Source organism: Heteronotia binoei, chromosome 15 (genome assembly GCF_032191835.1).
Source record: "Heteronotia binoei isolate CCM8104 ecotype False Entrance Well chromosome 15, APGP_CSIRO_Hbin_v1, whole genome shotgun sequence".
Lineage (NCBI taxonomy): Eukaryota > Metazoa > Chordata > Lepidosauria > Squamata > Gekkonidae > Heteronotia > Heteronotia binoei.
In genome coordinates, this window is record NC_083237.1 from 9,880,418 (window position 1) to 9,951,892 (window position 71,475).

Below are 71,475 nucleotides of genomic sequence, written 5' to 3' on the forward strand. Positions count from 1 at the left end.
GTATGAGATGGCCTGGTCTTCTCCCCCTTTTGTTTAGGGAGCTAAGTGGCCCCCCTCCGCAAATTTTGGTAGTTCATTTGGGGGAGAACGATTTGGGGCTGATCAAAGGGAGGGCCCTTTCGATTCAGGCCCAAACGGATTTGGCTGTAATAAGCAGACGGTGGCCGGGGGTCTGTATTTTATGGTCGGCCATGCTGCCGCGCCGCGTTTGGCGGACGGCTTGGGATCCCACTGGATTGGAACGCGCCCGGATTAAGGCCAATAGGGCCCTACGCAAAGCCCTTTGTTCGGGTCTTGGGGTTTATGTGCCCCATCCTTCGATTTTATCCGACATCCCGGAATTATACCGGGACGACGGTGTTCATCTGTCTGCAAAGGGCAATGAGCTATTCTTGGCTGACTTACGGCAAGGGCTTCTTCGGGTTTTGTAGTTTGGGGTACAGCGGCCTAAGCAGAGGCTTGGCGCTGTCCGTGGCGGTTTGTGTTGGGTTATGTTTTGGGGATTGGTGAGCTCCCGTTGCATCGCACCGTTTTGGTGCATGGCTTCCCTGGGGAACTGCAAGCTGTACGGCCCAAGGTTGTCCCAGGAAGTCTTGGGATCCCGGCACGCGGTGAGTGTCCGCATCCTAGGCTGCAAGGCTGGGGGGATGGCGGAACTCTGGTGCGGTGATCATGTTGCCGGGCCGGCCGGGTCTGAGCCGTTTAGCTGGCTCATACCCGGGGCTCAGGGGGCTCGCCCAGTATCAGGTATTGGAGGTGGTCACCTTGACCCCTGGCTTTACCTGCTTCCCCATGTTTGCCCTTGCCGTTAAGTTTAATAAAGTGGCCCTTTAATCCAATCTGGTGTATGTCTCGTTATTCCGCCTGGGGGGGCAATCCGGCCCTTTCCCAGCCGGGCGGTCCATGGACCGCTGAGGGTGGGGGCCGCCCATTGCCTCCCCGTGCGGATGAGAGGCAATGGTTCTTTCCAAGGGTGGGGGCGAGGAGCGGCCTTATAAGGCTGCTCCCGCCCCCAAACACGCAGTTGTAATTGAGTTGTCGGCCCGCCCGCCCACCCGTCAAGCAGTGCAGGCAGAGGCTGGTCGCTCGTTCAGGGGGCCGGGTAGGAATTTTTCGCCCCCAGACGCATTGGCCTTGTCTGGGAGTGTTTTTGCCTACCTTGCACTGCTGATGTTCGGTGCTGGCAATTGGATTGGCGGAGCCGTTATAGGTTGGTCACTGGCGGTTTGTGTTGGGTTATGTTTTGGGGATTGGTGAGCTCCCGTTGCATCGCACCGTTTTGGTGCATGGCTTCCCTGGGGAACTGCAAGCTGTACGGCCCAAGGTTGTCCCAGGAAGTCTTGGGATCCCGGCACGCGGTGAGTGTCCGCATCCTAGGCTGCAAGGCTGGGGGGATGGCGGAACTCTGGTGCGGTGATCATGTTGCCGGGCCGGCCGGGTCTGAGCCGTTTAGCTGGCTCATACCCGGGGCTCAGGGGGCTCGCCCAGTATCAGGTATTGGAGGTGGTCACCTTGACCCCTGGCTTTACCTGCTTCCCCATGTTTGCCCTTGCCGTTAAGTTTAATAAAGTGGCCCTTTAATCCAATCTGGTGTATGTCTCATTATTCCGCCTGGGGGGGCAATTTGAAACAGGCTGTGGCAGGATTGCCTACAGAATGGAAATTATTTTGCCTATTGACCCACAATTTGGCAGGAAGGGTGTTGAGAATTTGACATCACCACCCAAAATAAATAATGGGGGGTGAACAGTAAGAAATGTAAATGTCAATGAAAATAGGGACCAAATTTATTAATACAAACCAAACTGCTAAAGAAACGCAATCTGCTTTTTAACTTTAATCTGAATCCCAGGGAAAATTGGGTGCTCAACATTGAACTATTGACTTTCAAGGGTACTTGAGATGCTTATTAAGAAACAAATTAAATACAGCTCTCAAGCTCTGATAGTCCAAATAATGATGTCCTTTGTTTATTTCAAATGGATTCATTTATTAAGACCTAGAGATGCTTACAAGACAGGTAACTGAAAGAACTGAAGAATCAAATAATGGGGGTTCGCAGCTGTTACTATTTGGTGGGCACTTCTACCTTAAGGGTCAAATATTACTATAATAAAGAACAAAAGAGGAAGATAAGGACCTTTGAAGTTACTAACGCATTCCTTCTCACACTCATGAGACACAACAGCGTTCCATGAAAATCTAAACATCCAGTAGCCAGATGGCCCTGGCTGTTAAGTAGTAAATACCACAATTCAGCTTCTATATATGCAGGAGCTTGACAACCGCTTTTCCTCAAAATACAGAAAACTGTAATTTTAATTCTCTTTCCAAACTGCTCTAAATAAACTTCAGCGATAATATATTTTCCCTTTTTATGCAGAAAAGGTCACTGTAGAATTGGAGGCCATTTGCCTTATTTTAAAGATTTTTCACTGCTTGATCTTCAGATATGGATTGTTGAACTGTGAGTGGGGAGGGCTGTCATGCCTCTTTGCCCGAGGAAATTAAATGTGGCTTTGTTTGGGGTTGATGAAAGTCCAGACCAGTTTGGTGTAGTGGTTAAGAGTGATAGACTCTATGAGAGGTGGAATTCTAGCAGGAGCTCTTTTGCATATTAGGCCACACACTCCTGATGTAGCCAATCCTCCAAGAGCTTACAAAAGAGAGCCTTGTAAACTCCAGCAGGATTGGCTACATCAGGGGTGTGTGGCCTAATTTGCAAAGGAACTCCTGCTAGAATTCCACCCTGGATTCTACTCTGGAGAACCAAGTTTGATTCTCCACTCCTCCGCATGAAGCCAGCTGGGTGGCCCTGGGTCAATCACAGCTCTTTCAGAGCTTTCTCAGCTCCACCTATCTCACAAAGAGTCTATTGTGGAGAGATGAAATGAAGGCAATTGTAAGCCATTCCAAGCTCCTTCAGGTGGTAAAGAGTGGAGTAGAAAACCGACTCTCCTCCTTCTTTCCAAAGGATTTCTGGTTTTCTAGAAGGCTAGTTTTTGGCCTGCTGCTAGCAAATTTGATCTCTCTGTATACCTTGCACTGTAATAAGTGGAGGTGTCATCATAATTCAGGCTATTCAGCTACAGGAAAAAATTGTCCTCTGGAGGCATCTCTTGTGTTGCTGATACAACCTTGGAGAGCACTGTTATAGTTCCCACCAACCCAGATTGTTCCCACCCACTCAGGGTTTTTTCCTAACAGACCCAGCTCACATTATTGCTTATTAAATCAAATGAAAGGGTGCAGGTCAGTAGTGGGGTCTCTCCTGGCCTCTTGATGACACCATCGGACTCTGTCAGGGTGATTTGTGTGAAAATGCCTGTATTAGAGGGAAACAATCAAAAGGGCAACAAGTACCATTAGAAAATGTCATGGAAACTCCTTTAGCTATCTTCACAAGAAGTCTTTCTTACACTCAGGGAAGATCATTAGATCACTAGGAAATATATCAGAATCCTTAATTTCATTATGGGAGACATTTCCTCAGACCTCCTTAGCAACTGGGTTCTAGCAGTGTTTCTGAACTCATTGCCCTCTTAGAATTAATTTTAATCACAGAACTAATTTTCATGATGAAATGGTGGCTCTTTTTCTCCTTTGTAAATAAATTACATTTAAAAAAACAAAATAAAACATGGCAACTCTGATATACTATTTTTTTTGTTCAACATTCACCACATACTAAACAGTTTTAACACAAATATAAAACTATGTGGAAAAGAGTATGGGATGTTCTAGTCACAGAGTGATGAACATATATGGATTTCACCCCCAATAAGAGTACGGAAGAGCCAAGATTCCTAGACCATCATATATCATGATAAGGCATAGAAAGCACAGAAAGACCTGCAGCACTATCAATAAACTCTCCCCCCCCACACACACACACACACTGGTTTGTTTCTTTGCTGCAAAGTGGGTTACTGCTTTTCATCCCCCCACACACACACACAAACACACACACTTCTCCTTGGTGGTCTATACCTGGATCACTTCAAAGTGACCACTTTGGGTTCCCTCACTTTTTCCTGGGTTTTCTACCAGAATCATCTCACGGTCATTGCCTTCTTCCTCTGCATCTCCCCACCCCAACACTTTCTGGGGTTCTGCTACCTGGGATACCCTTTCTGCTCTTCTCTAATACACCTCACATTTTCCTGGGTTTTCTCCCTCAATTGTTCCACAGTCTTTGCATTTGGGTTGCCGCCTTCCTCTGCATCCCTAACACCCACCCCACTACTTTCTGGGGTTCTGCTTCCTGCCCTGTTCCATAGTTGCTGCCTGGGGGTTCCTGTCTGCTGTTGTCCAACACTGCTCTTTCTCCTGGGGTTACTACCCAAATTGTTCCACAGTTGTTTCCTTGGGGTTCCATCCTTCCTGTGCATCTCTAACCCCTCTGCATTTAGGGGTTCTTCTGCCTGGTTTTCCTTTCTGCTCCGATCCCATACACCACTCAACACCCAACATCTCTCCAAAAAGCACCTTCCTGGGCCCTCTTTGCTTGGGGGCCCATAATTCAGACCTCTCCCTCAAATCCAACCATCAAGTAACTTGTTGGGCATATGAAGGACATCCCCAGGAGGCACTCTGCAAGGTAGATGCCTCTAGCTCACCCAGGGTCCATTTTGTTCATTTCTGAACCAGCACATGACCTCTTATTGAAAAGCACTGTCTGGGGCACCTTTTTGAGGGTCCGTAACTCAGACACCTGAAGTCCAATCTTCACCAAACTTGGAGATCATATAGAGGAGAGTCAGCTTGAGATGCTCTTCAATTTTGGAACCTCTGTACTCCTGGGGGGGGGGTGTTTTTCATTGGAACCAGCTCACAAACCAAGCAGTGATTTACTCATCAGTGCCCATCCCTACATTTGACCATCTGCTGAGGGATGTAATTCCATGAATGCAAGAAACACAGGAAGACAAACCAAAGTGTTTAGAGATGGCAGTCATGTCATTAGATGTCAATTTGGTACGTGAAAAATGATACTCCCCCTTTTCGCTTGAAACCTGCTTTTTGATATCTCAAAGGTTTCTTTGAAGAAGCACTTCTCATGACAATTTCAAAAAACAAAACAAATTAAAGTTGAAGAAAGGTGTATTTTAAAGTAATAGCAAGACAGCCAAATCTCAAAAGAACAGAAAGAGAGTATGCTTCGATTGTAGATAGCATATTATATTGATATGTTGTTTATCAATCAATCAATCTACCTTTAATGGCATATAATTGTTTATCAATATTACATGTAATTACTTTTTATATCATGCTTCAAACCTTGGTGTATCATCACTCAACACCTTGATATGGTTAACAATTGCAGGAGTATCTGTATTGTTATACGTATGCCATCAATTACTAAATGAAATGATTTTTTTAAAAAAAAAATCAAAATATTTTTTAAAAGTAAAAAAAAAAATGGTTACATGAAGCATTAGGTCCAGTTTTTTTTATTTATTTAAAAAGGATGTGGCGAGACTTTCAGATTGGAAGAGTTTTAAAAGTCCCCCTAATACATGTCTAGCATCTAAGGTACTACTGGATTCAAATATGAACATATGAAGCTGTCTTAAACTGAATCAGACCCTGGGTCCATTAAAGTCAGTATTGTCTACTTAGACTGGCAGTGGCTCTCCAGGGTCTCAAGCTGAGGTTTTTCACACCTATTTGCCTGGACCCTTTTTAGTTGGAGATGCCAGGGATTGAACCTGGGACTTTCTGCTTACCAAGTAGATGCTCTACCATTGAGCCACCATCTGAGATTAAAATGTCTTGTCATGCCAACATTTCCCAGTTATCCTCTCATATGATTTTGGATGCAGTTCACAGTTAGATCTTACAGCATGGTCAGCCAATTGAAGCAGATGTGAGAATGGTTTTGGTCAGTACTTGGATGAGAGAGCCACATTCTGCAGGAAGATAGACTTGGCAACCCCGAGGTCCCTTCCAACTCTTTATCTCCTTAATTTTATTGCTTCTCACAAGACCTCTGATGATGGCACAGTTTTTGAGAACACGGGATACGTTTTTTCAAAGGCGTCTGCTGCTTCGTTAACGTCATGAAAACAAAGGAAGGGGTTTGTCTCATTGCATTCAGTAATTTAATTGCAGCTGTTTTGAAGTCTTTGTTCCTGATTGTGAAGATGAAAGGGGTTATTGTGGGCATAACAACTACGGTAATGAAGTACAACACCTTGTTGGTTTGAGTGTCGCTTTGGGTTGATGGTCTGAGGTACATAAAAAGTGATGCTCCGTAGAGGATGCCAACAACAGTGAGATGGGAAGAGCACGTGGAAAATGCTTTTGACCGTCCACTGACAGATGGGATCCGAACTATGGTGGTTATAATGCATGCATAAGAAACCAGCGTGAAGAGAAATGAACCCCACATGACGATCGCCCCATAAAGGACACCAATGAGCTCCATCAAAGTTGTGTCGACACAAGCTAATTTAAAAACAGGCCCAGCATCGCAGAAGAAGTGATCGATGACGTTGTGCCTACAGAACGGATAAGCCCAAACAACGATAGCCTGGAAAAAGTTAATGGTAAACCCACTGAACCAAGTCAGCAACGCAAGAGACAAGCAGAGCCTGTTTGTCATCTTGGCGTTATAAAGAAAAGGTTTGCAAATGGCTGTGTAACGGTCAAAAGACATGACCGTGAGGTTGAAGAACTGTGTGGCTCCCACCGAGAAAGCAATATAGATTTGTGCCATACAGCATGTGAAGCAGATGGTGTTTTGGTCCAAGGCAAGGTTGGTCAGCATCTTCGGCACTATTACTGTGGTGGTCCAGAGTTCCCCCAAGGAAAAGTTGCTGAGGAAGAAATACATGGGCATGTGGAGTTTGGGTTCCATAAAGACCACTGTGATGATTAAACAGTTGCCCGAGACTGAAATGAGGTACATCAGGAGAACAACAGCAAAAAACACCATCCGTATTGCGTGAAATTCAGGAAATCCCAGAAGAACAAATTCAGTGATGAATGTTCCATTGCCCATCTCCATCTCCTTCCTTCCCTTTTTTTAAAAAAAAGAAGGGAAAAATGATTGCGACAGCTCATATCCATGCAGACACACATGCCAGTATTTCATTATATATGTATATGTATTTGAGGACAAGGAAATATATATGTATTTGAGGATAAGTATCCTATTCATTGGGGATGTAGAATGGTATAGTGTAGCCCAATCTTGTCAAATCTTGGAAGCTAAGCTGGGTTGGTACATGGATGGGAGACCACCAAGGAAGTCTTTGCAAAGAAATGCAGTGACAGACCACCTCTGCTTAATCGCTCACCTTAAAACCCCTATGAGATCTCCAACTTGCAAACTGATGGCACCACACGCACATACATGATGAAACTATTTCTTCAAAAATTATTAAATTATTGATTCATGTTTCTCCAACTCAGATTTCTACGTATACATATATATCAATTTTCTATGTCTTTGAATTTTAAACTAGCCTTTTTTAAAGAGAAAGAACCATATATTCAGAAAAAAAAACACCAGTGAAAACATAATGACTTTACTGTTGCAAAATGCTGTCAAGTTGCATTTGACTTAAGCTGATCTCATAGCATTACCTACCTTTGTGTAGCACCCCTGAACTTCCTTGCAGGTCTCCTCAGCAGAGGTGGCTTGACATTGCCTGCCTCTGGGAGAGCCAGATTGGTGCAGTGGTTAAGTGTGCGGACTCTTATCTGGGAGAACCAGGTTTGATTCCCCACTCCTCCACTTGCACCTGCTGGAATGGCCTTGGGTCATCCATAGCTGTCACACAGTTGTCCTTGAAAGGGCAGTTTATGTGAGAGCTCTCTCAGCCCCACTCACCTCACAGGGTGTCTGTTGTGAGAGAGGAATATAAAGAAACCTGTGAGTAAGGAGATATGCATACTGTGGGAAACACAGACCATTTGCATCTAAAATAAAAGAATTATGTGTCCCTGGTCAGCCCAGAGTGGAGTGAGGTGGGAGTCCAACAGCCTGAAGTTGTGAATTAATGTTGGTTCAGCATCTTACAAAAAGGACTGGCCCTTCTATCTGGCCAAGTGAGCTTTGATTCCCAGTAGCTCACAACCCAGAACATTTTGTTAGTTTTTAAGGTGCTACTGGAGACTAATTTTGTTCTGCCATGGCAGGAAAAACCAGCTACCCATTTGAAAAAAAAAAATATTTCAAAAATCTCATTTGGGATATTTTGTTACAGCAATCAAATTATGAGACCCATTCAGCACCAGTTAGTGCAAGTAACTAGAACACAGGGTGGGACACATCTTCTCCCAGAAACCAACAATGATACATACCGATAATTTCAGGTGGATGGAATATTTTCTCTGATCTTCCATGGATTTTGTTCTTCAGGAAACATGTGATCCATGACTGAGAGATATAATTACATTATCTAAAACTATTGATGTTTTCTTCTCCCTCACCCAGAAATCCTAATCGCTTAAAATAAAACCTATAACATTTAATAAAACTTTGAATGGCCAATTAATGTGTTTATTGATGATATTTGTAACATCACACTCCCCCCCCCCCTTTCCTCTGGAAATGGAACATTTCCCAAAGGTGGTTCTCCAAGCCTAGCTTGGTGTTTCGTGAAACATCTAAGGAGAATAATTAAGTTTTCAAAAAAGTTCTTTTTAATATCAAGAGAGTCAACTCTTGAAGGAATAAAAGTGGCTCATTTGTATTTCTAAAATTAAACATCCAACATGCGGTGGAGAGAGTTGACAAATAGAACATTTTTCCCTTTCCCAAAATACTAAAACTCAAGGGAATCCAATGAAGCTGATAGGCATTAGATTCAGGAGGGACAAAAGGGAGTACTTCTTTACAGAGAGTGAATAACATGCGGGATTTGCCACCAGAGGATTTAGGGATGGCCACAAGAGTACATAAGAACATAAGGGAAGCCATGTTGGATCAGGTCAATGGTCCATCCAGTCCAACACTCTGTGTCACACAGTGGCAAATAAAAACAGGCACCATCAGGAGGTCTATCAGTGGGGTCAGGACACTAGAAGCCCTCCCTCTGTGCCCCCCCAAGGACCAGAAATACAGAGCGTCACTGCCCCAGATAGAGAATTCCAACAATACACCATGACTAATAGCCACTGATGGACCTCTGCTCCATATATGTATCCAGTCCCTTCTTGAATCTGTCTATTCTGGCAACCGTCACCATTTCATGTGGCAGTGCATTGCACATGTTAATCACTTTTTGGGTGAAGAAGTACTTCCTTTTTCTGTTCTAACCCGGTTGCTCAGCAATTTCATTGAATGTTCACGAGTTCTCATATTGTGAGAAAGGGAGAAAAGTATGTATTTCTCTACCTTCTCTATCCCATTCATAATCTTGTGTAAATCTCTATCATGTCACCCTGCAGTCGACATTTCTCCACGCTAAAGGCTCCAAACATTTTAACCTTTCTTCATAGGGAAAGTGTCCCAACCTTTTAAACATTCTAGTTACCCTTTTCTGGACTTTTTCCAGTGCTAAACTGTTCTGTGGTGACCAGAATTATACACGGTATTCCAAATGAGGCTGCACCATCAATTTATAGAGGGGCATTATGATACTGGCTGATTTGTTTTCAATTCCCATCCTAATAATTCCCAGCACGGCATTGGCCTTTTAACTGCAGTTGCACACTGTCTCAGCCTTTTCTACCATGACCTCAAGATCTCTTTCTTGGTTAGTCTCCACCAGTTCACCCCCCATCAACTTGTATTTATAGTTAGGATTTTTGGCCCTGATGTGCATCACTTTGTACTTAGCCATGTTGAACTTTATTTGTCATGTTGACGCCCACTCGCCCAGCCTCACAGATCCCTTTGGAGTGCTTCACAATCCTCTCTGGTTGTCACCACCCTGAACAATTTAGTGTCATCTGCAAACTTAGCCACTTCACTGCTTACTCCCAACTCCAAATCATTAATGAGCAAGTTAAAAAGCAAAGAAGAAATAGCAGCTCTGAGAGAACTTGTGGCTGATCCAAGATCACATCAGCAGGTGTATGTGGAGGAGTGAGAAATCAAACCTGGCTCTCCCAGATAAGAGTCCATGCATTTAACCACTACACCAAACTGGCTCTTAGTGATGGTAATAAAGGGTTTTTTTTTCTATTTTAATAAAACTGGACATTAATTTTGATTCAGTAGTCGATGGTATGAGATGTGCTAAGTAGTTTGAGAAAACCAAACTGTAAGTATCTTAAATAAATGTACTGTATCGCCTTCGCAGTGCAGTAATTGAATTACATGACGAGGAAGTTTGTGCCACAAAGGCCTAGGGGTACTACCAATTCTAGTATTAAAATTGCCCCCCCCCATTCAGAATAATGAGACAGACAACAATATGGATAAAGGGCCACTTTATTTAATCTTAATGGCAATGGGGAAAAAATGGGGCCAGGTCAAGCCAGGGGTCATAACCAGACCACCTCCTTGACCCGAAAACTGGGCGAGCCCTGGGTGTGAGCCGACCAAACGGCTCAAACCCGGCCGGCCAGGCACTCGATCCCATTCACAAAGCTCCACCCTCACCCAAGCCGTGCAGCCTGGGTTGTGGACAACTCAAAAGTGACGGGATCCTGAGGCTTCCTGGAGCCAACCTTGAGCCGTACAGTGTAGGTCACCCCAGGGACGCCCTACACCCCAATGGTGCGTTTCCATGGGAGCACACCAATACCCCAAAAGAACATGTTCCCAACAGTAAAACCGCCAGTGACCAAAACTATCAACAGCGCCACCGGAGCCAATTGCCAATGCACCATCTACAGTGTAAGGTAGGCGAAAACACTCCCATATAAGGCCAATGTGTTTGAAAGTGAAAAATTCCTACCTGGCCCCCATAATCAGGCGACCAGCCTATGCCTACACTGCATGACGGGCGGGCGGGCAGGCTGAAGACCCTGCAATTGAACTGCGACACAAAGGGCTGGGCTAGCCTATATAAGGCCGCCCAGCCCCCACAGCTCAGGAACAATCCATTGTCTCTCCTCCAGCAGGGGAGGCAATGGACGGCCCCCAGCCTAAGGGGGCCCATCGGCCGCTTTGCTGGGTGGGGCCGAATTCCCAATGATTTCAGGGCAATTCCTGGAGAGGATGAAAGTTAAGGATGGGAGGGAGCTCAGCAGAGATACGATGTCACAGATTGCGTCCTCTGATGCTGCAATTTTCTCCAGGGGATCCAATCTCTGTAGTGCTAGTATAAGTTGTAATTCCAGAACTTCAGCCTCCACCTGGAGGTAAACAACTCTAGAAGGGCCTAGTGATGGAGTTTGTTCATAATGGAGAACTGGATCAAAGTTCCTGTCAGGGCTGGTGCGTGGGAGTAGGCAAAGTAGGCAGTTGCCTAGGGCACCACTTGACATAGGGGGCACCCCTGGGTGCCCTCTCCCAGATGCATTACTCTGACTACTGACCACTGTCACCTTGTCTTCTCCCATCACCAAGCTGCCCTCAACAAAGCCAATTTGGTCTCCCACCTCATCCTATCCCGCCACCTTCTTTCCTGCAAGCAATTATTCTCACATATTTTTTTTTAATAACATATCACTTAAAAAAATTAAAATTAAAAATCAGTAAATTAAAAATGTGAAAAGTTTCAAGTTTGGTGCTCTTCATTTTCCCTATATTTTTTTTTAATAATGGGGGGGGGGGACACTAGTGGGTGATTTGCCTGGGGCTCCAGAAAGCCTAGCACCGGACGTGGTTCCTGTTTATCATCCCAAAAGCAATAAGGAGGCTAGAAATTAGGTTCAAAGCACAGAAAAAAATACCAAGGTTGTCACTTGCGGTCCAAACTTCAAAGTGGTAATTATCATCTCCTGAAATTATCTCTATCACTGTAATTTATTCAACTGACCAAAGCTCCAGTGGTTTATCAAAAAGTGCCAGAAAGCAGTCAACAATTCTGAAAGTGGCTATGAAATACCCCTGTGTCACTGAGAGGGGAGAGAAGGGACTAAACAGGGCACTGTCAGTTTGATCTCTCACATTTTTTAGTTTAGAGAGAAGCTTTTCAGGATGATAATGCTGGTAATTTTACTCCAGTTGCTTCACGTGGCATGCAGAGTAAAGGGCATGAGTTGTCCTAAAAATGACCCTCTCCCTGTTCCATATGAGTGGTATCAGCCAGGGGACCTCCTCGTTGGTGGCATTTCTTCTCAGATCATTTACACCCTTCATGGAGTGTGTTTTACGGAACATCCTTCACAGAAGTTATTTGAACTTCCAGAGTAAGAACGGCCCTCCACTCCCAGATTCTGTTTCCTTGGTCTGATGAAATGCAGGAACAACAACTGCACTCAAGAAAGTACCTGGTGCATCTCAGTGTTCCATTCCAGAGAGCCAGTTTGGTGTAGTGGTTAAGTGTGTGAACTCTTATCTGGGAGAACTGGGTTTGATTCCCTACTCCTCCACTTGCAGCTGCTGGAATGGCCTTGGGTTAGCCATAGCTCTGGCAGAGATTGTCCTTGAAAGGGCAGCTGCTGTGAGAGTCCTCTCAGCCCCACCCACCTCACAGGGTGTCTGTTGTAGGGGAGGAAGGTAAAGGAGATTGTGAGTCTCTCTGAGACTCTGAGATTTGGAGTGGAGGGAGGGATATATATCCAATATCATCTTCTTCTTTTGCAATTGCTTTGTCAATCTTCTCTGTTCTGTTTGCAGTCCATACAGAATTTGTGGCCTCTCTTGGGAAAATGGGGAATGTGTTTGGTTTTATTCAAACTGAACTGATACTCAGTTTCACGTTTTGCATACAGAAAGGCTGTAGCAAAATGCAAAAAAAGGTGATATAAAATCTCAAAATTCCTCTGTATAAGTGAGTATAAAATGGCAGGTATGGGATGGGGAAAATCTAGGGAAAGAAAATGAGATTGATTTTTAATTTTTTTACAGGATCATAAATAAGACATTGTTGCTGTTTTTTTGTTTGTTTGTTTTTAAATAAAGACAATGTGGTAATTTTAAGGGACTACCTTGACAACCCAGTATGTCAACTGAGATATCATGAACTACCGTAGTGAGATAAAAGTCAACAACAAACACTTGACATTTTTAAAGCAAAATCTGTAATGTCTGCACTTCGGCAGGTTCCACTCAACTTTGGGGGAGGGGACTAGGATTCCTCTTTTTTAAAAAAAAATTGAAATGTTTCTCCAAAGCAGGGAATTCCCTTACAATGGCTGAAGGCTACATCCTAGGTGTGGGGAGGTTGTGCTGCTTTTTTGATCCATTCCTCTTGAGCTTTCATAAAAGTCTCAATATGGTATGGAGACCATAGGAAAATATATTTCCATTTCCCTTTTCATTTCTGTATCTCCCCCCCCCCCCAATTGTGTCTTCAAAAATATATATAGGATTCCTCCCTTTCTAACTTTCAAATGTTTCTCCAAAGCAAGGTGTTCTCCACAATGGCTGAAGGTTATGTGCTAGGTTTGAGGAGGTTGTGCAGGTTTTCTGATTTATACAGGATCTACACTTTGCAATTAGATAGAAGAAAGTTCATAAAAGTGAAAATAGAGTATGGAAAAGAGAACTCTTGATTCTATAATGTATTACAACCAATGTTCCCTCTAAGCTAAATTAGTGTGAGCTAGATCACAATTTTTTAGCCTCCAGCTCACACATTTTTGTCTCAGCTCAGGAAAAATGGCCTTAGAGCAAACTAATTTATGCAGTGGCTCACACCTTTAATGCCAGTAGCTTACATAGTGGAATCTTTGCTCACAAGACTCCATAGCTTAGAGGGAACATCGATTACAACTGTATTATCCATGTTAGCAAGATGTTTCTTATATGAGAAACAGAAATATACGTGAATGAAATCGCACAGAAGAAACTGAGTCAAACACAGAATGGTCCAGAATGATTTTAAAATGGAACAGGATGTTGTAGAATTATCTTATAATAGAGAATGTTGCTTTTTTTTTTACAGAATGGTGACTAAGTTCTATCAACATGTCCTCGCCTTGGTTTTTGCTGTAAATGACATCAACGAGAATCCCCAGATCCTGCCAAACTTTACCCTCGGATTCCATATCTCTGACAGCTACTATGATGCACGGATGACCTACCGGACCACTCTGGACCTGCTCTTCAAATCACATATTTTTTTCGCTAATTACAAATGTAATTCCCAGAGAAATGTGGTAGCCATTGTTGGTGGACTTGATCCTGCTGTCTCATTTCATATAGCAGACATCTTAGACCTCTACAAGATTCCACAGGTTGGATATGTATATATGAATGCGTTGGGTACTCAATCAATCAAGTTTAATTTGGTCAAAAGATCAACAAGGATAAAAACAGATAAAAGGACACTTTTTTTTTTAAATTGGCACATAAAAAGTAGAATGACACATAAAAAGGAGATTTTTAAAACTCTGATTCATTTTTCAGCATTCAGAATTTCCATAATCAGACAGTCTCTAGTTCACAAAATTTTGCTACCGTGTAAGATACAAATTTCTGACTATCTTCTAACAGGTATATCTGCAGAGTAGTGGCTTACATCTGGAGAGTAATGGGATAAGTATTTGGAGTCTTTCTTCTCGATATTATTCATGGTGTAAGAGTGTACAGTATGTGTAATAGACTCAAACACATTTCTTGAACAGTAGCAGTGCTGCTGCATAAAAATGCATTGAGTTTTGCTCTTGAAAAAGCCCATCTGTATCTCTCATAATTTGATACCCAAAAGGAATGAGGGTACTGTGTATCTCAGTCTTTTTTTCAAGCTCCTGTAACTTAGAGGAAGGTTGGATATGTGCATGTATAAATGTATGATTTGACAAACCACCACTTTTCTTTCCTGGAGTGTCAAGCATCGATATTTCTCAATAATTAGTTTTTTGTTGTTGAATCAAAAGTTGCTTTATTGTAGAAATGCAAAAGCTTTACCAAGGACAGAATCCTTGGAAGTAATAACGTACACAGGCTTACATAGTTACTTTATAGGGTAGTTTCGAAGGGTATCATGCAGATGCAGTTTGAGTCAAGGGTTCAAAGATTACTACATAGTATCTTTTTATTACTAAGGAATGTAAGCTATTAAAAACATCTCCCTTTCTCACACTTCTCTGAGACCAGATAAGACCTGTCTGTGTGAATCTGGGGGAGAGGCACATCACACTGTTACCACCCAGGCTAGCATAAACATCCTTGGGCCAGATGGATTTATTACTTGCCCCTAGGTTGTAAAGGAAGGGGGGAGCAGAAGCAGTTGGTGATCTGCTCTTCATCTAAGGAACCATCATGGCACACAGAAATATGCATGCTTGACATACTGCCCCTCCAAGACTTTTTTCGCGGTTTGGCATAGAATTTTAATCAGCTCTGGTTCTCTTACATTTGAGCTATCGACCCACTCATTGTGGGCTACAGAAAAATGTTTCCATCTAATCAGAAAATACAATACACCCCGCTTCAGTTTAGCATCTAAGGTTTCTTTTACTTCATGGTGATTCTGATCTTCAACTGGAATAGGTTCTGGAACTTGAGGTCGGGGATGCCAAGACATAGGGTCCCTCTGGAATAAGCTGCAATGAAAGATGGGGTGTATCTTACTAAACAGTTTAGGTAATTTGAGTTCTACGATCACTTTACTGATTATGCATTTAATATGGAACGGTCCCAAGAACTTGTATGCCAGGTTTTTAGAGGGTTGTGGTAAAGGCAAGTTCTTGGTTGACAGAAACACTGTATCTCCCACTTTAAAATCCCAAGCGGGTAAATGGCATTTGTCATAATGTTTTTTGTAAGTTTCTTTTGCCACTTCCAGGTTCTCTTGGATATTGTTCCAAACTTTCCCCAATTTTCCCCACCACTGTTCAAAAGATGATGACACATCCAGCATCACTCCCCCGGGCAACAGAGGAAATGGTTTCCCCTCGTATCCAAAAAGGGGGAGGATTTGGTAGAACTATGCATACTGTTATTGTATCCATACTCAGCAAACAGTAGGTCTGCCCAATTTGACTGTTGATAATTCACAAAACACCTTAAATATTGTTCTAGCAAGGCGTTCACCCTCTCCGTCTGTCCATCCGTCTGGGGGTGGTACGCGGAACTCAGCCTCTGTTCAATCCTAGTCAGTTTACAAAACTCTCACCAGAAGTTGGTAATGAACTGAATGCCCCGGTCACTAATTAGCTTGTCCAGGAATGAGTGTAGTTTCACCACGGGTTGGAAAAATAGCTGCGCCAATTTTTTAGCCGTGGGTATTTGTGCACAAGGAATGAAATGGGCTTGTTTAGAAAAGGTGTCCACTACTACCAGAATTACAGTTTTTTCCTTGCGAAGCGGGCAGTTCTACAATGAAATCCAACGAGACAATAGACTATCGTCTGGTGGCTGTCTCCAAAGGTTGTAACAACCCGGGGATTTTTCCTCCCCTTCTTTTAGCCATTAAACATATTGGGCAGGAGGCAACATATGAAATATCTCTTTTCATGAACGGCCACCAAAATTGTCTATTCACTAAATGCAGGGTCTTGACATACCCAAAATGCCCAGAGAGTTTGCTGTCATGACAAAACTAAGGCTTTCCGGCACATAGAGTTTACCGTCCTTGTACCAGAACCCCCCTTCACCTTTTTTTTACTCCTTCGGGTATGGCATCTCCTTCTTTCTCTACCTCAGTGATCAGTTTCTCTCCCCTCCATTTTTCTTCCACCTTCTCGCACTTTGCTTTTGAACGCATACTTACGGCCCCCCTCAACTGGCTGGGGGAGAGGAGAGAATCGACCACTTCCTCTCTTTGGCTATTGTGCTGAGGAAATCTTGATCAGGCATCCACTAGAAAGTTCTTAGACCCAGGGATGTGTTTTAGCTTAAAGTCGAATTTGGTGAAGAACCCCGCCCACCTAATTTATTTATCAGTCAGTTTTCTGCACCCTGTTAGTGCTTCTAGGTTTTTATGATCTGTCCATATTTCAAATGGAACTATCGCTCCTTCCAACCAAGACCTCCATGTTTTTAACGTGAAAGAGGGAGAATTCTGACAGCTGTAATGATAAAGACTTTGTTGGTGTTTGTAGAACAAACTCAAAGTTAGAGGTTAATAGAAAACAGGAAGATACAGAATGGGAAAATGCCTTTAACATTTTGGCAAATTCTTTCTGTTCAACATTTTCATCAAAATGCACCATATTCCTGCAATTCATTTCTAAAATATATGTACATTTTCTTTTAGCTCACTTATAGCTCATTTGCACCTAAGGAGAGAGATGTGACAGAGGTCCTTTCCTTTTACCGCATGGTCCCAAATGAAACCCCACAGTATAAGGGGATTGTTCAATTGCTTCTCCATTTTGGATGGACATGGGTTGGCTTGTTTGTGGTAGATGATCACAGTGGAGAACATTTCTTGCAAGCCATAGAGACTTTGTTTATTCAGAATAGAATTTGTTTGGACTTCACAGAAAATATCCCTAACCAGTCCAGATGGGATACTGTGGGTGATTTGAATGTCTTAATCTCAAAAGTATATCATCCTTTGACACAGAGCAAAGCCAATGCTTTTATCATCTATGGTGAATCTATGACCATAATAGAAATGAATACTGCAATGTTTCTAGGAGATCCTGGATATGAAGAAAATCCTTTATACAGAAAAGTCTGGATTATGACAGCTCAAGTTGATTTCATACAGACCAGCACACTAAATATCTTGAGTTTCTACATGTTTCGAGGTGCTCTCGCCTTCACAGTTTGCACCAATGAGCTTCTTGGATTCAAGAAGTTTCTTCAGAACATCAACCCTCATTGGACAAAAAGCAATGATTTTCTCAAGGTGTTCTGGGAGCAATCATTTCACTGTACCCTTCCAGATTCTGAGCAGCCAATCAAGGTAGATGAAATGTGTACTGGGGAGGAGAGACTGGAGAAACTTCCTGGGCATATTTTTGAAATGTGCATGTTAGGCCACAGTTACAGTATCTATAATGCTGTCTATGCTGTGGCATTGGCTCTACATGCCATGTACTCATCATCTAGCCCCAACTACAGAGCAACAGGAGGTGGCAAAAGAGATGTGTATCCAGCCAGGCAGCCTTGGAAGGTAATTCTGCGCAATGAAATATATTGCCTTGAACATTTTCTACATGACGCTGTTGCACAGCTGTATAAAAAGAATAGAATCATAGCTAACATCTGTGAAATTTACAGGGCGTTTTCGCACTCACCTCCAGCCGGCGCGACCCCGCTCTTCACGCCGCAGGATCTGCGCGGATTTCGCACAAGAAGCGTCGGAGCAGCCTTTTGCGCCGGCGACTTCCGTCGCAAAAGCCGCTCAAACGTTTTCGTTTGAGCGGGTTTTGCGACGGAAGTCGCCGGCGCAAAAGGCTGCTCGGGTGCTTCTTGTGCGAAATCCGCGCAGATCCTGCGGCGTGAAGAGGGGGGTCGCGCCGGCTGGAGGTGAGTGCGAAAACGCCCACAGTGATTTCCATTACTATACTTCTTTTGTACACCATACTGTTCCATAGTTTCCTAAATACAGTAACCATGTTATATTTATTGTTTGTTGTATGCATTATATTTCATTGCTGATCACTTACAGTTTAATGCATTATTGCAATTTTGCAGTTTCATTTTATTATATTGACAATTTTACATAGACTGCTGTTATTGTATTGTTTTAAATTATGCAATCCATCTTGTGAAGCCTCAGTGAAAAATACAGGCTATGACAAACAAAGACATGTATAAATAAAATAATTTATTGATCAACAACATTGGTTTAAGGCAATAACTTGATAAATTTAGTTTGTGAACATTGTAATGACCAAGTATTGTAAGTACAGACGCTATCCTATAATTCATTTTTTAAAAAGTAGGAATGCACTAGATTTTTCAGCCATGGAATAGAGCTGCTTTTTCAGACTAAATCTATTGGTTTGATGAAAAAACATTTTACAGTCTGAACGTGTCAGTTCCAATACTCCCTCTAAGCTGTGGAGACATGTGAGCAAAAATTAGGCTGGGAAGGTCTAAATTGTTCAAGGTCACCCAGTGGCTTTCCAGGACTGAAAAAAGTAGGAATGCACTAGATTTTTCAGCCATGGAATAGAGCTGCTTTTTCAGGCTAAATCTATTGGGGGAACAGTGCATCAGCTGTATCAATGAGGGAAAACATTTAACAGTCTGAACGTGTCAGTTCCAATACTCCCCCTAAGCTGTGGAGTCATGTGAGCATTAAAGTTGTGAGCTACTGCAGAAATTAGCTTGCTCTTGGACCATTTCTCCTGACCAAAGACAAAAATGTGTGAACCAGAGGCTAAAAAATTGTGAGCTAGCTCACACTAACTCAGCTTAGAGGCAACACTGGTCAGTACTATGGAATGATGCAGAAATGTAACAGCAATTCTTGTGATTCTTCTTCCTGCTGTGTAATCTGTCCATCATGGAATTGGACCCTGATTTGAAATATCCTTTGTTCTTTTTTTTCCCCTCTTTCAACTAGCTCCACTCTTTTCTTCAAGGCCTTTCCTTTAATAATTCAGCCGGAGAAACCATCTCCTTTAATAAGAATAAGGAAATGGAAACTGGGTTTGACATTGTGAACATGGTTATCTTCCCAAACAAATCCTTTCATCGAGTAAAAGTCGGAAGAGTGGATGAAGAGACTCTTGAAGGAAAAGGATTCATCATTCATGAGAATATGATTGTTTGGAACAAACATTTTAATGAGGTATGGGTGGCCAGCTAGCCTTAGGGACCACATCCTTCTTGAGATGGAATAAAATTCAGGACCTCTTTTTCCCCCCAGAATTCCTTGACCTTTTCATGAAGGGTTGGGTTCCTTAATAAAGTGAGAGTCAATTGCTGCGTTCAAGAACTAGTAAGAAATGTTACATTAAAGTGTCATCAATTTGACTTATTCTCAAAATGGTTAAACCTGTGGACACAAACCTGAGTACAGCTCCAGGTTTGTTAAACCTGCAGGCTACAAACTAACTTGCTATAAACTAACCTTGCTACTTACCTAAGCATGGCTTATTGCTACTACTCAAGAGCAGCCATCTCATGAAATCCTGTGTTGTCTAGTGGTTAGAATACCAAAGAAGGACTTCATATCCTTTTCAGTCCTGGAAAGCCACTGGGTAACTTTGAACAATTTAGACATTCCCAGCCTAATTTTCCTTGCAGAAAGGATAAGGACTGACAATTAAGAGCACCTGGACTCCTTCTGGTTGGCCAGTGGCTTCCCACCCACATCCACATTAGAGTTTCATACTATGATCTAGAAAACCCAAATTCACTTCCACAATTTGGTATGGGCATTTGTCAAATGACCTTGGATCATCATTCTCTCTCTCAGCCACAACTACCTAATAGTGTTGTTGTGATATAAAGTACTTTGGATCCCCATTGTGGAGAAAGGGAAATAAGAAATGATGTGAATAATACATATAGCTCAGAAATGGGGATAGAAGTTTGTTGGGTGGGTGGCAAGGGAAAAAAAACAAGCAAGAAGAGGTGATGATATGGAAACTATGTCAGTAGGAAGGAAAGAATAGTATTGAGGGGGATACAGGGGGTATAGCTGTCCCTCACCCTTTGTTGTGCAGTTTCCCCCTGTTTAGCTAGGCATAGTCCAACCTAGCAGCTGTAACCGCACACAGTTTTCCCAGGAAATGGTGCCAGAAGGAGAGAAAACTGAAGATGGGGTGGAGGGGCAGATAGATAAGTTGGGTGATGGTTGGGAAGGAAATAAGAAAGCAGAAAAACACAGATGTTATGGGGGCTTTCAGTGAAGGAGAAGAGAAAAGAGTAAGGGAGGGGAAATGAGATGCCTCCACAAGTCCTCACAGTTTTCCTACCTGAAAATCTCTGTCCTCAATAGCATTTGGAGAAAAGGATCATTGCTATAGAATTTCCTTACCAGTCTTAAAATTGGGTAGATTTGAGGAGTAGAAAAAGTTCAGAAGATATGTAGAAAAAGAGTGGAAAATAAAAGGACTTTGGACAATTTTTGATAATGATTAAGTCTTAGAAAAAAGAAGAATATTAATTTTTGGTTTTATTAGTTAAGGGTACTTTTAAACATTAGTACTTTAAGTAAATAACACCGGCGGGGGTCAAGTAATGGGGGGAGGGGTGGGTAGAAAGTAACATATGGGATAGATAAAAGAAGTTACTAATGATGCAAGAAATATAATTTGTTACCATATGTTACCAAATAAAATTGTTTTAAAACACTTAAAATTGGGTAGATTTGGTGAGAGCATAAGAAGAACCATACATATACAACCAATGGTCTATCTCCTCCAGCATCCTTTCTCATAAAGTGGTAAATTGGTTCTCGACAGCCTTACTAAAGTTATTCAGGTGTCACAACTGGCCCAGATCATTCCTTTTGCTTTGGAATGAGGCAATGAGTTGAATAAGCAAATAATTTTCTCTGGAATCCAACCTCTACACATCCAAGCAAAAAATGACAAAAAATATTATCTGCTCCTATCAGAAAGGTTCGGCCCCTCCCCAGCCAAGCCGGCTTGCCGGCGCTTAGGCTGGGGGCCATCTTTGCCTCCCTGGAAGGAGGGAGGGGCGACATCACCCGATATACGGGTGCTTGTCTTGGGTGCGGAGCCGGGGCTGTATAAGCCCCGGCTCCCGCTTACTCTGCACGCTGTTCCTTTGGCTCTCTGCCCGCCCACCCTCCCCTTGTGGCAGTACAGGTGTATGCCGGTTGCCTTATTAGGGGCCAGGTAGGAATTTTTTCACTTCCACATAATTGGCTCATGTGGGGGTGTTTTTTGCCTACCTTGTACTGCCTATTAGGTTAGGATTGCTAGTGTTATTTCTTTTGGTCGCAGGCTGGAGGAGGTTTGGCCACAGGGTTTTCCAGGGGAGCACCTATGGCCTAGCACCGTTGGTGCGGTGGTCTGCAGGAACCGTAGATGGGCTACACGGCTCAGTGCGGGGAATGCAGATCACAGGGAGCCTCACCTGGGTGGATCTTTCCATGGGGATCGATGCCAGCCCGGATGGTGATGGCTGGAGGCCTGGCCGCTCAGCTACAACCCGAATACGGCGGGCTTGTGCTGGGGGCAGAGTGGCCCTTTGGACAAAGCGGGGTCCAGGTGTTGACCCCAGGGCTTGTCTGGTCTGGTTTTTCACCCCCTGCCAGTTACAGTTGTTAATTGTTTAATAAAGCGGCCCGGTTTAAAACCCAACACTTGTGTCTGCCTCTTCATTCCAACTGGGGGGGCAAATACAAGCTGGTGGTTGCTTGGATAATGTTCTGCTTTCTTCAGCTTTGACTGTCTACCTGAAATGTGCACGTGTATGTGTGCATACCTGTGTATGTGTGTGTGCAATACATAATTTCTCCCTTCCTTGACACATCTCATATACTGCCATAGGTGGTTCCCCTTTCTCTGTGCAATGATCCATGCTCCCCTGGTTACCACAAGCAAATGAAGGAAGAAGAGGCATTTTGCTGCTATGATTGTTCTCCTTGCCCAGAAGGCAAGTTCTCCAGCAACAAAGGTAGTTGATCTAAATTGGATTTCCCAAGTATTGAGAATTAATATAGAAATCCATTTAATAAAATGATAATTTATCATCATTTCTATTAAAACATATAGCGTTGTCACAGTTCACACACAGAGATGGCTCCGCTCCTCTTTCTTTTCAGACATGGATGACTGTTTCAGATGTCCAGATGATCAATATCCAAGCAAGAACCAGGATGGATGCATTCCCAAAATTATAAGCTTCCTGTCTTTTGAAGAACCTCTAGGGATAAGTCTGGTTTTACTTGCTCTTTCTTTGTCCCTGACCACAACCTTAATCCTAGGAACTTTCATTAAGCACAGGGATACCCCCATTGTCAAAGCCAACAACACAGATATCACCTACACTCTTCTGATCTCCCTCCTTTTCTGCTTCCTCTGCTCTTTGCTCTTTCTTGGAAAACCAAGCAAGGTGACCTGCTTCCTCCGACAGGCTGCTTTTGGTATCATCTTCTCAGTGGCTGTGTCTTGTGTTCTGGCCAAAACCATCACTGTGATTGTAGCTTTCATGGTCACCAAACCAGGGTCCAGCATGAGGAAGTGGGTGGGCAAAAGATTGGCCAGCTTCACTGTCATCTCTTGCTCCCTTGTTCAAGTAAGTATTTGTACAATGTGGCTTGGAACCTCTCCCCCCTTTCCAGATACTGACTCTCACTCACTGATTGCAGAGATTATAGTAGAATGCAATGAAAGTTCTGCCATTATGTTTTATATCGTCCTTGGCTACATAGGACTTCTGTCCCTCATAAGCTTGCTTGTGGCCTTTCTTGCCCGGAAGTTACCAGATAGTTTTAACGAAGCCAAATCGATCACCTTCAGCATGTTGATGTTTTGCAGTGTTTGGTTGTGTTTTGTTCCAACCTACTTGAGTACCAAAGGGAAACAGATGGTGGCCGTGGAGATCTTCTCCATCTTGGTCTCCAGTGCTGGCTTACTGGCTTGGATCTTTTCCCCCAAGTTTTATATAATTGTGCTGAGGCCTGAACTCAATACAAAGGGTCACCTCATGCAAAAAAAGTAAGAATCTATAGCCTATTTCTCTATCTCTCTCCGTGCCTTTTTCAGAATAACAGTGATCCTACTCTAGGACTTACTTTGGCTCTCTTATAACTTCTTTCAGTTCCACATATTCAGATGTCCAAAGGCAACATATGATAAAATAGTATAACATTTTAGAAAGGGAAAAAATGATAATAATTCTGTTCTTGCTTTTTGATTAATATGTTATATAAAGACAATCAAACCATTTCCACTAATTCTTACAACAACACAGGTACCAGTGTACAGTGGAGAATACAATAACTTCACCAGTTGGATTGATACACTCATACAGGAATGTGTGTAAATAAACTGTCCAGTGCAATAAACATATAGTGACAAATATATGTAGCAAGCAAATAGAACGCATACTTTCTATAGTGTCCCCCAATCAGTATTTTCAGTGGCCGTTTTCCCACAGAGCTTACTGCGAAGCGACGTCCCTCTTCACCGCGCAGCATCTATGTGGATTTCCCACCAACTGCTCCACATAACCAGGAAGAGCTGCGGCTTTTGCGTCGCTAACGTAAACTGTTTTTTAGCTGTTTACATCTGCGACACAAAAGGTCCGGCACTTCCTGGTTCTGCGGAGCAGTTGGTGGGAAATCCGCGCAGATGCTGGGCGGTGAAGAGGGACGTCGCTCCGCGGTAAGCTCTGTGGGAAAATGGCCAGTGTCTCAATTCTGTTGGGCACTGCCTTCGGCTGCTTCTTGAAATCCGAAGCTTGGGTGGAGTTAGAGGCATCGTTCTGCCAAACACTTCACACTGAGAGAACAAAGACTGTATTTCCTGGATACTTTACGGTTTTGCAGTTCTTAACCCTTCATCAGTCTTCTCTTATTGCTGCTATTACTGGAGCTACGGACAATGGATTCAAACATGGATCTATGCATGCATTCTATTTGTTTATTTAAGGTTTATATGCCGCGCACTCCACAAGCGGACTTTGGGTGGCTAACAATCATAATAAAATGTTTCAAAATTACAGTTGTAAAAAGATTTAAAAAACCATATATAGACAATTTAAAAAACCAGAATATGGTGCTATGAAAAAGATCTTGTTACCACAGGTGATTTATATGGATATCTCAGTTCTTAGTTCTTCTGTTAGTCTGTTAGAGATCTTATAGATAATATTGCTCAGTGGCATAGCAGTGACAGCCTCCTCCCCCATTAGTTGTTGTAGGCCTGTTGAAAGAGTTTGGTTTTAAAGGCCCTGTGGAATTGGGAGAGGTCCCGCAGGGCCCTTATGGTCTCTGGGAGAGCATTCCATAGTGTCGATGCTGCCACTGAGAAGGCCCTAGCCCGTGTAGAGCTTAGTCTGGCCTCCTTTGGTCCAGGGATGGATAACAGATTTTGGGCTCCTGAATGCATTGCTTTCTGGAGTATATATGGGGAAAGGCAGTCCTTTAGATAGGTAGGTCCTTGGTCATATTGGACTTTGAAGATTCTAGAATCTCTGCTTCCTGCTTGCTCCACTAATTCTGGCTTCCCTCTCACATCATTCTTCATGGTCTCCTATGACCCAGCACCAACACTCAAGTGTGGCCTGGGGAGGGGGCGGGTGTCAGAACTTGTAACTTTCCTATGTACTGTTAGCCTAACTGACTCCATGATGTAGCCTAACAAAATAGAAAGCTGTATAACTAACATAAATGATTGGTATGCTGGTATGTTGTGGTCACCCGAGCGTGACTGATAGTCTCTGTGTAACATCTCCAGGTGCCCTTTGAAGCTGGGCCGTTTGGCCTTCACTCCGGGAGGGCATCCTTTTCACTGATAACAGAGCTTGGGAAAGAGACTAATGTCTGGGGACTGTGTGAAAGATGGTTTTATGGTACCCTCCCCAGATGCATAAAATGTAACCAAATGCCAGACCTGGCATTACTGTTATTTTGTAACTCCAGTGCTGTAGTCCTTCGATGAAGAATCCATGCTTTGAAACAAGACTTGGAATCGCTTGAAGTTCATCCCAGTTCTGACATTATAACAGTAATCCCTTTATTCTGGGGCTTATCTGAACTGGCAACCTGGCCGAATGGCGGCAAAGGCTCCAGATACCGGAGATCCCAACACTCCCACAGAAGAAGAACCGTTAGACCCGAAGGTGACGGGGACGAGGCGCAAACTCAAAGTCCCCGCACCCTTCTCCACGGACGCATTCCCCTCGCGGAGTTGGAGCCCGCGAAAGTACACGGCTGCAATGGACGCGGCGGAGCTGCACTACCAAGCCCTGGCCACGGGTACCGGAGGCGACGGCGCGGGAGAAGGAGGAGAAGAGGGCGACGGTACGAGTCACGGAACCGGGGACCTGATCCGAGCACTGCGCAACGAGTTGTTCGATTGGGTGAGGGACATCCACAACCAGGTCCACATGTCCCGGGTGCAGATGGCCGAAGAAATGCAACAGAACATGGGCGCAATCCGCGACCAGATCCAGGCGCTGCAGAGGGCCATACCCGCGGCGCCGGTGGCACCACCCGCCATCCCAGCGCCACCGATACCTGCTGGCCCAGGTGACGGGGGTGGAGGGGGCCCGGCCGTACCACCTCCGCCGGCCCCGCCAGCCCCCGTCCCAGCAGTCCCGGTGGGCCCCGCCGTTCCGGCTCCCCCAGCAGCCCCGGCACTGCCGGCGCCGCCGGCCGGCCCTGGAGCCCCGGCGATCCCAGGACCCGCAGGCGCGGAGGGGCACGGAGCACGAGAGCTGAAGATTACGTTCGATGGGGACGGAGACGAGGTGGAATACTTCACCATCCAGTGCAACAATTTTTTCACGCACTGGGGAGCGAGTTACCCCACAGAGGCCAGCCGGGTCGACCACATCTCCTCCCAACTAAAAGGGGCCGCGAGGAAGTGGTATGTGGGGCTGTTCGTCGCTCGCAAGCCTGAACTAGCCACAGTCGCAGACTTCCTGCAGGCTATGCTGAGACAGTACGGGGACCCCCTACGGGAAGAAAAGGCCATCCAGGCCCTGCAAAGAATCGAGCAAGGGAGCCGCATGACCCGCGAGTACGCCACCGAGTTCATGGGGCACTGCGCGGCCGTGAGGGGATGGAACGAGGTGATGAAGTGCACCGCGTTCAAGAACGGGCTGAACGCGAGCATCCTCGATCATTGTTACCATCAAGGCCGCCCCGACACGCTAGTGGGGTGGATTCAACTGGCGGGAGAAGTGGAGACCGACATGCAACACGTCGGAATGCGCCGCCAGCAGCAGCAAGGCAAGAAGACAGGGAAGCCAAGCCCCACCACCAGCAAGGCCGACGGAAAGCGCCCACCCACGACACCGCTTCCCGCCGGAGCGGGACGTAAGTGCTTCAGATGCGGGGACCCCGGGCACCTAGCGGCTAACTGCCCTACAAAGCCGGCGTCAACTCCCCCGCCACCCAAGCCAGCCACGGCTACCCCAAAGAAGGCAGCAGGGCGCCCAAAGAAACCCAATCGGGGTGCCGTCACCACTTCGATGACGACTGACGAGGATATTACCATCACGGAAGAATCGGGAGAGGAGTCCTGGGACCAAGAGTCGGCGGGAAACGACAGCGACCTGCTTTAATTGGTGCCGCAAAGCAGGTCCGGGAGTTGACGGCACTACTGATGGTGAGAACTACTGGGGGGCTATTGTTTATGGCAGTGACCCTGCTAAACCCCAACCTTAAGCACTTCATGCACACCCGAGCCCTAATAGACTCCGGGTGCACTCGAGACATTATCACCCCAAGACTAGTGGAAGCATTGGGGCTGGCTCGGTCCCCCCTACCACATCCGATCCAATTTGAGCAAATGGACGGAACAGTAATGAAGGGGGAGCCCTGCACACAAGAAACCCAGGCGACCCCTATGGGGACAGAGGACCACTGGGGGGTAGAGACTTTCATAATAGCCCCCTCCTGTTCATTCGACATAGTAGTGGGGGCAGGGTGGCTCGCGAAGCACCAGCCAGACATACGATGGGCAGAGCAGATAGTGCGCTTCCCGGACTGGCGATGCGAGCACCACCACTGGAGGACAGAATGGGGCCCGAAGGCACCACCCCAGAACGAGAGACTGTGCCTCACTCTTGAGGAGGTGGGGGCCATCCCGAAAGAATACCGAGACCTAAAGAAGGTCTGTTGTGTGGGAAGAAGATAAAAAAGTTTGCTCTGAGTCTCTGATTCAGAGAGAAGGGCAGGGTATAAATCTGCAGTTCTTCTTCTTCTTCTTCAAAGGCAGGCAATGGAAAAATACTTTTATTTGTGTCTTGCCCAGAAAACCCTATGGGGTTCCCTTAAATCAGCTGCAAACTGCCAGGATTTTCCACCCTCAATGTATGCAAATTTCCCTGCCCTTCTCTCTGAATCAGAGTCTCAGAGCAGATTACAATCTCCTTTATCTTCTTTCCCCACAACAGATACCCTGTGAGGTGGATGGGGCTGAGAGGGCTCTCACAACAGCTGCCATTTCAAGGACAACCTCTGCAACAGCTATGGCTGACCCAAGACCATTATAGAAGTTGCATGTGGAGGAGTGGGCAATCAAACCTGGTTCTCCCAGATAAGAGTCTGCACACTTAATCACTACATTCAGGGCTTTTGTTGTAGAAAAAGCCCAGCAGGAACTCATTTACATATTAGACCACACCCGCTGATGTCACCACCATTTTGTGAAGGGCTTTTTTTGTAGAAAAAGCTCAGCAGGAGCTTATTTACATATTAGGCCACACACCCTTACACAAGTTCCTGTGCATTCCTACTCGAAAAAGGTCCGGCCCTTACCCAGCCGAACCTGCCTGCAGTAATTGAGGCTGGGGGCCGTCTTTGCCCCTCCCGGAAGGAGGGAGGAGCAGCATCACCCGATATACGGGTGTTTTGCTGGGGCGGGGAATCGGGGCTTTATAAGCCTCGGTTCCCGCCCTCCAATCTACGCAGTTTTGTTTGGCTCTCTGGACGAGAGCCTCGTGCGTCGGGAGCGTCGCGGCGAGGGCCTGAGCGAGGAGCGGTTGGTCAGCTGGTCCCTTCGGTCCTTCCCTGGTCGGGCGGCACGCGCGTCAGCTGATCGGCGCTGCGAGGCTGAATACTTCAGGGAGCAAGGGACCTGTGTTGGAGCGGTTGGGCGCGGCCCCAGCTTCGGCGGCGGGCGGCGCGTGCGGCCAGCGGATCGGCGCTGCGAGGCTGAGTTTTGCGCAGCGTCTTCGGGGGCCTGGGAGGTCTGGGCCAGGGGGGGCTTGCGCTGTAAGCCCTTTGGGCTGCGTGGGGCGCGGGCGTTAGTCAGAGCGAGGCCGTGTGGGGGAAAAGTCTGGTGGGCCAGGTAGAGGCCCGAGTAGAGGCCAGCGCGGCGCTGGGGCTTTGCAGGGCTGGGCTTCAGGCCGGCCACGCTGCCCTGTAAGGAGCGCAGCGTTCTTTAGCATTGGTAGTCGCAAGCGCTGGGCCAGTACTACGCAGTAGCCTCATGGTTGGGGCCTACAGAAAGGGGTTTCTGCTGCCTATTGGGGCCTTCCTCACTCGGAGTTGGGTGGGTGAAGCACCCGGCCTCTTAGTGGTTGAGCCCTGCGGGTAGGTAATCCCATAACCCCCCCCCCCCCCCGTTTTTTCCTTTAGTTTCTGGCCACGTGAGTTTGAGCCTGCTGGGCTAGTGGTTGGGGTGGACCTCCTTCCTTGTGTGCAGAGGGCCGTCTCCTTCAGTCTAACCCTCCTTCCACCACATTGATTGTAAGGGAGTGCTGGGAGGGAACCCTTGAGGTGGGTTGCAGTCATTCCTAGGAGAGGGACAGTGGCTCAGTGGTAGAGCATCTGCTTGGTAAGCAGAAGGTCCCAGGTTCAATCCCTGACATCTCCAACTAAAAAAAAAAAAAAAGGGGGCCCAAGCTAGTAGGAGCGAAAAACCTCAGCTTGAGACCTTGGAGAGCCACTGCCAGTCCGAGTAGTCAATACTGCTTTTGGCCAGTGCCATAGAAGCATTCGAGATGGCTCCCAAAAAAGGTCAGGGCAAATCAAAGGGCAAACAGCCCGCCCGCCCACCTCGTGGGCGGGGCCAGCAGCAGCCTCCGGTGGAAGAACGGGCCGAAAGTGAGCAGGTGCGGATGGCCATTATGGGCCAGTTGGACGCCCTAGAGCAGGAGAGAGTCGCTAGGGGCGCTCCCATTTGGGAGGGACGCCGCCGGGCCTCAGGCCGGTCGGCCAGACTGACATTTGAAACAGAATTGCTCGCGCGTCTTTCTGCTTTACAGGGTGGGCCAGCGGAGACCGAAACGCCACTGGAACCGGACCAGGAGGAGGATCCGGAGGAGGGCCCATCGGGTGTGGCACCGGGCGGCGGCGCGCCGGGCGGCAGTGAGCTTCGCACCCCGGGTGGCGCCGGGGTCTTCACGGGTGATGGTGGTAAGCCCTTTTTTCAGCCAAGTCATGGGTGGCCGTGGGGCCCCATTCAACCTCCCCCCCCCCACAGCCAGTCCAGGGTGGGGCATTTTGGGGTGTGGGGCAGCTAGGAGTCAGTGAGCAGTTGGGTCCTGTCCAGCCGTGGGCTTGGGGGTTTCACACACCTAGCCCGCTGCCCAGCTCCGTCATGCCTCCAGTTGGCCAGCAGGCAGGCGCCATCGCGCCACCTGCGGCTTCTACCCCCCCCTCCACACCTGGCATTCTGCCGTGGGGTGGTCAGCAGTTGGCTCAGATGCAGGGGGATTGGCCAGGGGCTCAGGGTAGTGGGTGGTTTTACCCACCTAACCCTTATGCCAGCATTCCCTTTCATGTTCTCCCATATGGGGATACCTCCTTACCCCTGGGTGACCATTTGACTGCCGCTACGCGGGAGAAAATTCTCCGCGGCGAATTTGTGGATGTCTTCAGCCTCCTATTCAGAGAGCTCGAAAAGAAGAATAAGGACGAGCTTGATGATAAGGAGAAGGAGAAACTGAAGAGGAGGAAAGTAGATAGATCTTGGGCGAACTGGTTGCCGGGATTTTTGATCTATGCTGGAGTCATTGCAAGAGCGCAGCCGGCCAGGGCGGCCGCCCTCTTTCAATATATCGACATTGTGTATCGGGCGTATACGGACTTCGCTGGTGCAGCATGGCTGCAGTATGACGAAGCTTTCCGGATGCGGGCCGCAGTTAATCCTGGTATGCCGTGGGACCAAATAAACCAGCAGCTGTGGTTGCAGCTGATGTCCCCGGCGAAACCAAATGCCGGGGACAGGTCCGATAGCGGCCATTTAGTGCTTAGGGGGCAACAACAGCAACAGTCTTCTACAGGGGCCTGCGTCACCGCGGGCCAGTCGGTTCAAACCCGGTTGCTTTGCTGGGAGTTCGCATCCAAAGGTGCGTGTCCCAGGAAGCCCTGTAAGTTCCGGCATGAGTGCCCCCTCTGCCACAAAGTTTGTGCCACAAAGGCCTAGGGGTACTACCAATTCTAGTATTAAAATTGCCCCCCCCCATTCAGAATAATAAGACAGACAACAATATGGATAAAGGGCCACTTTATTTAATCTTAATGGCAATGGGGAAAAAATGGGGCCAGGTCAAGCCAGGGGTCATAACCAGACCACCTCCTTGACCCGAAAACTGGGCGAGCCCTGGGTGTGAGCCGACCAAACGGCTCAAACCCGGCCGGCCAGGCACTCGATCCCATTCACAAAGCTCCACCCTCACCCGAGCCGTGCAGCCTGGGTTGTCGACAACTCAAAAGTGACGGGATCCTGAGGCTTCCTGGAGCCAACCTTGAGCCGTACAGCGTAGGTCACCCCAGGGATGCCCTACACCCCAATGGTGCGTTTCCATGGGAGCACACCAATACCCCAAAAGAACATGTTCCCAACAGTAAAACCGCCAGTGACCAAAACTATCAACAGCGCCACCCGAGCCAATTGCCAATGCACCATCTACAGTGTAAGGTAGGCGAAAACACTCCCATATAAGGCCAATGTGTTTGAAAGTGAAAAATTCCTACCTGGCCCCCATAATCAGGCGACCAGCCTATGCCTACACTGCATGACGGGCGGGCGGGCAGGCTGAAGACCCTGCAATTGAACTGCGACACAAAGGGCTGGGCTAGCCTATATAAGGCCGCCCAGCCCCCACAGCTCAGGAACAATCCATTGTCTCTCCTCCAGCAGGGGAGGCAATGGACGGCCCCCAGCCTAAGGGGGCCCATCGGCCGCTTTGCTGGGTGGGGCCGAATTCCCAATGATTTCAGGGCAATTCCTGGAGAGGATGAAAGTTAAGGATGGGAGGGAGCTCAGCAGAGATACGATGTCACAGATTGCGTCCTCTGATGCTGCAATTTTCTCCAGGGGATCCAATCTCTGTAGTGCTAGTATAAGTTGTAATTCCAGAACTTCAGCCTCCACCTGGAGGTAAACAACTCTAGAAGGGCCTAGTGATGGAGTTTGTTCATAATGGAGAACTGGATCAAAGTTCCTGTCAGGGCTGGTGCGTGGGAGTAGGCAAAGTAGGCAGTTGCCTAGGCACCACTTGACATAGGGGGCACCCCCGGGTGCCCTCTCCCAGATGCATTACTCTGACTACTGACCACTGTCACCTTGTCTTCTCCCATCACCAAGCTGCCCTCAACAAAGCCAATTTGGTCTCCCACCTCATCCTATCCCGCCACCTTCTTTCCTGCAAGCAATTATTCTCACATATTTTTTTTTTAATAACATATCACTTAAAAAAATTAAAATTAAAAATCAGTAAATTAAAAATGTGAAAAGTTTCAAGTTTGGTGCTCTTCATTTTCCCTATATATTTTTTTTAATAATGGGGGGGGGGCACTAGTGGGTGATTTGCCTGGGGCTCCAGAAAGCCTAGCACCGGACGTGGTTCCTGTTTATCATCCCAAAAGCAATAAGGAGGCTAGAAATTAGGTTCAAAGCACAGAAAAAAATACCAAGGTTGTCACTTGCGGTCCAAACTTCAAAGTGGTAATTATCATCTCCTGAAATTATCTCTATCAGTGTAATTTATTCAACTGACCAAAGCTCCTGTGGTTTATCAAAAAGTGCCAGAAAGCAGTCAACAATTCTGAAAGTGGCTATGAAATGCCCCTGTGTCACTGAGAGGGGAGAGAAGGGACTAAACAGGGCACTGTCAGTTTGGTCTCTCACATTTTTGAGTTTAGAGAGAAGCTTTTCAGGATGATAATGCTGGTAATTTTACTCCAGTTGCTTCTCATGGCATGCAGAGTAAAGGGCATGAGTTGTCCTAAAAATGACCCTCTCCCTGTTCCATATGAGTGGTATCAGCCAGGGGACCTCCTCGTTGGTGGCATTTCTTCTCAGATCATTTACACCCTTCATGGAGTTTCTTTCACGGAACATCCTTCACAGAAGTTATTTGAACTTCCAGAGTAAGAAGGGCCCTCCACTCCCAGATTCTGTTTCCTTGGTCTGATGAAATGCAGAAACAACAACTGCACTCAAGATAGTACATAGAGGCCTGGTGCATCTCAATGTTCCATTCCAGAGAGCCAGTTTGGTGTAGTGGTTAAGTGTGTGGACTCTTATCTGAGAGAAATGGGTTTGATTCCCTACTCCTCCACTTGCAGTTGCTGGCATGGCCTTGGGTCAGCCATAGCTCTGGCAGAAGTTGTCCTTGACAGGGCAGCTGCTGTGAGAGTCCTCTCAGCCCCATCCACCTCACAGGGTGTCTGTTGTAGGGGAGGAAGGTAAAGGAGATTGTGAGTCTCTCTGAGACTCTGAGATTTGGAGTGGAGGGAGGGATATAAATCCAATATCATCTTCTTTTGCAATTGTTTTGTCAATCTTCTCTGTTCTGTTTGCAGTCCATATAGAATTTGTGCCCTCTCTTGGGAAAATGGGGAATCTGTTTGGTTTTATTAAAATTGAACTGATATTCAGTTTCACGTTTTGCATACAGAAAGGCTGTAGCAAAATGCAAAAAAAGGTGATATAAAATCTCAAAATTCCTCTGTATAAGTGAGTATAAAATGGCAGGTATGGGATGGGGAAAATCTAGAGAAAGAAAATGAGATTTTTTAATTTTTTTACAGGATCATAAATAAGACATTGTTGCTGTTTGTTTGTTTGTTTGTTTTTAAATAAAGACAATGTGGGAGGTGTCTGGTAATTTTAAGGGACTACCTTGACAACCCAGTATGTCAACTGAGATATCATGAACTACCGTAGTGAGATAAAAGTCAACAACAAACACTTTACATTTTTAAAGCAAAATCTGTAATGTCTGCACTTGGGAAGGTTCCACTCAACTTTGGGGGAGGGGACTAGGAGTCCTCTTTTTTAAAAAAAAAATTGAAATGTTTCTCCAAAGCAGGGAATTCCCTTACAATGGCTGAAGGCTACATCCTAGGTGTGGGCAGGTTGTGCTGCTTTTTTGATCCATTCCTCTTGAGCTTTCATAAAAGCCTCAATATGGTATGGAGACCATAGGAAAATATATTTCCATTTCCCTTTTCACTTCTGTACACCCCCCACCCCCAATTGTGTCTTCAAAAATATATATAGGATTCCTCCCTTTCTAACTTTCAAATGTTTCTCCAAAGCAAGGTGTTCCCCACAATGGCTGAAGGTTATGTGCTAGGTTTGAGGAGGTTGTGCAGGTTTTCTGATTTATACAGGATCTACACTTTGCAATTAGATAGAAGAAAGTTCATAAAAGTGAAAATAGAGTATGGAAAAGAGAACTCTTGATTCTATAATGTATTACAACCAATGTTCCCTCTAAGCTAAATTAGTGTGAGCTAGATCACAATTTTTTAGCCTCCAGCTCACACATTTTTGTCTCAGCTCAGGAAAAATGGCCTTAGAGCAAACTAATTTATGCAGTGGCTCACACCTTTAATGCCAGTAGCTTACATAGTGGAATCTTTGCTCACAAGACTCCATAGCTTAGAGGGAACATCGATTACAACTGTATTATCCATGTTAGCAAGATGTTTCTTATATGAGAAACAGAAATATACGTGAATGAAATCGCACAGAAGAAACTGAGTCAAACACAGAATGGTCCAGAATGATTTTAAAATGGAACAGGATGTTGTAGAATTATCTTATAATAGAGAATGTTGCTTTTTTTTTACAGAATGGTGACTAAGTTCTATCAACATGTCCTCGCCTTGGTTTTTGCTGTAAATGACATCAACGAGAATCCCCAGATCCTGCCAAACTTTACCCTCGGATTCCATATCTCTGACAGCTACTATGATGCACGGATGACCTACCGGACCACTCTGGACCTGCTCTTCAAATCACATATTTTTTTCGCTAATTACAAATGTAATTCCCAGAGAAATGTGGTAGCCATTGTTGGTGGACTTGATCCTGCTGTCTCATTTCATATAGCAGACATCTTAGACCTCTACAAGATTCCACAGGTTGGATATGTATATATGAATGCGTTGGGTACTCAATCAATCAAGTTTAATTTGGTCAAAAGATCAACAAGGATAAAAACAGATAAAAGGACACATTTTTTAAAAAAAATTGACACATAAAAAGTAGAATGACACATAAAAAGGAGATTTTTAAAACTCTGATTCATTTTTCAGCATTCAGAATTTCCATAATCAGACAGTCTCTAGTTCACAAAATTTTGCTACAGTGTAAGATACAAATTTCTGACTATCTTCTAACAGGTATATCTGCAGAGTAGTGGCTTACATCTGGAGAGTAATGGGATAAGTATTTGGAGTCTTTCTTCTCGATATTATTCATGGTGTAAGAGTGTACAGTATGTGTAATAGACTCAAACACATTTCTTGAACAGTAGGAGTGCTACTGCATAAAAATGCATTGAGTTTTGCTCTTGAAAAAGCCCATCTGTATCTCTCATAATTTGATACCCAAAAGGAATGAGGGTACTGTGTATCTCAGTCCTTTTTTCAAGCTCCTGTAACTTAGAGGAAGGTTGGATATGTGCATGTATAAATGTATGATTTGACAAACCACCACTTTTCTTTCCTGGAGTGTCAAGCATCGATATTTCTCAATAATTAGTCTTTTGTTGTTGAATCAAAAGTTGCTTTATTGTAGAAATGCAAAAGCTTTACCAAGGACAGAATCCTTGGAAGTAATAACGTACACAGGCTTACATAGTTACTTTATAGGGTAGTTTTGAAGGGTATCATGCAGATGCAGTTTGAGTCAAGGGTTCAAAGATTACTACATAGTATCTTTTTATTACTAAGGAATGTAAGCTATTAAAAACATCTCCCTTTCTCACACTTCTCTGAGACCAGATAAGACCTGTCTGTGTGAATCTGGGGGAGAGGCACATCACACTGTTACCACCCAGGCTAACATAAACATCCTTGGGCCAGATGGATTTATTACTTGCCCCTAGGTTGTATAGGAAGGGGGGAGCAGAAGCAGTTGGTGATCTGCTCTTCATCTAAGGAACCATCATGGCACACAGAAATATGCATGCTTGACATACTGCCCCCCCTAAGACTTTTTTCGGGGTTTGGCATAGAATTTTAATCAGCTCTGGTTCTCTTACATTTGAGCTATCGACCCACTCATTGTGGGCTACAGAAAAATGTTTCCATCTAATCAGAAAATACAATACACCCCGCTTCAGTTTAGCATCTAAGATTTCTTTTACTTCATGGTGATTCTGATCTTCAACTGGAATAGGTTCTGGAACTTGAGGTCGGGGATGCCAAGACATAGGGTCCCTCTGGAATAAGCTGCAATGAAAGATGGGGTGTATCTTACTAAACAGTTTAGGTAATTTGAGTTCTACAATCACTTTACTGATTATGCATTTAATATGGAACGGTCCCAAGAACTTGTATGCCAGTTTTTTAGAGGGTTGTGGTAAAGGCAAGTTCTTGGTTGACAGAAACACTGTATCTCCCACTTTAAAATCCCAAGTGGGTAAATGGCATTTGTCATAATGTTTTTTGTAAGTTTCTTTTGCCACTTCCAGGTTCTCTTGGATATTGTTCCAAACTTTCCCCAATTTTCCCCACCACTGTTCAAAAGATGATGACACATCCGGCATCACTCCCCCGGGCAACAGAGGAAATGGTTTCCCCTCGTATCCAAAAAGGGGGAGGATTTGGTAGAACTATGCATACTGTTATTGTATCCGTACTCAGCAAACAGTAGGTCTGCCCAATTTGACTGTTGATAATTCACAAAACACCTAAAATATTGTTCTAGCAAGGCGTTCACCCTCTCCGTCTGTCCATCCGTCTGGGGGTGGTACGCGGAACTCAGCCTCTGTTCAATCCTAGTCAGTTTACAAAACTCTCACCAGATGTTGGTAATGAACTGAATGCCCCGGTCACTAATTAGCTTGTCCAGGAACGAGTGTAGTTTCACCATGGGTTGGAAAAATAGCTGCACCAATTTTTTAGCCGTGGGTATTTGTGCACAAGGAATGAAATGGGCTTGTTTAGAAAAGGTGTCCACTACTACCAGAATTACAGTTTTTCCTTGCGAAGCGGGCAGTTCTACAATGAAATCCAACGAGACAATAGACTATCGTCTGGTGGCTGTCTCCAAAGGTTGTAACAACCCGGGGATTTTTCCTCCCCTTCTTTTAGTCATTAAACATATTGGGCAAGAGGCAACATATGAAATATCTCTCTTCATGAACGGCCACCAAAATTGTCTATTCACTAAATGCAGGGTCTTGACATACCCAAAATGCCCAGAGAGTTTGCTGTCATGACAAAACTAAGGCTTTCCGGCACATAGAGTTTACCGTCCTTGTACCAGAACCCCCCTTCACCTTTTTTTTACTCCTTCGGGTATGGCATCTCCTTCTTTCTCTACCTCAGTGATCAGTTTCTCTCCCCTCCATTTTTCTTCCACCTTCTCGCACTTTGCTTTTGAACGCGTAGTTACGGCCCCCCTCAACTGGCTGGGGGAGATGAGAGAATCGATCACTTCCTCTCTTTGGCTATTGTGCTGAGGAAATCTTGATCAGGCATCCACTAGAAAGTTCTTAGACCCAGGGATGTGTTTTAGCTTAAAGTCGAATTTGGTGAAGAACCCCGCCCACCGAATTTATTTATCAGTCAGTTTTCTGCGCCCTGTTAGTGCTTCTAGGTTTTTATGATCTGTCCATATTTCAAATGGAACTCTCGCTCCTTCCAACCAAGACCTCCATGTTTTTAACGTGAAAGAGGGAGAATTCTGACAGCTGTAATGATAAAGACTTTGTTGGTGTTTGTAGAACAAACTCAAAGTTAGAGGTTAATAGAAAACAGGAAGATACAGAATGGGAAAATGCCTTTAACATTTTGGCAAATTCTTTCTGTTCAACATTTTCATCAAAATGCACCATATTCCTGCAATTCATTTCTAAAATATATGTACATTTTCTTTTAGCTCACTTATAGCTCATTTGCACCTAAGGAGAGAGATGTGACAGAGGTCCTTTCCTTTTATCGCATGGTCCCAAATGAAACCCCACAGTATAAGGGGATTGTTCAATTGCTTCTCCATTTTGGATGGACATGGGTTGGCTTGTTTGTGGTAGATGATCACAGTGGAGAACATTTCTTGCAAGCCATAGAGACTTTGTTTATTCAGAATAGAATTTGTTTGGACTTCACAGAAAATATCCCTAACCAGTCCAGATGGGATACTGTGGGTGATTTGAATGACTTAATCTCAAAAGTATATCATCCTTTGACACAGAGCAAAGCCAATGCTTTTATCATCTATGGTGAATCTATGACCATAATAGAAATGAATACTGCAATGTTTCTAGGAGATCCTGGATATGAAGAAAATCCTTTATACAGAAAAGTCTGGATTATGACAGCTCAAGTTGATTTCATAGAGACCAGCACACTAAATATCTTGAGTTTCTACATGTTTCGAGGTGCTCTCTCCTTCACAGTTTGCACCAATGAGCTTCTTGGATTCAAGAAATTTCTTCAGAACATCAACCCTCATTTGACAAAAAGCAATGATTTTCTCAAGGTGTTCTGGGAGCAATCATTTCACTGTACCCTTCCAGATTCTGAGCAGCCAATAAAGGTAGATGAAATGTGTACTGGGGAGGAGAGACTGGAGAATCTTCCTGGGCATATTTTTGAAATGTGCATGTTAGGCCACAGTTACAGTATCTATAATGCTGTCTATGCTGTGGCATTGGCTCTACATGCCATGTACTCATCATCTAGCCCCAACTACAGAGCAACAGTAGGTGGCAAAAGAGATGTGTATCCAGCCAGGCAGCCTTGGAAGGTAATTCTGCGCAATGAAATATATTGCCTTGAACATTTTCTGCATTACGCTGTTGCACAGCTGTATGAAATGAATAGAATCATAGCTAACATCTGTGAAATGTACAGTGATTTCCATTGCTATACTTCTTTTGTACACCATACTGTTCCATAGTTTCCTAAATACAGTAACCATGTTATATTTATTGTTTGTTGTATGCATTATATTTCATTGCTGATCACTTACAGTTTAATGCATTACTGCAATTTTGCAGTTTCATTTTATTATATTGACAATTTTGCATAGACTGCTGTTATTGTATTGTTTTAAATTATGCAATCCATCTTGTGAAGCCTCAGTGAAAAATACAGGCTATGACAAACAAAGACATGTATAAATAAAATAATTTATTGATCAATATTGGTTTATGGCAATAACTCGATAAATTTAGTTTGTGAACATTGTAATGACCAAGTATTGTAAGTACAGACGCTATCCTATAATTCATTTTTTTAAAAAAGTAGGAATGCACTAGATTTTTCAGCCATGGAATAGAGCTGCTTTTTCAGGCTAAATCTATTGGGGGAACAGTGCATCAACTGTATCAATGATGAAGAACATTTTACAGTCTGAACGTGTCAGTTCCAATACTCCCTCTAAGCTGTGGAGTCATGTGAGCAAAAATTAGGCTGGGAATGTCTAAATTGTTCAAGGTCACCCAGTGGCTTTCCAGGACTGAAAAAAGTAGGAATGCACTAGATTTTTCAGCCATGGAATAGAGCTGCTTTTTCAGGCTAAATCTATTGGGGGAACAGTGCATCAACTGTATCAATGATAAAAAACATTTAACAGTCTGAACGTGTCAATTCCAATACTCCCTCTAAGCTGTGGAGTCATGTGAGCAAAAATTAGGCTGGGAATGTCTAAAATGTTCAAGGTCACCCAGTGGCTTTCCAGGACTGAAAAAAGTAGGAATGCACTAGATTTTTCAGCCATGGAATAGAGCTGCTTTTTCAGGCTAAATCTGTTGGGGGAACAGTGCATTAGCTGTATCAATGAGGGAAAACATTTAACAGTCTGAACGTGTCAGTTCCAATACTCCCTCTAAGCTGCGGAGTCATGTGAGCATTAAAGTTGTGAGCTACTGCAGAAATTAGCTTGCTCTTGGACCATTTCTCCTGACCAAAGACAAAAACGTGTGAACCAGAGGCTAAAAAATTGTGAGCTAGCTCACACTAACTCAGCTTAGAGGCAACACTGGTCAGTACTATGGAATGATGCAGAAATGTAACAGCAATTCTTGTGATTCTTCTTCCTGCTGTGTAATCTGTCCATCATGGAATTGGACCCTGATTGAAATATCCTTTGTTCTTTTTTCCCCCTCTTTCAACTAGCTCCACTCTTTTCTTCAAGGCCTTTCCTTTAATAATTCAGCCGGAGAAACCATCTCCTTTAATAAGAATAAAGAAATGGAAACTGGATTTGACATTGTGAACATGGTTATCTTCCCAAACAAATCCTTTCATCGAGTAAAAGTTGGAAGAGTGGATGAAGAGACTCTTGAAGGAAAAGGATTCATCATCCATGAGAATATGATTGTTTGGAACAAACATTTTAATGAGGTATGGGTGGCCAGCTAGCCTTGGGGACCACATCCTTCTTGAGATGGAATAAAATTCAGGACCTCTTTTTCCCCCCAGAATTCCTTGACCTTTTCATGAAGGGTTGGGTTCCTTAAGAAAGTGAGAGTCAATTGCTGCGTTCAAGAACTAGTAAGAAATGTTAACATTAAAGTGTCATCAATTTGACTTATTCTCAAAATGGTTAAACCTGTGGACACAAACCTGAGTACAGCTCCAGGTTTGTTAAACCTGCAGGCTACAAACTAACTTGCTATAAACTAACCTTGCTACTTACCTAAGCATGGCTTATTGCTACTACTCAAGAGCAGCCATCTCATGAAATCCTGTGTTGTCTAGTGGTTAGAATACCAAAGAAGGACTTCATATCCTTTTCAGTCCTGGAAAGCCACTGGGTGACCTTGAACAATTTAGACATTCCCAGCCTAATTTTCCTTGCAGAAAGGATAAGGACTGACAATTAAGAGCACCTGGACTCCTTCTGGTTGCCCAGTGGCCTCCCACCCACATCCACATTAGAGTTTCATACTATGATCTAGAAAACCCAGATTCACATCCACAATTTGGTATCTCTCGGCTTGGCTTCGCGAACGAAGATTTAAGAAGGGTGCAATAGTCCACGTTTGCTGCAGGCTCGCTGGTGGCTGACAAGACCAATGTGGGACAGGCAGGTCCGGCCACAGCGGCTGCAGGGAAAAGTCTGATTTAGGGTTGGTCCTGTAGCAGTGCGATTCTTCCTCAATCTCCTTTTGTCCTCAAGACCAGCTATGCGTGTGTTCTCAAAGGAAGAGACAGCCTGGTGGATGGTGTGCCTCCATGCTTTCCGATCTGAGGCTAGGTCAGACCACTGGTGATGGTTGATGTGACAGGTGCTAAGGGATTTCTTCAAGGAGTCCTTGTACCTCTTCTTTGGTGCCCCTCTATTTCGATGGCCGGTGGAGAGTTCGCCATACAGGGCAATCTTGGGAAGGCGGTGGTTTTCCATCCTAGAAACATTCTAGGACAATTTGGTATGGGCACTTGTCAAATGACCTTGGATCATCATTCTCTCTCTCAGCCACAACTACCTAATAGTGTTGTCGTGATATAAAGTACTTTGGATCCCCATTGTGGAGAAAGCGAGATAATAAATGATGCGAATAATACATATAGCTCAGAAATAGGGATAGAAGTTTGTTGGGTGGGTGGCAAGGAAAAAAAAAAAAACAAGCAAGAAGAGGTGATGATATGGAAACTATATGTCAGTAGGAAGGAAAGAATAGTATTGAGGGGGATACAGGGGGTATAGCTGTCCCTCACCCTTTGTTGTGCAGTTTCCCCCTGTTTAGCTAGGCATAGTCCAACCCAGCAGCTGTAACCGCACACAGTTTTCCCAGAAAATGGTACCAGGAGGAGAGAAAACTGAAGATGGGGTGGAGGGGCAGATAGATAAGTTGGGTGATGGTTGGGAAGGAAATAAGAAAGCAGAAAAACACAGATGTTATGGGGGCTTTCAGTGAAGGAGAAGAGAAAAGAGTAAGGGAGGGGAAATGAGATGCCTCCACAAGTCCTCACAGTTTTCCTACATAAAAATCTCTGTCCTCAATAGCATTTGGAGAAAAGGATCATTGCTATAGAATTTCCTTACCAGTCTTAAAACTGGGTAGATTTGAGGAGTGGAAAAAGTTCAGAAGATATGTAGAAAAAGAGTGGAAAATAAAAGGACTTTGGACAATTTTTGATAATGATTAAGTCTTAGAAAAAAGAAGAATATTAATTTTTGGTTTTATTAGTTAAGGGTACTTTTAAACATTAGTACTTTAAGTAAATAACACCGGCGGGGGTCAAGTAATGGGGGGAGGGGTGGGTAGAAAGTAACATATGGGATAGATAAAAGAAGTTACTAATGATGCAAGAAATATAATTTGTTACCATATGTTACCAAATAAAATTGTTTTAAAACACTTAAAATTGGGTAGATTTGGTGAGAGCATAAGAAGAACCATACATATACAACCAATGGTCTATCTCCTCCAGCATCCTTTCTCATAAAGTGGTAAATTGGTTCTCGACAGCCTTACTAAAGTTATTCAGGTGTCACAACTGGCCCAGATCATTCCTTTTGCTTTGGAATGAGGCAATGAGTTGAATAAGCAAATAATTTTCTCTGGAATCCAACCTCTACACATCCAAGCAAAAAATGACAAAAAATATTATCTGCTCCTATCAGAAAGGTTCGGCCCCTCCCCAGCCAAGCCGGCTTGCCGGCGCTTAGGCTGGGGGCCATCTTTGCCTCCCTGGAAGGAGGGAGGGGCGACATCACCCGATATACGGGTGCTTGTCTTGGGTGCGGAGCCGGGGCTGTATAAGCCCCGGCTCCCGCTTACTCTGCACGCTGTTCCTTTGGCTCTTTGCCCGCCCACCCTCCCCTTGTGGCAGTACAGGTGTATGCCGGTTGCCTTATTAGGGGCCAGGTAGGAATTTTTTCACTTCCACATAATTGGCTCATGTGGGGGTGTTTTTTGCCTACCTTGTACTGCCTATTAGGTTAGGATTGCTAGTGTTATTTCTTTTGGTCGCAGGCTGGAGGAGGTTTGGCCACAGGGTTTTCCAGGGGAGCACCTATGGCCTAGCACCGTTGGTGCGGTGGTCTGCAGGAACCGTAGATGGGCTACACGGCTCAGTGCGGGGAATGCAGATCACAGGGAGCCTCACCTGGGTGGATCTTTCCATGGGGATCGATGCCAGCCCGGATGGTGATGGCTGGAGGCCTGGCCGCTCAGCTACAACCCGAATACGGCGGGCTTGTGCTGGGGGCAGAGTGGCTCGCCCTTTGGACAAGGCGGGGTCCAGGTGTTGACCCCAGGGCTTGTCTGGTCTGGTTTTTCACCCCCTGCCAGTTACAGTTGTTAATTGTTTAATAAAGCGGCCCGGTTTAAAACCCAACACTTGTGTCTGCCTCTTCATTCCAACTGGGGGGGCAAATACAAGCTGGTGGTTGCTTGGATAATGTTCTGCTTTCTTCAGCTTTGACTGTCTACCTGAAATGTGCACGTGTATGTGTGCATACCTGTGTATGTGTGTGTGCAATACATAATTTCTCCCTTCCTTGACACATCTCATATACTGCCATAGGTGGTTCCCCTTTCTCTGTGCAATGATCCATGCTCCCCTGGTTACCACAAGCAAATGAAGGAAGAAGAGGCATTTTGCTGCTATGATTGTTCTCCTTGCCCAGAAGGCAAGTTCTCCAGCAACAAAGGTAGTTGATCTAAATTGGATTTCCCAAGTATTGAGAATTAATATAGAAATCCATTTAATAAAATGATAATTTATCATCATTTCTATTAAAACATATAGCGTTGTCACAGTTCACACACAGAGATGGCTCCGCTCCTCTTTCTTTTCAGACATGGATGACTGTTTCAGATGTCCAGATGATCAATATCCAAGCAAGAACCAGGATGGATGCATTCCCAAAATTATAAGCTTCCTGTCTTTTGAAGAACCTCTAGGGATAAGTCTGGTTTTACTTGCTCTTTCTTTGTCCCTGACCACAACCTTAATCCTAGGAACTTTCATTAAGCACAGGGATACCCCCATTGTCAAAGCCAACAACACAGATATGACCTACACTCTTCTGATCTCCCTCCTTTTCTGCTTCCTCTGCTCTTTGCTCTTTCTTGGAAAACCAAGCAAGGTGACCTGCTTCCTCCGACAGGCTGCTTTTGGTATCATCTTCTCAGTGGCTGTGTCTTGTGTTCTGGCCAAAACCATCACTGTGATTGTAGCTTTCATGGTCACCAAACCAGGGTCCAGCATGAGGAAGTGGGTGGGCAAAAGATTGGCCAGCTTCACTGTCATCTCTTGCTCCCTTGTTCAAGTAAGTATTTGTACAATGTGGCTTGGAACCTCTCCCCCCTTTCCAGATACTGACTCTCACTCACTGATTGCAGAGATTATAGTAGAATGCAATGAAAGTTCTGCCATTATGTTTTATATCGTCCTTGGCTACATAGGACTTCTGTCCCTCATAAGCTTGCTTGTGGCCTTTCTTGCCCGGAAGTTACCAGATAGTTTTAACGAAGCCAAATCGATCACCTTCAGCATGTTGATGTTTTGCAGTGTTTGGTTGTGTTTTGTTCCAACCTACTTGAGTACCAAAGGGAAACAGATGGTGGCCGTGGAGATCTTCTCCATCTTGGTCTCCAGTGCTGGCTTACTGGCTTGGATCTTTTCCCCCAAGTTTTATATAATTGTGCTGAGGCCTGAACTCAATACAAAGGGTCACCTCATGCAAAAAAAGTAAGAATCTATAGCCTATTTCTCTATCTCTCTCCGTGCCTTTTTCAGAATAACAGTGATCCTACTCTAGGACTTACTTTGGCTCTCTTATAACTTCTTTCAGTTCCACATATTCAGATGTCCAAAGGCAACATATGATAAAATAGTATAACATTTTAGAAAGGGAAAAAATGATAATAATTCTGTTCTTGCTTTTTGATTAATATGTTATATAAAGACAATCAAACCATTTCCACTAATTCTTACAACAACACAGGTACCAGTGTACAGTGGAGAATACAATAACTTCACCAGTTGGATTGATACACTCATACAGGAATGTGTGTAAATAAACTGTCCAGTGCAATAAACATATAGTGACAAATATATGTAGCAAGCAAATAGAACGCATACTTTCTATAGTGTCCCCCAATCAGTATTTTCAGTGGCCGTTTTCCCACAGAGCTTACTGCGAAGCGACGTCCCTCTTCACCGCGCAGCATCTATGTGGATTTCCCACCAACTGCTCCACATAACCAGGAAGAGCTGCGGCTTTTGCGTCGCTAACGTAAACTGTTTTTTAGCTGTTTACATCTGCGACACAAAAGGTCCGGCACTTCCTGGTTCTGCGGAGCAGTTGGTGGGAAATCCGCGCAGATGCTGGGCGGTGAAGAGGGACGTCGCTCCGCGGTAAGCTCTGTGGGAAAATGGCCAGTGTCTCAATTCTGTTGGGCACTGCCTTCGGCTGCTTCTTGAAATCCGAAGCTTGGGTGGAGTTAGAGGCATCGTTCTGCCAAACACTTCACACTGAGAGAACAAAGACTGTATTTCCTGGATACTTTACGGTTTTGCAGTTCTTAACCCTTCATCAGTCTTCTCTTATTGCTGCTATTACTGGAGCTACGGACAATGGATTCAAACATGGATCTATGCATGCATTCTATTTGTTTATTTAAGGTTTATATGCCGCGCACTCCACAAGCGGACTTTGGGTGGCTAACAATCATAATAAAATGTTTCAAAATTACAGTTGTAAAAAGATTTAAAAAACCATATATAGACAATTTAAAAAACCAGAATATGGTGCTATGAAAAAGATCTTGTTACCACAGGTGATTTATATGGATATCTCAGTTCTTAGTTCTTCTGTTAGTCTGTTAGAGATCTTATAGATAATATTGCTCAGTGGCATAGCAGTGACAGCCTCCTCCCCCATTAGTTGTTGTAGGCCTGTTGAAAGAGTTTGGTTTTAAAGGCCCTGTGGAATTGGGAGAGGTCCCGCAGGGCCCTTATGGTCTCTGGGAGAGCATTCAATAGTGTCGATGCTGCCACTGAGAAGACCCTAGCCCGTGTAGAGCTTAGTCTGGCCTCCTTTGGTCCAGGGATGGATAACAGATTTTGGGCTCCTGAATGCATTGCTTTCTGGAGTATATATGGGGAAAGGCAGTCCTTTAGATAGGTAGGTCCTTGGTCATATTGGACTTTGAAGATTCTGCTTCCTGCTTGCTCCACTAATTCTGGCTTCCCTCTCACATCATTCTTCATGGTCTCCTATGACCCAGCACCAACACTCAAGTGTGGCCTGGGGAGGGGGCGGGTGTCAGAACTTGTAACTTTCCTATGTACTGTTAGCCTAACTGACTCCATGATGTAGCCTAACAAAATAGAAAGCTGTATAACTAACATAAATGATTGGTATGCTGGTATGTTGTGGTCACCCGAGCGTGACTGATAGTCTCTGTGTAACATCTCCAGGTGCCCTTTGAAGCTGGGCCGTTTGGCCTTCACTCCGGGAGGGCATCCTTTTCACTGATAACAGAGCTTGGGAAAGAGACTAATGTCTGGGGACTGTGTGAAAGATGGTTTTATGGTACCCTCCCCAGATGCATAAAATGTAACCAAATGCCAGACCTGGCATTACTGTTATTTTGTAACTCCAGTGCTGTAGTCCTTCGATAAAGAATCCATGCTTTGAAACAAGACTTGGAATCGCTTGAAGTTCATCCCAGTTCTGACATTATAACAGTAATCCCTTTATTCTGGGGCTTATCTGAACTGGCAACCTGGCCGAATGGCGGCAAAGGCTCCAGATACCGGAGAGCCCAACACTCCCACAGAAGAAGAACCGTTAGACCCGAAGGTGACGGGGACGAGGCGCAAACTCAAAGTCCCCGCACCCTTCTCCACGGACGCATTCCCCTCGCGGAGTTGGAGCCCGCGAAAGTACACGGCTGCAATGGACGCGGCGGAGCTGCACTACCAAGCCCTGGCCACGGGTACCGGAGGCGACGGCGCGGGAGAAGGAGGAGAAGAGGGCGACGGTACGAGTCACGGAACCGGGGACCTGATCCGAGCACTGCGCAACGAGTTGTTCGATTGGGTGAGGGACATCCACAACCAGGTCCACATGTCCCGGGTGCAGATGGCCGAAGAAATGCAACAGAACATGGGCGCAATCCGCGACCAGATCCAGGCGCTGCAGAGGGCCATACCCGCGGCGCCGGTGGCACCACCCGCCATCCCGGCGCCACCGATACCTGCTGGCCCAGGTGACGGGGGTGGAGGGGGCCCGGCCGTACCACCTCCGCCGGCCCCGCCAGCCCCCGTCCCAGCAGTCCCGGTGGGCCCCGCCGTTCCGGCTCCCCCAGCAGCCCCGGCACTGCCGGCGCCGCCGGACGGCCCTGGAGCCCCGGCGATCCCAGGACCCGCAGGCGCGGAGGGGCACGGAGCACGAGAGCTGAAGATTACGTTCGATGGGGACGGAGACGAGGTGGAATACTTCACCATCCAGTGCAACAATTTTTTCACGCACTGGGGAGCGAGTTACCCCACAGAGGCCAGCCGGGTCGACCACATCTCCCAACTAAAAGGGGCCGCGAGGAAGTGGTATGTGGGGCTGTTCGTCGCTCGCAAGCCTGAACTAGCCACAGTCGCAGACTTCCTGCAGGCTATGCTGAGACAGTACGGGGACCCCCTACGGGAAGAAAAGGCCATCCAGGCCCTGCAAAGAATCGAGCAAGGGAGCCGCATGACCCGCGAGTACGCCACCGAGTTCATGGGGCACTGCGCGGCCGTGAGGGGATGGAACGAGGTGATGAAGTGCACCGCGTTCAAGAACGGGCTGAACGCGAGCATCCTCGATCATTGTTACCATCAAGGTCGCCCCGACACGCTAGTGGGGTGGATTCAACTGGCGGGAGAAGTGGAGACCGACATGCAACACGTCGGAATGCGCCGCCAGCAGCAGCAAGGCAAGAAGACAGGGAAGCCAAGCCCCACCACCAGCAAGGCCGACGGAAAGCGCCCACCCACGACACCGCTTCCCGCCGGAGCGGGACGTAAGTGCTTCAGATGCGGGGACCCCGGGCACCTAGCGGCTAACTGCCCTACAAAGCCGGCGTCAACTCCCCCGCCACCCAAGCCAGCCACGGCTACCCCAAAGAAGGCAGCAGGGCGCCCAAAGAAACCCAATCGGGGTGCCGTCACCACTTCGATGACGACTGACGAGGATATTACCATCACGGAAGAATCGGGAGAGGAGTCCTGGGACCAAGAGTCGGCGGGAAACGACAGCGACCTGCTTTAATTGGTGCCGCAAAGCAGGTCCGGGAGTTGACGGCACTACTGATGGTGAGAACTACTGGGGGGCTATTGTTTATGGCAGTGACCCTGCTAAACCCCAACCTTAAGCACTTCATGCACACCCGAGCCCTAATAGACTCCGGGTGCACTCGAGACATTATCACCCCAAGACTAGTGGAAGCATTGGGGCTGGCTCGGTCCCCCCTACCACATCCGATCCAATTTGAGCAAATGGACGGAACAGTAATGAAGGGGGAGCCCTGCACACAAGAAACCCAGGCGACCCCTATGGGGACAGAGGACCACTGGGGGGTAGAGACTTTCATAATAGCCCCCTCCTGTTCATTCGACATAGTAGTGGGGGCAGGGTGGCTCGCGAAGCACCAGCCAGACATACGATGGGCAGAGCAGATAGTGCGCTTCCCGGACTGGCGATGCGAGCACCACCACTGGAGGACAGAATGGGGCCCGGGCAGACTCGGAGGAAGGCAGCCGCTTGTCTCTTCGCTCCTACTAACGCTAAGTTGTTTTAATCTTTTAACTTTTATCTTGCCTTGATGGAAGGAATTGTTTTTAAATAATCTTATCCTATCACCTCACTTTTGATATTTGGTGCCTCTGTTTTGTCTTTCCCAAGCTCTGGTTGTTTAATTAGTCAATAAGCCTCTGCCTTCGTTTTCCTAATCAGAAGCTGCTGCAGCTAATGACCTACAGCTGAAGTTTTATAAAGTTTTATAAAGTTTTACACAGTCTTAGCCTGTCTTTCAAAGACAGGGTTTTGTTTTTTTTGTGTGTGTTTTTTAGAATCTTTTAATTTGAACTGAAGGTTGAAATTAAGTCAACTCCTGCAAAGCAACAAGGCGGAGTGCAGTCGGCTACAGAGTTGGCTCTGACAAATTTGGCTTTTAAAGATATTTTACGATATTCTTAGCAGATGTTGTGGCTTTTATCTGTAAGTTTTAAGACATTAGTTGTTTGGTATTTGTTTTATTTATTTATTTTATTATTCATTTTTATCAGGACAGGGCTAATTGCCACCCAACAGAACCCTCTTAATGGCATCAGGCAAGCGGCCAAGAGAAGTGGAGGAGGAATCTGCTTCTTTGCCACTTTGCAAACAGTTCAGGATAGAGGACTTTTTTACCTTAAACAATAAGTCCAAATCTGCTCTGCCATCATTTGCTATTGAAACATCGAATCGCTTCTCCCCTTTAGAAGACGAGGTAGAGCCTGCTGAAAAGGAGGAACCGACTAATGAATTGACTAATGAGTCTGATCACGAGGATGGCGTTGACTCTCAACTCCTGTCTGGGGTGGGGGCTTTAAAGGTGCAGCAGAGTCAGCATGATAATGAAGAAAGATCCATGTCTTCTGACGAACTTGCCCCAATTACCCTTATTGCAAGCACAGTGGATTGTATCTTTAAAAAGTTAAAGAGTTTAGAAGACCAAATTCTTGACCTTTCTTTAGAACTAAAGAGACTATCAGTGTCAATGGATAAAGTCTACTTAGCCCAGCTGGATGATACCTCTATTGGAGCTCTAGCCCCTTTAAAGCGATGTCCGTCTGCAACTCAGGAGGTTGATCCCCGGAGCTCCTTTACGGAGTCTAAGGTCAGCGTGGGCCTTAAAAGGAACGTGCAACAATTGGTTCTACAGCCCAATAAGGTTTGCATCACTGTTTGTCCTTATGGCAGGAAGACCCCATGCTGGAGAAGTAAACTTTTAGCTAAATCCCATCTCTGTGAACTTCTTCATCTGAACTATCACAAAATTGACTTGATTACCATTGAATCTCTTAATGATCAGTCTCAAATGCAGAGGATTCTGCTTACCTTTCAATCCTCCAACATTCCTTCACTAATTTTGAGGCGAAAGAATTACCTATGGTCAAAGGGGGTTTTCCCTGTTCGATCTTTTATTAACTCTCAAACTAATGCTCTGCTGCCTAACCTGTCCGCAGGGGTCAGGACACGAAGTAATCCCCATCTCTTGAAGAACGCATCATCTTCAGCGGCAAAATATAAGGCTGCAATGTGTCTTAAGGTATCCAGATCTGGTCAGTCCCAAGCAAACCCCGAGTTGCATAATGAGTCATCAGTGCAGCCCTCTATGGATGTGACGCATAGTCCCCTTAATGTTTCATTAGAAGATGACCTTTTGCAGTCATTTGGGAGTCTTCCAGCAAAAGATCAACAGGCGATACTCATAAGACTTGAAGGTACTAAGCTGCAGCTGCAAAGGTCTTTAGAGCCGGGGAAATCAGTTCCTTCAATCAACCTAGATCCTGCAAGCAACCCCCTGCCCCCTTGTCCCCCATCAGCTGACTTAATTGATCTGTCTATGGAACTCTCTCTAACTGGCTCAAGGGCACCCCAACATAATGGTTGTATTTTCACTGATGACTCCAGGGTTCTAGAAAGGATATCCATTATCGATTGACTACCAGCTAGGGAAGCCACAAGGAAGATCCACATCATCTCCTGGAACATTGCTGGGTGGAAGAGTAAAGCGAATGACTCAGATTTTTTGGACTTTTTGAAATCCTTTGATTGTGTCTTCCTTCAGGAAACATGGGCAGAAGACAGTTTTAGACTGACGGATTTTAAAGTTTTTAATCTCCCCGCTTATAGATCTCACTCTAAAGGTCGCAGTAAAGCAGGCATGGCTGCTTTGGTGAAATCCAGCTTACCATTTAAGGTGATCCTCTTGGATCCTTGCCCGCCAATTGCCCAGGCTTTATTGCTGTCCTCTCCAGCACTGACCCTAATCATGATTAATGTTTATTTAGCCCCTTCTAATGGTGAGCTGGAGTTTGATGCTGTCTGGGAGAAATTTTCTGACTATGTGATGTCTTTGTCTAGGAAATTCCATACTGCTCAGCTCATGATTTTTGGTGATTTTAATGCTCGGATAGGCAGTAACAATCAGAAATGGATCTCTCATTTTGGCTTTGAAGCGGTTGAATCCCCTCCACTACAACTATGTTTACCCCGTTGTTCTAAAGATACTTTAACCAATAAGGCGGGTCTTAGATTAATTGAATTCTGCATAGCGCACAATGTTATAATATTTAATGGTCTCTCCAAATTTCCAGCTGCAAATGACTTTACTTTTTTTTCCACAAGGGGTTGCAGTGTGATAGATTTTTGTGTGGGCTCACCCAACCTTCTGTCATCTATCGATAACTTTTACATTGATCCGCGCACAGAAAGTGACCACCTGCCCCTAACTCTATCCCTACGATTGGATCTGGAGGTTAATATGGTATCACCTTCCCAATCCATGAAGGCCCCTGAGAATGTTCTAAAAAAAATCAAGTGGTCCCCGGCCCTAGAAAGGGAGTTTTCTTCCCTCTTTGGCTCTGAAGCGCTATGCAGATTAAGGGATTCAATCATAAATTCCAATTCAGATGATTCAATCCTTTCAGGATTTTCATTATTAATTGATTATTGTAGTGCCAAAGCTAAACCGGTGATCTTGTCTAGGTCTAGTTTCTCCAGCTGGTTCGATACAGATTGTTTAGCTTGGAAACAAGAACTGAGAGCTCATTTTAAAGAGGCTTGTCACTCCAAAGACCAATCAAAAATTAAGGCCTACATTGCTTACAAGACAGCCTACCTGGAGCTTACTACATCCAAAAAGAAAGCTTTCTTTCAGAATAAATGGGACCAACTTTACCACTCGATAAAATCTAACGATAATAAGGCCTTCTGGAGAATCATTTCAGGTAATCTAAAAAACAATTCTGTTGCTGACCCAAATATCTCTGAGCAAACATGGGTTGATTACTTCTCTAACATTTTTGCTGCCCCATGTGTATCCCCTCCTATCTTAGCAAACCCCTCAGTTACTGATATGCCGGTCTGGCCTCCAGTAACTCTAGAGGAAATCAGTGAGTTATTGAAGGATTTAAAAGCGGGTAAAGCACCTGGCCCTGATGGCCTTCCCGCTGAGGTATTCACAAAGTTTGCCGATTGGTGGCTCTTGCCCCTTGCAAAATTGTTCTCTTTTATCGATCTGCATGGCTCCATCCCTGACTCTTGGCTTGACTCTATAATTATCCCAATATACAAAAAGGGGGGGTTGGAGTTACCAGAAAACTTCCGCCCCATTAGTTTATTATCTATAGTGGGCAAATTGTATGCAAAACATTTAGAACTCCGATTAAATGACTGGATGCGCCTAGGCAACATCATAGGTCCTGAACAGATTGGCTTCTCCAAAGGCAAATCTGCTATGGATCACTGCTGCACTCTGGCCTTCCTTGCTGAAAAATATATGCATACCGGGTCAAAAAAATTATATGCTGCCTTCATCGATTTGAAGGGTGCTTTTGATTCAATAGATAGAGCCCAACTATGGATCAAGCTAGGTTACCTGGGAATGGACCCTCGTTTGCTGTTTCTCTTGAGGAAACTTCATTCTAATACCTTTTGCCAAGTGAAATTTTCTTCTAGCGGTGACTTGACTAGTAAAATCCCAGTGTTAAAGGGGGTAAAACAAGGTTGTGTGCTGGCCCCACATCTTTTTAATTTATTTTTAACTGACCTGGCACAATTTTTGACCCCTATCAATGGTCATCCGCCTAAACTTGCAGGCCGAGCGGTCCCCTTATTACTTTATGCCGATGACACTACCATCCTCTCTTGTACAAGAGTGGGCCTGCAAAGGTATTTGAACGCCTTTTATGACTACTGTAATTGTAATTCACTTACTATCAATTATACCAAATCTAAAGTAGTTGTCTTTTCAAATTGCTGTGGCCCACAGAGATGGTTTATTGGCAATTCAACAATCGAGCAAACAAAAAATTTTAAATACTTGGGGTTCACTTTTAACCACAAGTTAAGCTGGGTTTCACATCGTAACAACACCATCAACTTGGCTAAGTGTTCAGCTGCTCAAATTAAACAGTTTTTCTTTGCAAGGGGCAACCAATTAGTTCCAGCAGCTATTAAAGTATTCAAAGCCAAAACGCTTGCCCAAATCCTCTATGGTATCCCTATATGGATCTCAGCTTTTACCAGGAAAGTGGAGGGCATTCAAGCCTCATTCTTTAGACAAATTCTTGGTTTGCCAAAATGTGTGTCCTACTTTGCTCTCTGCTCTGAAGTGGGTCAGTCTTTGGTGGAGACAAAAGCCTGGATTGCAGTGTTTAAATTCTGGCTCAAAATTCATTTTAGAACAGATCCCAACAGCCTTCTTGATTGTATGAAAAGAGACCCATATATTTCGTCCTGGACAGCAGTGCTTCTGTCTAAACTCAATCAATTGGGGTTAGAGGTAGATGATTTTTCTACCTCTGAAGAGTCATATATCTTCAGATGTATTAAACTGAGACTGTGGGAATTGGAGGAAACGAAATTACGGCCAACTCTCCCTTATACTTGCTCTCCAGCTTCCTTAGGTCTTTATGCTTTTTGTGGCAAAATGCCCAATTATCTATCAGACCTAACCACTCCAAGTCATCGCAGGGCATTTATGTTGGCCAGACTAAACGCGTTTCCCTCCAAAGTTTTACAAGGGAGATATCAGCGAGTCCCTTTAGCCGACAGACTTTGCTCCTGTGGAGCGAATACCCCTGACTCAATCCAGCATATATTGCTTGATTGTTCTTTTTACCATAACTTCCGTAAAGATTTATTTGGCAAGCTTTCTTTTTCTCCAGATTTGTCTATTCTGCCACCCTGTTATTATTTATTGAGTGATACTGAGGGGGTGGTTAGTGAGGCTGTGGCAAAATTTCTGGCTGACATCCTTAAATTTAATTCTGACCATGTTTGAATGTATCTGTAAGCTCGGTTTTATTTTGATTTTATCTCCAATGTTTAAATTTTTATATTCTGTGTATTTTTATCTGAATCTATTATGCCATGAAAGGTTTGGTATGGTAGAATGGGGCCCGAAGGCACCACCCCAGAACGAGAGACTGTGCCTCACTCTTGAGGAGGTGGGGGCCATCCCGAAAGAATACCGAGACCTAAAGAAGGTCTGTTGTGTGGGAAGAAGATAAAAAAGTTTGCTCTGAGTCTCTGATTCAGAGAGAAGGGCAGGGTATAAATCTGCAGTTCTTCTTCTTCTTCTTCAAAGGCAGGCAATGGAAAAATACTTTTATTTGTGTCTTGCCCAGAAAACCCTATGGGGTTCCCTTAAATCAGCTGCAAACTGCCAGGATTTTCCACCCTCAATGTATGCAAATTTCCCTGCCCTTCTCTCTGAATCAGAGTCTCAGAGCAGATTACAATCTCCTTTATCTTCTTTCCCCACAACAGATACCCTGTGAGGTGGATGGGGCTGAGAGGGCTCTCACAACAGCTGCCATTTCAAGGACAACCTCTGCAACAGCTATGGCTGACCCAAGACCATTATAGAAGTTGCATGTGGAGGAGTGGGCAATCAAACCTGGTTCTCCCAGATAAGAGTCTGCACACTTAATCACTACATTCAGGGCTTTTGTTGTAGAAAAAGCCCAGCAGGAACTCATTTACATATTAGACCACACCCGCTGATGTCACCACCATTTTGTGAAGGGCTTTTTTTGTAGAAAAAGCTCAGCAGGAGCTTATTTACATATTAGGCCACACACCCTTACACAAGTTCCTGTGCATTCCTACTCGAAAAAGGTCCGGCCCTTACCCAGCCGAACCTGCCTGCAGTAATTGAGGCTGGGGGCCGTCTTTGCCCTTCCCGGAAGGAGGGAGGAGCAGCATCACCCGATATACGGGTGTTTTGCTGGGGCGGGGAATCGGGGCTTTATAAGCCTCGGTTCCCGCCCTCCAATCTACGCAGTTTTGTTTGGCTCTCTGGACGAGAGCCTCGTGCGTCGGGAGCGTCGCGGCGAGGGCCTGAGCGAGGAGCGGTTGGTCAGCTGGTCCCTTCGGTCCTTCCCTGGTCGGGCGGCACGCGCGTCAGCTGATCGGCGCTGCGAGGCTGAATACTTCAGGGAGCAAGGGACCTGTGTTGGAGCGGTTGGGCGCGGCCCCAGCTTCGGCGGCGGGCGGCGCGTGCGGCCAGCGGATCGGCGCTGCGAGGCTGAGTTTTGCGCAGCGTCTTCGGGGGCCTGGGAGGTCTGGGCCAGGGGGGGCTTGCGCTGTAAGCCCTTTGGGCTGCGTGGGGCGCGGGCGTTAGTCAGAGCGAGGCCGTGTGGGGGAAAAGTCTGGTGGGCCAGGTAGAGGCCCGAGTAGAGGCCAGCGCGGCGCTGGGGCTTTGCAGGGCTGGGCTTCAGGCCGGCCACGCTGCCCTGTAAGGAGCGCAGCGTTCTTTAGCATTGGTAGTCGCAAGCGCTGGGCCAGTACTACGCAGTAGCCTCATGGTTGGGGCCTACAGAAAGGGGTTTCTGCTGCCTATTGGGGCCTTCCTCACTCGGAGTTGGGTGGGTGAAGCACCCGGCCTCTTAGTGGTTGAGCCCTGCGGGTAGGTAATCCCATAACCCCCCCCCCCCGTTTTTTCCTTTAGTTTCTGGCCACGTGAGTTTGAGCCTGCTGGGCTAGTGGTTGGGGTGGACCTCCTTCCTTGTGTGCAGAGGGCCGTCTCCTTCAGTCTAACCCTCCTTCCACCACATTGATTGTAAGGGAGTGCTGGGAGGGAACCCTTGAGGTGGGTTGCAGTCATTCCTAGGAGAGGGACAGTGGCTCAGTGGTAGAGCATCTGCTTGGTAAGCAGAAGGTCCCAGGTTCAATCCCTGACATCTCCAACTAAAAAAAAAAAAAAAAGGGGGCCCAAGCTAGTAGGAGCGAAAAACCTCAGCTTGAGACCTTGGAGAGCCACTGCCAGTCCGAGTAGTCAATACTGCTTTTGGCCAGTGCCATAGAAGCATTCGAGATGGCTCCCAAAAAAGGTCAGGGCAAATCAAAGGGCAAACAGCCCGCCCGCCCACCTCGTGGGCGGGGCCAGCAGCAGCCTCCGGTGGAAGAACGGGCCGAAAGTGAGCAGGTGCGGATGGCCATTATGGGCCAGTTGGACGCCCTAGAGCAGGAGAGAGTCGCTAGGGGCGCTCCCATTTGGGAGGGACGCCGCCGGGCCTCAGGCCGGTCGGCCAGACTGACATTTGAAACAGAATTGCTCGCGCGTCTTTCTGCTTTACAGGGTGGGCCAGCGGAGACCGAAACGCCACTGGAACCGGACCAGGAGGAGGATCCGGAGGAGGGCCCATCGGGTGTGGCACCGGGCGGCGGCGCGCCGGGCGGCAGTGAGCTTCGCACCCCGGGTGGCGCCGGGGTCTTCACGGGTGATGGTGGTAAGCCCTTTTTTCAGCCAAGTCATGGGTGGCCGTGGGGCCCCATTCAACCTCCCCCCCCCACAGCCAGTCCAGGGTGGGGCATTTTGGGGTGTGGGGCAGCTAGGAGTCAGTGAGCAGTTGGGTCCTGTCCAGCCGTGGGCTTGGGGGTTTCACACACCTAGCCCGCTGCCCAGCTCCGTCATGCCTCCAGTTGGCCAGCAGGCAGGCGCCATCGCGCCACCTGCGGCTTCTACCCCCCCCTCCACACCTGGCATTCTGCCGTGGGGTGGTCAGCAGTTGGCTCAGATGCAGGGGGATTGGCCAGGGGCTCAGGGTAGTGGGTGGTTTTACCCACCTAACCCTTATGCCAGCATTCCCTTTCATGTTCTCCCATATGGGGATACCTCCTTACCCCTGGGTGACCATTTGACTGCCGCTACGCGGGAGAAAATTCTCCGCGGCGAATTTGTGGATGTCTTCAGCCTCCTATTCAGAGAGCTCGAAAAGAAGAATAAGGACGAGCTCGATGATAAGGAGAAGGAGAAACTGAAGAGGAGGAAAGTAGATAGATCTTGGGTGAACTGGTTGCCGGGATTTTTGATCTATGCTGGAGTCATTGCAAGAGCGCAGCCGGCCAGGGCGGCCGCCCTCTTTCAATATATCGACATTGTGTATCGGGCGTATACGGACTTCGCTGGTGCAGCATGGCTGCAGTATGACGAAGCTTTCCAGATGCGGGCCGCAGTTAATCCTGGTATGCCGTGGGACCAAATAAACCAGCAGCTGTGGTTGCAGCTGATGTCCCCGGCGAAACCAAATGCCGGGGACAGGTCCGATAGCGGCCATTTAGTGCTTAGGGGGCAACAACAGCAACAGTCTTCTACAGGGGCCTGCGTCACCGCGGGCCAGTCGGTTCAAACCCGGTTGCTTTGCTGGGAGTTCGCATCCAAAGGTGCGTGTCCCAGGAAGCCCTGTAAGTTCCGGCATGAGTGCCCCCTCTGCCACAAAGGCCTAGGGGTACTACCAATTCTAGTATTAAAATTGCCCCCCCCCATTCAGAATAATAAGACAGACAACAATATGGATAAAGGGCCACTTTATTTAATCTTAATGGCAATGGGGAAAAAATGGGGCCAGGTCAAGCCAGGGGTCATAACCAGACCACCTCCTTGACCCGAAAACTGGGCGAGCCCTGGGTGTGAGCCGACCAAACGGCTCAAACCCGGCCGGCCAGGCACTCGATCCCATTCACAAAGCTCCACCCTCACCCGAGCCGTGCAGCCTGGGTTGTGGACAACTCAAAAGTGACGGGATCCTGAGGCTTCCTGGAGCCAACCTTGAGCCGTACAGCGTAGGTCACCCCAGGGACGCCCTACACCCCAATGGTGCGTTTCCATGGGAGCACACCAATACCCCAAAAGAACATGTTCCCAACAGTAAAACCGCCAGTGACCAAAACTATCAACAGCGCCACCCGAGCCAATTGCCAATGCACCATCTACAGTGTAAGGTAGGCGAAAACACTCCCATATAAGGCCAATGTGTTTGAAAGTGAAAAATTCCTACCTGGCCCCCATAATCAGGCGACCAGCCTATGCCTACACTGCATGATGGGCGGGCGGGCAGGCTGAAGACCCTGCAATTGAACTGCGACACAAAGGGCTGGGCTAGCCTATATAAGGCCGCCCAGCCCCCACAGCTCAGGAACAATCCATTGTCTCTCCTCCAGCAGGGGAGGCAATGGACGGCCCCCAGCCTAAGGGGGCCCATCGGCCGCTTTGCTGGGTGGGGCCGAATTCCCAATGATTTCAGGGCAATTCCTGGAGAGGATGAAAGTTAAGGATGGGAGGGAGCTCAGCAGAGATACGATGTCACAGATTGCGTCCTCTGATGCTGCAATTTTCTCCAGGGGATCCAATCTCTGTAGTGCTAGTATAAGTTGTAATTCCAGAACTTCAGCCTCCACCTGGAGGTAAACAACTCTAGAAGGGCCTAGTGATGGAGTTTGTTCATAATGGAGAACTGGATCAAAGTTCCTGTCAGGGCTGGTGCGTGGGAGTAGGCAAAGTAGGCAGTTGCCTAGGGCACCACTTGACATAGGGGGCACCCCCGGGTGCCCTCTCCCAGATGCATTACTCTGACTACTGACCACTGTCACCTTGTCTTCTCCCATCACCAAGCTGCCCTCAACAAAGCCAATTTGGTCTCCCACCTAATCCTATCCCGCCACCTTCTTTCCTGCAAGCAATTATTCTCACATATTTTTTTTTAATAACATATCACTTAAAAAAATTAAAATTAAAAATCAGTAAATTAAAAATGTGAAAAGTTTCAAGTTTGGTGCTCTTCATTTTCCCTATATATTTTTTTTAATAATGGGGGGGGGGCACTAGTGGGTGATTTGCCTGGGGCTCCAGAAAGCCTAGCACCGGACGTGGTTCCTGTTTATCATCCCAAAAGCAATAAGGAGGCTAGAAATTAGGTTCAAAGCACAGAAAAAAATACCAAGGTTGTCACTTGCGGTCCAAACTTCAAAGTGGTAATTATCATCTCCTGAAATTATCTCTATCAGTGTAATTTATTCAACTGACCAAAGCTCCTGTGGTTTATCAAAAAGTGCCAGAAAGCAGTCAACAATTCTGAAAGTGGCTATGAAATGCCCCTGTGTCACTGAGAGGGGAGAGAAGGGACTAAACAGGGCACTGTCAGTTTGGTCTCTCACATTTTTGAGTTTAGAGAGAAGCTTTTCAGGATGATAATGCTGGTAATTTTACTCCAGTTGCTTCTCATGGCATGCAGAGTAAAGGGCATGAGTTGTCCTAAAAATGACCCTCTCCCTGTTCCATATGAGTGGTATCAGCCAGGGGACCTCCTCGTTGGTGGCATTTCTTCTCAGATCATTTACACCCTTCATGGAGTTTCTTTCACGGAACATCCTTCACAGAAGTTATTTGAACTTCCAGAGTAAGAAGGGCCCTCCACTCCCAGATTCTGTTTCCTTGGTCTGATGAAATGCAGAAACAACAACTGCACTCAAGATAGTACATAGAGGCCTGGTGCATCTCAATGTTCCATTCCAGAGAGCCAGTTTGGTGTAGTGGTTAAGTGTGTGGACTCTTATCTGAGAGAAATGGGTTTGATTCCCTACTCCTCCACTTGCAGTTGCTGGCATGGCCTTGGGTCAGCCATAGCTCTGGCAGAAGTTGTCCTTGACAGGGCAGCTGCTGTGAGAGTCCTCTCAGCCCCATCCACCTCACAGGGTGTCTGTTGTAGGGGAGGAAGGTAAAGGAGATTGTGAGTCTCTCTGAGACTCTGAGATTTGGAGTGGAGGGAGGGATATAAATCCAATATCATCTTCTTTTGCAATTGTTTTGTCAATCTTCTCTGTTCTGTTTGCAGTCCATATAGAATTTGTGCCCTCTCTTGGGAAAATGGGGAATCTGTTTGGTTTTATTAAAATTGAACTGATATTCAGTTTCACGTTTTGCATACAGAAAGGCTGTAGCAAAATGCAAAAAAAGGTGATATAAAATCTCAAAATTCCTCTGTATAAGTGAGTATAAAATGGCAGGTATGGGATGGGGAAAATCTAGAGAAAGAAAATGAGATTTTTTAATTTTTTTACAGGATCATAAATAAGACATTGTTGCTGTTTGTTTGTTTGTTTGTTTTTAAATAAAGACAATGTGGGAGGTGTCTGGTAATTTTAAGGGACTACCTTGACAACCCAGTATGTCAACTGAGATATCATGAACTACCATAGTGAGATAAAAGTCAACAACAAACACTTGACATTTTTAAAGCAAAATCTGTAATGTCTGCACTTCGGCAGGTTCCACTCAACTTTGGGGGAGGGGACTAGGATTCCTCTTTTTTAAAAAAAAATTGAAATGTTTCTCCAAAGCAGGGAATTCCCTTACAATGGCTGAAGGCTACATCCTAGGTGTGGGGAGGTTGTGCTGCTTTTTTGATCCATTCCTCTTGAGCTTTCATAAAAGTCTCAATATGGTATGGAGACCATAGGAAAATATATTTCCATTTCCCTTTTCATTTCTGTATCTCCCCCCCCCCCAATTGTGTCTTCAAAAATATATATAGGATTCCTCCCTTTCTAACTTTCAAATGTTTCTCCAAAGCAAGGTGTTCTCCACAATGGCTGAAGGTTATGTGCTAGGTTTGAAGAGGTTGTGCAGGTTTTCTGATTTATACAGGATCTACACTTTGCAATTAGATAGAAGAAAGTTCATAAAAGTGAAAATAGAGTATGGAAAAGAGAACTCTTGATTCTATAATGTATTACAACCAATGTTCCCTCTAAGCTAAATTAGTGTGAGCTAGATCACAATTTTTTAGCCTCCAGCTCACACATTTTTGTCTCAGCTCAGGAAAAATGGCCTTAGAGCAAACTAATTTATGCAGTGGCTCACACCTTTAATGCCAGTAGCTTACATAGTGGAATCTTTGCTCACAATACTCCATAGCTTAGAGGGAACATCGATTACAACTGTATTATCCATGTTAGCAAGATGTTTCTTATATGAGAAACAGAAATATACGTGAATGAAATCGCACAGAAGAAACTGAGTCAAACACAGAATGGTCCAGAATGATTTTAAAATGGAACAGGATGTTGTAGAATTATCTTATAATAGAGAATGTTGCTTTTTTTTTACAGAATGGTGACTAAGTTCTATCAACATGTCCTCGCCTTGGTTTTTGCTGTAAATGACATCAACGAGAATCCCCAGATCCTGCCAAACTTTACCCTCGGATTCCATATCTCTGACAGCTACTATGATGCACGGATGACCTACCGGACCACTCTGGACCTGCTCTTCAAATCACATATTTTTTTCGCTAATTACAAATGTAATTCCCAGAGAAATGTGGTAGCCATTGTTGGTGGACTTGATCCTGCTGTCTCATTTCATATAGCAGACATCTTAGACCTCTACAAGATTCCACAGGTTGGATATGTATATATGAATGCGTTGGGTACTCAATCAATCAAGTTTAATTTGGTCAAAAGATCAACAAGGATAAAAACAGATAAAAGGACACATTTTTTAAAAAAATTGACACATAAAAAGTAGAATGACACATAAAAAGGAGATTTTTAAAACTCTGATTCATTTTTCAGCATTCAGAATTTCCATAATCAGACAGTCTCTAGTTCACAAAATTTTGCTACAGTGTAAGATACAAATTTCTGACTATCTTCTAACAGGTATATCTGCAGAGTAGTGGCTTACATCTGGAGAGTAATGGGATAAGTATTTGGAGTCTTTCTTCTCGATATTATTCATGGTGTAAGAGTGTACAGTATGTGTAATAGACTCAAACACATTTCTTGAACAGTAGGAGTGCTACTGCATAAAAATGCATTGAGTTTTGCTCTTGAAAAAGCCCATCTGTATCTCTCATAATTTGATACCCAAAAGGAATGAGGGTACTGTGTATCTCAGTCCTTTTTTCAAGCTCCTGTAACTTAGAGGAAGGTTGGATATGTGCATGTATAAATGTATGATTTGACAAACCACCACTTTTCTTTCCTGGAGTGTCAAGCATCGATATTTCTCAATAATTAGTCTTTTGTTGTTGAATCAAAAGTTGCTTTATTGTAGAAATGCAAAAGCTTTACCAAGGACAGAATCCTTGGAAGTAATAACGTACACAGGCTTACATAGTTACTTTATAGGGTAGTTTTGAAGGGTATCATGCAGATGCAGTTTGAGTCAAGGGTTCAAAGATTACTACATAGTATCTTTTTATTACTAAGGAATGTAAGCTATTAAAAACATCTCCCTTTCTCACACTTCTCTGAGACCAGATAAGACCTGTCTGTGTGAATCTGGGGGAGAGGCACATCACACTGTTACCACCCAGGCTAACATAAACATCCTTGGGCCAGATGGATTTATTACTTGCCCCTAGGTTGTATAGGAAGGGGGGAGCAGAAGCAGTTGGTGATCTGCTCTTCATCTAAGGAACCATCATGGCACACAGAAATATGCATGCTTGACATACTGCCCCCCCTAAGACTTTTTTCGGGGTTTGGCATAGAATTTTAATCAGCTCTGGTTCTCTTACATTTGAGCTATCGACCCACTCATTGTGGGCTACAGAAAAATGTTTCCATCTAATCAGAAAATACAATACACCCCGCTTCAGTTTAGCATCTAAGATTTCTTTTACTTCATGGTGATTCTGATCTTCAACTGGAATAGGTTCTGGAACTTGAGGTCGGGGATGCCAAGACATAGGGTCCCTCTGGAATAAGCTGCAATGAAAGATGGGGTGTATCTTACTAAACAGTTTAGGTAATTTGAGTTCTACAATCACTTTACTGATTATGCATTTAATATGGAACGGTCCCAAGAACTTGTATGCCAGTTTTTTAGAGGGTTGTGGTAAAGGCAAGTTCTTGGTTGACAGAAACACTGTATCTCCCACTTTAAAATCCCAAGTGGGTAAATGGCATTTGTCATAATGTTTTTTGTAAGTTTCTTTTGCCACTTCCAGGTTCTCTTGGATATTGTTCCAAACTTTCCCCAATTTTCCCCACCACTGTTCAAAAGATGATGACACATCCGGCATCACTCCCCCGGGCAACAGAGGAAATGGTTTCCCCTCGTATCCAAAAAGGGGGAGGATTTGGTAGAACTATGCATACTGTTATTGTATCCGTACTCAGCAAACAGTAGGTCTGCCCAATTTGACTGTTGATAATTCACAAAACACCTAAAATATTGTTCTAGCAAGGCGTTCACCCTCTCCGTCTGTCCATCCGTCTGGGGGTGGTACGCGGAACTCAGCCTCTGTTCAATCCTAGTCAGTTTACAAAACTCTCACCAGATGTTGGTAATGAACTGAATGCCCCGGTCACTAATTAGCTTGTCCAGGAACGAGTGTAGTTTCACCATGGGTTGGAAAAATAGCTGCACCAATTTTTTAGCCGTGGGTATTTGTGCACAAGGAATGAAATGGGCTTGTTTAGAAAAGGTGTCCACTACTACCAGAATTACAGTTTTTCCTTGCGAAGCGGGCAGTTCTACAATGAAATCCAACGAGACAATAGACTATCGTCTGGTGGCTGTCTCCAAAGGTTGTAACAACCCGGGGATTTTTCCTCCCCTTCTTTTAGTCATTAAACATATTGGGCAAGAGGCAACATATGAAATATCTCTCTTCATGAACGGCCACCAAAATTGTCTATTCACTAAATGCAGGGTCTTGACATACCCAAAATGCCCAGAGAGTTTGCTGTCATGACAAAACTAAGGCTTTCCGGCACATAGAGTTTACCGTCCTTGTACCAGAACCCCCCTTCACCTTTTTTTTACTCCTTCGGGTATGGCATCTCCTTCTTTCTCTACCTCAGTGATCAGTTTCTCTCCCCTCCATTTTTCTTCCACCTTCTCGCACTTTGCTTTTGAACGCGTAGTTACGGCCCCCCTCAACTGGCTGGGGGAGATGAGAGAATCGATCACTTCCTCTCTTTGGCTATTGTGCTGAGGAAATCTTGATCAGGCATCCACTAGAAAGTTCTTAGACCCAGGGATGTGTTTTAGCTTAAAGTCGAATTTGGTGAAGAACCCCGCCCACCGAATTTATTTATCAGTCAGTTTTCTGCGCCCTGTTAGTGCTTCTAGGTTTTTATGATCTGTCCATATTTCAAATGGAACTCTCGCTCCTTCCAACCAAGACCTCCATGTTTTTAACGTGAAAGAGGGAGAATTCTGACAGCTGTAATGATAAAGACTTTGTTGGTGTTTGTAGAACAAACTCAAAGTTAGAGGTTAATAGAAAACAGGAAGATACAGAATGGGAAAATGCCTTTAACATTTTGGCAAATTCTTTCTGTTCAACATTTTCATCAAAATGCACCATATTCCTGCAATTCATTTCTAAAATATATGTACATTTTCTTTTAGCTCACTTATAGCTCATTTGCACCTAAGGAGAGAGATGTGACAGAGGTCCTTTCCTTTTATCGCATGGTCCCAAATGAAACCCCACAGTATAAGGGGATTGTTCAATTGCTTCTCCATTTTGGATGGACATGGGTTGGCTTGTTTGTGGTAGATGATCACAGTGGAGAACATTTCTTGCAAGCCATAGAGACTTTGTTTATTCAGAATAGAATTTGTTTGGACTTCACAGAAAATATCCCTAACCAGTCCAGATGGGATACTGTGGGTGATTTGAATGACTTAATCTCAAAAGTATATCATCCTTTGACACAGAGCAAAGCCAATGCTTTTATCATCTATGGTGAATCTATGACCATAATAGAAATGAATACTGCAATGTTTCTAGGAGATCCTGGATATGAAGAAAATCCTTTATACAGAAAAGTCTGGATTATGACAGCTCAAGTTGATTTCATAGAGACCAGCACACTAAATATCTTGAGTTTCTACATGTTTCGAGGTGCTCTCTCCTTCACAGTTTGCACCAATGAGCTTCTTGGATTCAAGAAATTTCTTCAGAACATCAACCCTCATTTGACAAAAAGCAATGATTTTCTCAAGGTGTTCTGGGAGCAATCATTTCACTGTACCCTTCCAGATTCTGAGCAGCCAATAAAGGTAGATGAAATGTGTACTGGGGAGGAGAGACTGGAGAATCTTCCTGGGCATATTTTTGAAATGTGCATGTTAGGCCACAGTTACAGTATCTATAATGCTGTCTATGCTGTGGCATTGGCTCTACATGCCATGTACTCATCATCTAGCCCCAACTACAGAGCAACAGTAGGTGGCAAAAGAGATGTGTATCCAGCCAGGCAGCCTTGGAAGGTAATTCTGCGCAATGAAATATATTGCCTTGAACATTTTCTGCATTACGCTGTTGCACAGCTGTATGAAATGAATAGAATCATAGCTAACATCTGTGAAATGTACAGTGATTTCCATTGCTATACTTCTTTTGTACACCATACTGTTCCATAGTTTCCTAAATACAGTAACCATGTTATATTTATTGTTTGTTGTATGCATTATATTTCATTGCTGATCACTTACAGTTTAATGCATTACTGCAATTTTGCAGTTTCATTTTATTATATTGACAATTTTGCATAGACTGCTGTTATTGTATTGTTTTAAATTATGCAATCCATCTTGTGAAGCCTCAGTGAAAAATACAGGCTATGACAAACAAAGACATGTATAAATAAAATAATTTATTGATCAATATTGGTTTATGGCAATAACTCGATAAATTTAGTTTGTGAACATTGTAATGACCAAGTATTGTAAGTACAGACGCTATCCTATAATTCATTTTTTTAAAAAGTAGGAATGCACTAGATTTTTCAGCCATGGAATAGAGCTGCTTTTTCAGGCTAAATCTATTGGGGGAACAGTGCATCAACTGTATCAATGATGAAGAACATTTTACAGTCTGAACGTGTCAGTTCCAATACTCCCTCTAAGCTGTGGAGTCATGTGAGCAAAAATTAGGCTGGGAATGTCTAAATTGTTCAAGGTCACCCAGTGGCTTTCCAGGACTGAAAAAAGTAGGAATGCACTAGATTTTTCAGCCATGGAATAGAGCTGCTTTTTCAGGCTAAATCTATTGGGGGAACAGTGCATCAACTGTATCAATGATAAAAAACATTTAACAGTCTGAACGTGTCAATTCCAATACTCCCTCTAAGCTGTGGAGTCATGTGAGCAAAAATTAGGCTGGGAATGTCTAAAATGTTCAAGGTCACCCAGTGGCTTTCCAGGACTGAAAAAAGTAGGAATGCACTAGATTTTTCAGCCATGGAATAGAGCTGCTTTTTCAGGCTAAATCTGTTGGGGGAACAGTGCATTAGCTGTATCAATGAGGGAAAACATTTAACAGTCTGAACGTGTCAGTTCCAATACTCCCTCTAAGCTGCGGAGTCATGTGAGCATTAAAGTTGTGAGCTACTGCAGAAATTAGCTTGCTCTTGGACCATTTCTCCTGACCAAAGACAAAAATGTGTGAACCAGAGGCTAAAAAATTGTGAGCTAGCTCACACTAACTCAGCTTAGAGGCAACACTGGTCAGTACTATGGAATGATGCAGAAATGTAACAGCAATTCTTGTGATTCTTCTTCCTGCTGTGTAATCTGTCCATCATGGAATTGGACCCTGATTGAAATATCCTTTGTTCTTTTTTCCCCTTCTTTCAACTAGCTCCACTCTTTTCTTCAAGGCCTTTCCTTTAATAATTCAGCCGGAGAAACCATCTCCTTTAATAAGAATAAAGAAATGGAAACTGGATTTGACATTGTGAACATGGTTATCTTCCCAAACAAATCCTTTCATCGAGTAAAAGTTGGAAGAGTGGATGAAGAGACTCTTGAAGGAAAAGGATTCATCATCCATGAGAATATGATTGTTTGGAACAAACATTTTAATGAGGTATGGGTGGCCAGCTAGCCTTGGGGACCACATCCTTCTTGAGATGGAATAAAATTCAGGACCTCTTTTTCCCCCCAGAATTCCTTGACCTTTTCATGAAGGGTTGGGTTCCTTAAGAAAGTGAGAGTCAATTGCTGCGTTCAAGAACTAGTAAGAAATGTTAACATTAAAGTGTCATCAATTTGACTTATTCTCAAAATGGTTAAACCTGTGGACACAAACCTGAGTACAGCTCCAGGTTTGTTAAACCTGCAGGCTACAAACTAACTTGCTATAAACTAACCTTGCTACTTACCTAAGCATGGCTTATTGCTACTACTCAAGAGCAGCCATCTCATGAAATCCTGTGTTGTCTAGTGGTTAGAATACCAAAGAAGGACTTCATATCCTTTTCAGTCCTGGAAAGCCACTGGGTGACCTTGAACAATTTAGACATTCCCAGCCTAATTTTCCTTGCAGAAAGGATAAGGACTGACAATTAAGAGCACCTGGACTCCTTCTGGTTGCCCAGTGGCCTCCCACCCACATCCACATTAGAGTTTCATACTATGATCTAGAAAACCCAGATTCACATCCACAATTTGGTATCTCTCGGCTTGGCTTCGCGAACGAAGATTTAAGAAGGGTGCAATAGTCCACGTTTGCTGCAGGCTCGCTGGTGGCTGACAAGACCAATGTGGGACAGGCAGGTCCGGCCACAGCGGCTGCAGGGAAAAGTCTGATTTAGGGTTGGTCCTGTAGCAGTGCGATTCTTCCTCAATCTCCTTTTGTCCTCAAGACCAGCTATGCGTGTGTTCTCAAAGGAAGAGACAGCCTGGTGGATGGTGTGCCTCCATGCTTTCCGATCTGAGGCTAGGTCAGACCACTGGTGATGGTTGATGTGACAGGTGCTAAGGGATTTCTTCAAGGAGTCCTTGTACCTCTTCTTTGGTGCCCCTCTATTTCGATGGCCGGTGGAGAGTTCGCCATACAGGGCAATCTTGGGAAGGCGGTGGTTTTCCATCCTAGAAACATTCTAGGACAATTTGGTATGGGCACTTGTCAAATGACCTTGGATCATCATTCTCTCTCTCAGCCACAACTACCTAATAGTGTTGTCGTGATATAAAGTACTTTGGATCCCCATTGTGGAGAAAGCGAGATAATAAATGATGCGAATAATACATATAGCTCAGAAATGGGGATAGAAGTTTGTTGGGTGGGTGGCAAGGAAAAAAAAAAAAACAAGCAAGAAGAGGTGATGATATGGAAACTATATGTCAGTAGGAAGGAAAGAATAGTATTGAGGGGGATACAGGGGGTATAGCTGTCCCTCACCCTTTGTTGTGCAGTTTCCCCCTGTTTAGCTAGGCATAGTCCAACCCAGCAGCTGTAACCGCACACAGTTTTCCCAGAAAATGGTACCAGGAGGAGAGAAAACTGAAGATGGGGTGGAGGGGCAGATAGATAAGTTGGGTGATGGTTGGGAAGGAAATAAGAAAGCAGAAAAACACAGATGTTATGGGGGCTTTCAGTGAAGGAGAAGAGAAAAGAGTAAGGGAGGGGAAATGAGATGCCTCCACAAGTCCTCACAGTTTTCCTACATAAAAATCTCTGTCCTCAATAGCATTTGGAGAAAAGGATCATTGCTATAGAATTTCCTTACCAGTCTTAAAACTGGGTAGATTTGAGGAGTGGAAAAAGTTCAGAAGATATGTAGAAAAAGAGTGGAAAATAAAAGGACATTGGACAATTTTTGATAATGATTAAGTCTTGGAAAAAAGAAGAATATTAATTTTTGTTTTTATTAGTTAAGGGTACCTTTAAACATTAGTACTTTAAGTAAATAACACCGGTGGGGGTCAAGTAATGGGGGGAGGGGTGGGTAGAAAGTAACATATGGGATAGATAAAAGAAGTTACAAATGATGCAAGAAATATAATTTGTTACCATATGTTACCAAATAAAATTGTTTTAAAACACTTAAAATTGGCTAGATTTGTGAGAGCATAAGAAGAACCATACATATACAACCAATGGTCCATCTCCTCCAGCATCCTTTCTCATAAAGTGGTAGATTGGTTCTCGACAGCCTTACTAAAGTTATTCAGGTGTCACAACTGGCCCAGATCATTCCTTTTGCTTTGGAATGAGGAAATGAGTTGAATAAGCAAATAATTTTCTCTGGAATCCAACCTCTACACATCCAAGCAAAAAATGACAAAAAATATTATCTGCTCCTATCAGAAAATACAAGCTGGTGGTTGCTTGGATAATGTTCTGCTTTCATCAGCTTTGAATGTCCACCTGAAATGTGCATGTGTATGTGTGTGTGCAATACATAATTTCTCCCTTCCTTGATGCATCTCATATACTGGCATAGGTGGTTCCCCTTTCTCTGTGCAATGATCCATGCTCCCCTGGTTACCACAAGCAAATGAAGGAAGGAGAGGCATTTTGCTGCTATGATTGTTCTCCTTGCCCAGAAGGCAAGTTCTCCAGCTACAAAGGTAGTTGATCTAAATTGGATTTCCCAAGTATTGAGAATTAATATAGAAATCCATGTAATAAAATGATAATTTATCATCATTTCTATTAAAACATATAGCGTTGTCACAGTTCACACACAGAGATGGCTCCACTCCTCTTTCTTTTCAGACATGGATGACTGTTTCAGATGTCCAGACGATCAATATCCAAGCAAGAACCAGGATGGATGCATTCCCAAAATTATAAGCTTCCTGTCTTTTGAAGAACCTCTAGGGATAAGTCTGGTTTTACTTGCTCTTTCTTTGTCCCTGACCACAACCTTAGTCCTAGGAACTTTCATTAAGCACAGAGATACCCCCATTGTCAAAGCCAACAACACAGATATCACCTACACTCTCCTGATCTCCCTCCTTTTCTGCTTCCTCTGCTCTTTGCTCTTTCTTGGAGAACCAAGCAAGGTGACCTGTTTCCTCCGACAGTCTGCTTTTGGTATCATCTTCTCAGTGGCTGTGTCTTGTGTTCTGGCCAAAACCATCACTGTGATTGTAGCTTTCATGGCCACCAAACCAGGGTCCAGCATGAGGAAGTGGGTGGGCAAAAGACTGGCCAGCTTCACTGTCATCTCTTGCTCCCTTGTTCAAGTAAGTATTTGTACAATGTGGCTTGGAACCTCTCCCCCCTTTCCAGATACTGACTCTCACTCACTGATTGCAGAGATTATAGTAGAATGCAATGAAAGTTCTGCCATTATGTTTTATATCGTCCTTGGCTACATAGGACTTCTGTCCCTCATAAGCTTGCTTGTGGCCTTTCTTGCCCGGAAGTTGCCAGATAGTTTTAATGAAGCCAAATCGATCACCTTCAGCATGTTGATGTTTTGCAGTGTTTGGTTGTGTTTTGTTCCAACCTACTTGAGCACCAAAGGGAAACAGATGGTGGCCGTGGAGATCTTCTCCATCTTGGTCTCTAGTGCTGGCTTACTGGCTTGGATCTTTTCCCCCAAGTTTTATATAATTGTGCTGAGGCCTGAACTCAATACAAAGGGTCACCTCATGCAAAAAAAGTAAGAATCTATAGCCTATTTCTCTATGTCTGTCCGTGCCTTTTTCAGAAGAAGAACAGTGATTCTACTCTAGGGCTTACTTTGGCTCTCTTATAACTTCCTTCAGTACCGCATATTCAGATGTCCAAAGGCAACATATGATAAAATAGTATAACATTTTAGAAAGAGAAAAAATGATAATAATTCCGTTCTTGCTTTTTGATGAATATGTTATATAAAGACAATCAAACCATTTCCACTAATTCTTACAACAACACAGGTACCAATGTACAGTGGAGAATACAAAAACCTCACCAGTTGGATTGATACACTCACACAGGAATGTGTGTAAATAAACTGTTCAGTGCAATAAACATATAGTAACAAATATATGCAGCAAGCAAATAGAATGCACACTTTCTATAGTGTCCCCCAATCAGTATTTTCAGTGTCTCAATTCCGTTGGGCACTGCCTTCGGCTGCTTCTTGAAATCCAAAGCTTGGGTGGAGTTAGGGGCATCGTTCTGCCAAACACTTCACACTGCGAGAACAAAGACTGTATTTCCTGGATACTTTACGGTTTTGCAGTTTTCAACCCTTCATCAGTCTTCTCTTATTGCTGCTATTACTGGAGCTACAGTACCATGGATTCAAACATGGATCAATGCATGCATTCTATTTATTTATTTAAGATTTATATGCCGCGCACTCCACAAGCAGACTCTGGGTGGCAAACAATCATAATAAAATGTTTTAACATTACAGTTGTAAAAAGATTTAAAAAACCATATATAGACAATTTAAAAAACCAGACATATGGTGCTATTTAAAAGATCTTGTTACCACAGGTGATTTATATGGATATCTCAGTTCTTAGTTCTTCTGTTAGTCTGTTAGCAATCTTATAGATAGTATTGCTCAGTGGCATAGCAGTAACAGTCTCCTCCCCCATTAGTTGTTGTAGGCCTGTTGAAAGAGTTTGGTTTTACAGGCCCTGCAGAATTGGGAGAGGTCCCGCAGGGCCCTTATGGTCTCTGGGAGAGCATTCCATAGCGTCGATGCTGCCACTGAGAAGGCCCTAGCCCGTGTAGAGCTTAGTCTGGCCTCCTTTGGTCCAGGGATGGATAACAGATTTTGGGCTCC

The 71,475-nt window shown here is 44.9% G+C and overlaps 3 protein-coding genes across 3 annotated transcripts; 2 read left to right on the top strand and 1 right to left on the bottom strand.

The window, feature by feature from the left end:
* Positions 1-5,971: 5,971 nt before the first annotated feature.
* Positions 5,972-7,006, bottom strand: LOC132584701 (olfactory receptor 6X1-like). The gene has a single exon (XM_060256595.1). It carries the CDS (start codon positions 7,004-7,006, stop codon positions 5,972-5,974), a length of 1,035 nt encoding a protein of 344 aa, XP_060112578.1.
* Positions 7,007-13,959: 6,953 nt separating this feature from the next.
* On the top strand, positions 13,960-23,563 carry LOC132584702 (vomeronasal type-2 receptor 26-like). Its single transcript, XM_060256596.1, has 4 exons — positions 13,960-14,250; positions 19,485-19,712; positions 22,390-22,516; positions 22,665-23,563. Exons 1-4 carry the CDS (start codon positions 13,960-13,962, stop codon positions 23,561-23,563), a joined length of 1,545 nt encoding a protein of 514 aa, XP_060112579.1.
* Positions 23,564-30,120: 6,557 nt separating this feature from the next.
* On the top strand, positions 30,121-44,643 carry LOC132584703 (vomeronasal type-2 receptor 26-like). The gene is made up of 7 exons (XM_060256597.1): positions 30,121-30,673; positions 31,371-31,443; positions 32,733-32,897; positions 34,610-34,901; positions 40,110-40,337; positions 43,470-43,596; positions 43,745-44,643. Exons 1-7 carry the CDS (start codon positions 30,121-30,123, stop codon positions 44,641-44,643), a joined length of 2,337 nt encoding a protein of 778 aa, XP_060112580.1.
* Positions 44,644-71,475: the final 26,832 nt, after the last annotated feature.

Excerpts from the sequence above, each read along its gene's own strand:
- LOC132584702 (XM_060256596.1), top strand. The coding sequence starts at position 13,960 with ATGGTGACTAAGTTCTATCAACATGTCCTCGCCTTGGTTTTTGCTGTA. Across the intron at positions 14,251-19,484 it reads ACCTCTACAAGATTCCACAG|CTCCACTCTTTTCTTCAAGG; the intron begins GTTGGATATGTA and ends TCTTTCAACTAG. Across the intron at positions 22,517-22,664 it reads CAAGTTCTCCAGCAACAAAG|ACATGGATGACTGTTTCAGA; the intron begins GTAGTTGATCTA and ends CTTTCTTTTCAG.
- LOC132584701 (XM_060256595.1), bottom strand. The coding sequence starts at position 7,006 with ATGGGCAATGGAACATTCATCACTGAATTTGTTCTTCTGGGATTTCCT.
- LOC132584703 (XM_060256597.1), top strand. The coding sequence starts at position 30,121 with ATGCCTCCAGTTGGCCAGCAGGCAGGCGCCATCGCGCCACCTGCGGCT. Across the intron at positions 30,674-31,370 it reads GCGGGCCGCAGTTAATCCTG|TAAAACCGCCAGTGACCAAA; the intron begins GTATGCCGTGGG and ends TGTTCCCAACAG. Across the intron at positions 43,597-43,744 it reads CAAGTTCTCCAGCAACAAAG|ACATGGATGACTGTTTCAGA; the intron begins GTAGTTGATCTA and ends CTTTCTTTTCAG.